This window comes from Nelumbo lutea, chromosome 3 (assembly GCF_056320005.1).
Source record: "Nelumbo lutea isolate HS-2025 chromosome 3, American lotus-T2T, whole genome shotgun sequence".
Lineage (NCBI taxonomy): Eukaryota > Viridiplantae > Streptophyta > Magnoliopsida > Proteales > Nelumbonaceae > Nelumbo > Nelumbo lutea.
In genome coordinates, this window is record NC_142686.1 from 62,172,518 (window position 1) to 62,244,606 (window position 72,089).

Below are 72,089 nucleotides of genomic sequence, written 5' to 3' on the forward strand. Positions count from 1 at the left end.
CTTTCTTTTTGTTGCATTTGTAATCTTGTTTTGTCATTGCTTACGCAAACAGGTAGGAGAAGTTGTGAGCCCACTCATGTACAACTCTTTCTTTTCTTTCAAAGCTTATACAACCCAAAACCATGATTACAACCCAAGTAGGGACTTCTCACAATACCTAAGGGTTATTGAACAGATGTATCGGAACCATGTGGAAAAATTACAAACTCAAATAGATCTGATCAAGAGTGAAGTCAAACAACTCTGACCCAATGATCAAGCCAAGCCCAACCAAAGGCAAAGCATTCAGGCCCAACTATCATGGGCCACATCTATGCCAATCCAACCCAACCAAGGGCTATACAACCAAGCCCAAACTTCATGTTCCCCCTGCTTTCCAATTCTGCCCAACCAAAGGCACAGTCGAAGGCGCGAAGGAGAGTTTAATATAGTGTGTGCTTAAATAAAATTTCATATGGAGACTTGCCTTTGAGAGTCTGAGAATGAATGCGGTTAATCAGGAAAACCACAGTTTCAATCGCATCAGACCAAAAATTCTGGGGAAGAGAGGCGAACGCCAACAAGGTGAAGGTGGATTCTAATAACCTTGCATTTTGATGCCTTAAGGGCATCAATTCAAGGGCATTTGGACTCCTAGATCTGAGTACGTAATTATTTTTCCTTTGCTTCCCTGTGGATACGACCCGTTCTCATCACTTTACTGCGTTAGTAGTTGTTTGAGAATCATAATAAAATTATAAATGTTTAAACTAGTTTTTTGGAGTGTTTAACAATGCGCTTCCGAACACACCAAGTTTTTGGTGCCGTTGCCGGGGAAGCACGAAGAAAAATTTTTATTTGCTTCATCCGAATCTGTTTCATTATTTTTTTATTTTCATTTTTTTATTTGATCCGTTATGTACTTTTAGTTCTTGTTTCTCTTTGATTTTGTAGGACAGAATAGGGAAAGGTGGGGTACCAGAGCATTGCGAGACTACGAGAGAGAAGAGAAGAGAAGAGAAATTGGATTGCGTTTCAGGTGTAGTCACCCCATTTAATTTTTAATTTTTAATTTTTAATTTTTGAAATCCTTTTTTTGTAGAATAGTGATTTTTGAATTTTTTTGAATTAATTTTTTTCTAGATCCAATTTTTTTTGTATTATTTTGCTTCCAATTTGTTTCTAGATCTATTCTACTTTCTTTATTTTAGTTTTTTTTTTATTTTTTTTGCTTTATTAGGTTTGTGTTTTTCTTTTATTTCAGATTTTAAAAAATCAAAAAGAATTTTGTTTATTCTATTTTATTTTATTTCTTGCAGCATAATTTTCTTTTGTTTATTTTATTTTATTTTAGTTTTGATTTAAATTTTACATTCATTTTTTTCGTTTATTTCAGAAAAAAAAACAAAAAAATATAAATAAAAAAATTTTTGGTTATTTTATTTTATTCATTTTTGCAGTGTATTTTTCTTTCATTAATTTTATTTTCGTATTAATTTTTAGAATTTTGTTTTTCTTTTATTAAAAAAAACAAAAAAAATTCTTTTTAATTTTTTTTAGATTTGTAATTTTTTTATTTTCTTTTATCTATTTCTTGCATAATTTTCTTTTTGATCATTTTATTTTCAGTTTAATTTTTAGATTAGAAATTAGTTTGTTATGATTTATTTTTGGTAGTTGTTAATTCTGTTTAGCACAATTAATTGTTGTTTTATTTTCTGTTTGCAATTATTATTTATTGCTTTATTTAATTTCTTTTCTCCTAGTTGTTTAATTGAATAATTAATTGCAAAATAGGAAATTGTTGAAATTTTCGAAATTAAGTTTAAATTTCAAACCTGAATTTAATTTTAAATTTAAATTCAAATCTGAATTTGAATTTGAATTTGAATTTCAAATTTCAAAAATTAAATTTAAAATTTTGAATTTCAAAAAATTTTTAAAAAAATTTAAAAATATATAAAAAATCAAAAAATAAAAAAAATAATTTAATTTTTGCATTCCAACATTTAGGCTTTCATATTCTAGAGCATGCGTCATATAGGTTTATTTAATTGATTATCATAGCTAGTTGGGAATGTGTTAGGTTTTCCTTCTTTTTATTATTTTAATTGCTTATCTTGCTTAGTTTATTTAATTCTTTTATGTTATATTGCTGAATTGCATTTTAGAGATAATTGTTCATGCATTGTAGTTAGTTGAATTTGCTTTTTTTATTTTGTCTTTCCGTTAATTCATTTAAGGGCATCCAACCTAAATAAGATAAGGTGGGGATTTCATCACCCTTTCTTGGCCCAAAAATCACCACCATTCACGTGTAGTTCACCCTAACCCTAATTTAAAATTTGGAGAGAAAGATCCTTTAGGGAAGCCTCACACTTGGTTCACACCAGTCCGTCCAAACCAAATACATGTGACCAAAACATTTTTCCAACCCAAGGTTAACCCATTCTCTAGTCCATATAACCCTAGGTGGGAAAATCAGCCTAATTTCCATTATAGGGCCCAAGTCCAAGAAAACCCCTGCTAGATATGCACTCTCAGTGGTCTGAAGCATAGATCCACTGGGAGTACAATGATTACCATGGGACTCAACCATGTCAAATCTATACATAGTCCCAATACAACCTATCTAACTCCATGGCCCACCAATTTCAGAGGCCACAAATGCAAACTCAATTCTAGTAGATGCATCCTAGGAACCAACCAGCCCAACCTTATCAGGCTTACCCACAACCTCCTCAAGCACGTATAGTAGATGACCAGTTCATGAAGCTTCAGCAGCTGATCCTAAATCAACAACAGTCCATTGATAGATTAGAGAAACAAATAGGACAGCTAGCCAAAGCTAAGGCGAGGAGAGAAGTAGGGAAAATATCGAGTCAATTGGTTGCAACTCCTAGAAATCAGCCACCGGGTTTTCCTCCACAATAAATTCAGCTACCTCCTAAGAACCCTCAGTGTGAAAATACCAAGTCCATTACAACCTTAAGGAGTGGGACAATTTTAGAGGACCCATGTGAGAAAAATAGAGTTAATGAAAAGGAGCAAGAAGACCCTATGTTGGGGGGAGAAGAAGAAGGAAAGGAAACATTAGAAGAAAAGCCCATAATGAACCAACTTGTAGTCACCTTTCCAACTACACTCATAGTCGGGCTGGTGCAAAAGAAGAAAGAGACCCACAACGAGGAGTGCAAGGAAGTCCATATTAACTTCCCTCTCTTCGATGCGATCCAACATATCCTGGCCTATGCCAAGTTCTTAAAAGAGATGTGTACTCAAATGATGGAGCCACGATCGGCCCCACAAAAAATGATACTCTCGGCAAATGTTATTGTAGTTCTCCTAAACCAACTTTCCCGAAAAATGAAAGATCCTGATGCTCCTCTCATAAGTTGTGTCATCTCTGGAATCACCTTCGATCGGGCTCTATTGGATCTTGGGGTCAGTATAAATATGCTTCCGTCCATTTATGATAGGTTCAGGATCGGTGAGTTAAAACCTACCCCGATAATTCTACAACTCGTTGATTGGTCAGTCAACACCCCTCGAAGTGTTATTAAGGATGTCATTGTCAGGCTAGAGGGTTGTCACTTTCCAATGGATTTCATCATCATAAACATGACTCTAACCAAGGAACTGAACCACATCCCAATAATCTTAAGATATTCGTTTTTAGCAACGGCTAATAGAAATTGTAAATCGGGGGAAATGAACATTTCATTAGGGGAGTAGAAAATCTGGTTAAACATTTTTTATGCCTCTAAGTATCCAAACCTAGGGGAAGACAAGTGCAAGGTGGATATAGTGGATGATCTTTTAGATGGCCTGCCTACCTCGTGGTTAACCTAATCTGAACCTTGTCTGTCGGAAGATGAAAGTGAGTCGAGGAGTATAGATGGGAATAGTCAATGAATGTGTCTAGTTGAAGACGTTAAACTTAGCACAGGTTGGGAGGCAACCCAACATAGTTTTTAGTTGATTTTTGTCTGTAGTGTTAGAGTTGTGTTTCTTTTCTTGATTCGAGACCAGGTGGAAAACCTTGAACCCCTCAGGAAAACCCTACTCATTGATCCCTTTGGCCCAAACCTTTTTTGCATCATTCTAGTCATGCCATTAGGGACAATGGCATTTAAGTTGGGGGTGGGGAAAAAGAGAGAGAGAAAAATGAAAAATAAAATTGAGAAGCTAAGCCTTGAAATATGTAGAATTACACCCCCGTTGTGTAGCCCATTGGAGCAACATGTGTGTGTGTGTATATATATAGTGATATATAAACTATATTAAGTCCAGTTCAAATCAATCCAGTTCATAAGAATGGATAAATTGAAATGCTATTTAGGTTCTTAGTTCTAACTGTATTGAATTGAACCAACTGAATGAAAACCACTGGAAATTTGTAGTTAAAATAATTTATCGAATAACATGTAAAAATCATTAAATAATTAAAAATTTTAAAATATAATTAAATATTTAATAAAATAATAAAATAAAATATTCAATGAATTTGTTAAATAACTAAACAATATAATGATAAAATAATTAAGTAATTAGCAAAAAATGTTAATTAATAATTTAATTACCATAACAAATGATTAAACAACTAATAAGATATTAATATAATTAAATGACTAAAACATTAGTGGCTTAGTGCAATTATATTAAATAAATTTATTTTTTTATAAATGGTTGAGATTAAATGGAAGTAAAAATTTGAAAGACCGCTAAAACTAATTGATGTGAACCCTCTCCTGCAGATAAGAAACCCTTTCCCTTTCTATTATTCAACTTCTCTCATTTGCATCGAAAACCTCCTTTTCCCTCTCATTCCCTATCTTCTATTGAGAAAAATGCAATATTCATTTACTGAACCTGTTTGCTAGTACTCATGATGGGTGTCAAGATATCTCTTATTATGATATAAAGGCTCCATTTGTTTGTAGAGCAAATCCAAACTACGTGCATATTTTGCATACATAGATCAGCATAAATAGATGTGGTTTCACTATGTGATTCATGGTTTATTTTTAGATATTTGACCAACCAAGCATTTACACAAAAATAGTATAACAAATATTCTCTAGAAAGAAAACTTGATTTTTATGTTTGGAAAATCTTTAAGGTGGGATCCATATGAAATGGAGGATATGGTCATCCTATTCTCTAACAAATAGCAAGTTATGGGCTCCAGACCAATTGATTGGGATGACTATACACCTAACCTACCAAGTTGGATTAAGACTTAGCCTATTTATTTGAAACATAATTTCTCATATGATGGGTAAAGTTTCTGATGTCAAATTGCTATCCATTTATTCTCAATACCTTGTGATGTAGCGCGATCTGGTCACTCCTAGCTAGCACTCACGTGGCTCCTGAGAGGTACCTGAGATGAGAAGAAAGAAGAAAAATTCCCAGGGGGCTGCCCGGCGGGAACACTCCGATGATTAAGTCAGTATTCTGTGCGAGAAGCAAAGGGAAAATGAAGGCTAAGAGTGCAGATTGCGCAGGTGGTTCCAAGATACCTTGTTCCTTGAAAACCAGCTTCTTATAACAGAATTCCATTGCTTCAGGCCATCTGGCTTCTGACAGGGCAGGTGTAACCGCCACTGTCAGTTTGCCACAACCGTTACAAGCAAGGCTGAGGTGACACGGGTAGGGCCCTCGTTGCAGGGTACGTGCCTGTCAGGCGTAAGGCACCTTCTAAAGGTGGCAGGCGCGGTGCTGTCTGACGAGGGGCATGGCTACTGTCCCCAGATTTGTCGGGTACGGTGGTCGGGCAGGAGATCTTTCGACGGTGTGCCGAACTGCCCTTTCACGAGTTACCTTGTGCTGGGCTATCCCATAGGCGGTGAGCTGCCTGTGGCAAGCTATGTCAAGCTACCTGGCCGGAAGTGTTTTCACTCCGCGTTGTCTAGAGGTGGATCAGAGAGCTCCCTTCGGGGAGTGGTCCGAAGTCTAGCGGGAGGAGCTCGAGCATAGAGAGGTCAAGGTACACTGACCTCAGGGTATCCCGAAGTGCCTTAACCCCGGGGAGGAGAAACAGGCAAGATGGCTTCTGGCGAGTAGTTTATCCGTCCAGTTGTCGAGCTCAACTTGATGGGACCCTCCCCCCGAGTTGTGGTCATGTCAGTTTTGCTATCACGCTGAGTCACTGTTTGAGCAAGGTCATGCACATGTGTACCCGTGCTGCGAGGTTGGGACAAATCACCCTCCATCAATTGCCCCCCACTCCCTGTGCTGGCAGCGATGACCCAACGGGGGGAGGTCATGACGTGCCGGGTGGATTTGGCATTGGTATTCATGCCGCTTTGTTGTGCGCTTCATCTAGCTGGACCGGTCTAGTTCCTGGTTTGATCAAAAAAGACCTAAGTCGCGTTCATATTACGTGCGGATCTCACGCGATTTGGACTTCGAGGACGTCAAAAATGCACTAAATCATTTTCGCCTCGAGGAACCCGCAGTTGTGGCTATAAATAGGGGGACCCTTGGCCATTTTCTTTTCCACAAAGCTCTCGTCGTTAGCGTTTGAGCTCGCGTCAGAGGTCTCTTAGCTCGGGTCTTCTAGTTCGGTTGTGTTCCTTTGGTGAGTCCTCTCGAGCTTCCTTTCCCCTTTTGATTTGTTTCTTCCCTTTAGTTCACTATGTCATCTAGTGTAGGCAGCCTTATCGACGAGCCCGAGGTGGGTACCTTGGCTCGGGGTGGCTCTTCTGCTGCTCAGCCATCCGAAGTACAGGTGGCTTCGGGTCATCTGGCGTCCACCTCCCACCGAGGTCAGGAGCCAGATCAGTTCGACCCTTCTATAATGACTTCGGAGAGGCTTCAGGACCTTATACAGAGGTTCAACCTCCCTAAGGAATACTCATATAGCCTTCCCACTGGCAACTTTCCATGGGAGCACGATCCTGATGAGATCGTGATCTTTATGGAGCAACTGATAGCTAGGCTCCGACTTCCTCTTCACCCTTTGATCATTGAGGTGTTGGTACACTTTAACATCACCCTAGACCAACTCCACCCAAACTCCATACAGAATGTGGTGGGGTCCATTTCTCTTTGCTTTGACTGTTCTCTCTCCATAGATTTAGATATTCTTAGCACAATTTTGGCCATAAAGAAGAGTGCTTCGGGCACTCTCCCCAGGCACAGGCGGTCCTACTACTTGACCCCCCGCCTGGATTTCAAACTCATGCACAAGCTCCCGAGTAAAGTCCTAGCTTGGAAGCGGGACTACTTCATAGTTCAGAGCAGCACGGGGTGGCCCTTCCCCACCGATTGGAGGATGGCTGTTCAAGACCCCGGTGTCATCCTAGACGGGAAGACCAAGAAGGCACTCCAGTCACTGGCTTAGCTTGGGTTGAATTATAAAGACTTCACATCCGAGGAGAAGCTCATCCAGGCCAGCTTGAGCCCGGGTAGGTTTTCCTTCATTTTGGCTTTCTGTTCATATGTTTACTTTGGGTTGTTGATGTCGTGTTTTGTTGTAGGTCCCATGGAGGTGGAGAGAATAGATAACCAGAAGCTATTCTGCCAGATGAAGAGAAAGAAACGCGTAGCCAAGAAGGTGCGCGTTGAGTCCCCGCGAGCTTCAGCTGAGCCCCAACCTCCGTAGACTTCAGCCTCGGGGCCCGAGGTGGTAGCAGAGCTTGTCACCAACTTGGAAGAAGGGGCTATGCCTCAGGGGCCGGAGGTGATAGTGGAGCCTGCCATTAGGCGCACCAAACCTGCTGCCAAACCTGTCGAACCTGCTGGTGAAAGCGTTGTCAAGGTTAGTGCTACAGGTGCTGCTATCGGGGCTCATCCTACTGAAGCTGCCGCCGAGGCCTCTGAGAGTTCCACTCATGATGTGGATATGATAGCATCCAGCTCAGAGGGTCAGGGGAGCCAAACCGTCCTGAACCTCCAGTGCAGCCTGGAGAAGAGAAAGATGGCTGCATACCCGAGGGAGGTTAGCGAGTGGGCTGAACTCACTCCTGGTCAGCTTGGTGCCCGAGCTGCCACTCAAACTATGGTGGTGAGTCTCTCTTCTCTTTTCCCTCCTTTCTTCTTCTTTTTTTTTGGTTTCCCTCTTGACTGGTTTCCCTTTTGCAAGTGAACTCCGCCATTCGCGCCTTGACCCTTCAATCAGATCGACACCTGAGGCAGGCTCTAGAGGCTGAGAAGTCATCCTGTGCAGCCCACACTGAGTTGAGGGCAGCTCGCTGTCAGGTCCACCGCTTGGAGAGTGACGCCTCGGCTTAAAAGAGCTTCATTGAGGTGTTAATGGCAGAAAAGGGGGAGCTGGCCCAAGACTCAGGCCGTCATCAACTACGTCAATTCTTCAAGGTTTGACGACGTGATGACGGAGGCCTACCGTAAGGGCTTCAAGCTTAGTCCGTGGCTAATCAGGCACCTCTACCCCGATCTGGATACGAGCACCATCACTGCTTCGTGGATCACTGACGACATCGTGCGTCAGTCAAAAGATGACCCCGATTCCAAAGACGAGGGTGCCGAAGATGAAGTAGAGGATGCTGGTCCAGTTACTACCCCCAAGGAGGTCCCTGACAAAGGCGACAAGCTGCCGAAGTAGTTTGCTCACGTTTGTAAACTGAATCTTCTCCCCTTTTCTTTCTTGTAGTTAAGACATTCTCAACGGAATTTATGTACTGAGCCTCTTATAATGAAGAGATTTTTTCTTTCTTTTTGCTAAAAGTTTGTGCATTTTATTTTGTCAGAGTGGTCATTCACCCCGGGCTGTTAACCTATCGAATTGAACTTCCGAAGTGGGTGTTACTTAACGGCCATCGTGGCCCCGAACTGTTTAGTAGGGGTAGCCTTGTGTATGCCGGGGTGAGGGACATAGTAGGGCACATGCCCGACCTGTCTGCACCCGCGGTAGTTTTCCGTCAGTTGTCCCTACAGGTTCAACTCTTCGCATGCCAGGGCGAGCTATTTGTTGTAAGGTTCGTGCCTAAGCCGCCTGCGGCTCAGGCACTGCAAGTACTTAGTTCATGCTGACGGGGCAACTTAGTTTTGTATGCTGCTGAGGCTTCTTCATTAGCTCAGCGTTTCATCCCTTGGGCTGGGGGAGTGGCTCATGGCCCACTCTAAGGGTCTGCCCATGCCATAGAGGTGACATGGTTCTGTGGTGCCAAGGTTATATTAGCTCGATATTCTGGCTCTTAGGCTTTTGGGAGTGGCTTGTGGCCTACTCACTTCTTACAAATAGTATTGTCTTAGGTTGACAATATTCCATGCCCGAGGTACTTGTTTCCCTTCGAGGGTCTCGATCTCGTATGTTCCTTCCCCAAGCACTCGTTTCACTCGGTAAGGTCCTTCCCAGTTGGACCCGAGGTGAGATTGAAGGGTGTTCATCTACCCATAATCTTTTAGCTCGGTCCAGTCGTGCTTTTAGTCCACAGAGGATGGCTCTGTTCGTGACTTCTGCCTGACCATTTGCTTAAGGGTGTATGACTGAAGTAAAATTCTGTCGGATTCCCATGTCCTAGCACCAGTCTTGGAATTTGATATCCTTGAACTGCTTGCCATTGTTAGAAATCAATACCATTTGTCACATTTTCTAACGAGCTCAATAGCATCTGCCTTCATTGTTGGCCAATAATACCCCTGTCGAAGTGTTTTCTAGGCAAGGGCCCTGCCCCCCCAAGTGCCCGCTGCACAACCCCTCATGAGTGTCGTGAAGTACGAGCTCAGCTTCGGTAGGTCGCAGGCAACGCAGATAGGGGAGCGTGTAGGATCTCCTATACAGCCGTTCATCTATCATGACATATTTGGCTACTTGGTGCTGCACCCTTTTGGCTGCATTGCGATCTGTAGGGAGGGTCCCGTGTAGTAGGAAGCTTGCGAGTGGGTCAATCCAGCTCGGCTCTGCTTGAACGACGGGAGCAACCTCCTCTGCCCCCCCAAGAATGCTAGGCCGGGGCAAGTCCTCTATGTACACAGTTCTCATGGTGATGTCACTGGCGCTGGCTAGTCTGGACAAGGCGTCAGCCTTAGCATTCTCTGACCTTGGGATTTGCCTGATGAAGTGTGACTGGAAGTTGAGCAAGGCCTCTCTGACTTTGGTCAAGTAGGCAATCATGGTTGGCTCGCAAGCTTCGTACTCGCCCATGACCTAGTTGACCACTAGCTGGGAGTCGCTACAGATAACGATGTGCTTGGCTTTGACTTCTCTGGCTAGAGCTAGTCCAACTATCAATGCCTCGTACTCTACTTCATTGTTAGATGCCGCAAACTCGAAACACAGTGCATACTTCAGTTTTGTGCCACTCGGGCCGTGCAGAACTATTCCGGCTCCACTACCTTGTTGGTTCGAGAAGCCATCTACGTGAAGGATCTAGGACTTTTCATCCCAACTCGCGTTTGGCCAAACTAGGAGAGATGCCACACTAGCTACTACCTCATGGTGTTCAAACTCGATCAGCCTGGGAGCTTCGGGCTCACCCGAACTGGGGGCCTCGTTCTCAATCGGCTTGGGGACTTTGGAGCTGAATGTGCACTCGGCGATGAAATCTGCTAAGGCTTGGGCCTTAATGGCAGTTCATAGCTTGTACTGGAGATCGTACTCGCTGAGCTCAACGACCCACTTCGTCAACCGACCAGAGAACTCGGGCTTAAATAGGACTTGCCTCAGAGGTTTGTTGGTGAGAACGATAACAGTGTGAGCCTAGAAGTACGGGTAGAGTTTCCAAGCAGCAATTACTAGTGCGTACGCTAGCTTTTCGATCTCTGGGTATCTCGTCTCTGCTCCCTGCAATACTTTACTAACATAATAGATGGGTTGTTGGACCCGATCTACTTCTTTTATTAGTACCGAACTGACCACTTCGTCGCTTGCCGAGAGGTACAATTCTAAAATATCGCCCTCCTCGGGCCGGGTTAAGATCGGCACACTAGCGAGGTATTTCTTGAGCTTGTCAAACACGGGATAACAGTCTTGGGTCCATTCGAACCCTTTTCTCTTGATTTCCTTAAAGAACGGCAGACAGTGGTCCGCCAATTTGGACATGAAGCGGCTCAGGGCGGCTACGCGACCGTTCAACCTCTGAACCTCCTTCAACTTCTGGGGTGGTCTCATATCTAAAATGGCCTTAACTTTGTCCGGGTTGACCTCAATGCCACGTCGGTTGATGATGTATCCTAGGAACTTGCCCGAGGTCACACCGAAGACACACTTGTTTGGGTTCAGTCTCATATTAAACTTACGTAGAATTTCAAAAATAGAATGCAAATTTTGTATTAACTCATGTGAAAATTGGGTTTTGACGACCATGTCGTCTACATAGCATTCTACTTTTCTACCGATTAACGGCACAAACAATTTATTTACAAGCCTTTGAAAGGTTGCCTCTACATTTTTCAACCCGAAGGGCATAACCTTGTAACAGTACAGACCGAACTCTGTGATGAAGGCAGTCTTTTCTTCGTCCACTAGGTCCATCTTGATTTGGTTATAGCCCGAATAGGCATCTAAGAAACTTAGCAACTCGTGCCCTGAGGTCGCGTCCACCTAGCGGTCAATTCTGGGGAGCAGGAAGCAGTCTTTTGGGCAAGCCTGGTTTAGGTCAGTGTAGTCGACGCACATGCGCCACTTGCCGTTGGCCTTCTTTACCAGGACGGGGTTGGCTACCCAGCTTGGGTAATGGACTTCTCTTATGAAGTCAGTTGTGAGGAGCTTCTCGACCTCCTCGTCGACCACTTTCCACCACTTCGGGGCTAGGTTGCGTTTCTTCTGTCTAACGGGCCTAACTACAGGATCAGTATTCAACTTGTGAGTTATAAGGTCGGGGTCTATATCGGGCATCTCTGTCGCGGACCATGCAAAAATATTCAAATTTTGAAGTAAGAAACTTACTAGTTCGAATTGTAGAGGTTCTTGGACGGAAGCACCAATTTGAAGCGTCCGAGCTAGGTTTGCCGTTGAGGTCAGGACTGCGATGGTTTCTTCTATGGGCGCGGCTCGTTCTTCGCCTTGCTCCAGGGCCACTCCAGTTCGAGGTCATCGGCCACCTTGGTCTTTCCCTTCAGGGCGGTGACATAGCACTTGCGGGACTCGTGCTGGTCGCCCCGCGTTGCCCCCACATTGAAGTCTGTAAGGAACTTCATAGCCAGATAGTAGGTGGAGACCACCACCCACAGGATATGGGTGATCAACTGACCTATTATGACATTGTACGGGGAGGGGCTCGCGACCACCAAGAAGTCATGGTTGAGTTTGACTATGCAAGGCCATGTGCTGACTTCCACAGGTATTGTTATCTTCCCAAGGGGCCGAACTTCTTCTTCGCTGAAGCCCACCAAAGGAGTGTCCGTAGGCCTCAAGTCACTTTTCCGCAACTATAGCTGGTCGAATGTAGCTTTGAAGAGGATATCTACAGAGCTGCCCGAGTCAACGAGTACACGTCTGACCTCGAAGTCGTTGATCCTCAGCTTTATCACAAGTGTGTCGTCGTGGGGGTAATGGACCCATCGCACATCATCTTCTGTGAAGAAAATTGGCTCTTCTGTCCTTGGCCACTTCAGAGGATTCTATTCTTCCCGGGCGGCTTCGCGAATTGACGTCCGAGCTGCTGCTGAAGTGCAGCCCGTGACGATCGATCCTCCCACTATGACATGGATGGTGCCCTGAACCGGCCTCTCTTCCGGAGGTTGCTTCTATGACTGCTCGGCCAGCCTACTATTGGACTCAGGAGCATCCTTACCATGCTCCCCTTGCCGACCTGCTTTATTATTATTATTGCTGCTTTGTACAAAGTTTCTTAAATATCCGCGATAGATGAGTTCTTTAATCTTGTCGCAGAGATTTTTACAATTTTCGGTGCTATGATCGTGATCTTTGTGAAAGCTACAATATAGATTCTTATTTCTCTCGTTGGGATTTCCCCTCAAATGGGGTGGCCACTTTACATACGGAGCGTCCTTGATTGCCATCAGGATTTCGGTCCGCTTCGTGTTCAGTGGGGTGTAATCAGTTCGGTCTGCTGCAGGAGCTCAGAACGACTGACCTGGCTTTACCCTCTGAGCTGCATCCTTTTCTTTTAGCTATCCCCTTGGCTGGAAGGCTCTCCTTCCCTTTCTTCTTTTCGGGTACGCTCTCGCCCTTCTGGTTGATCTCCTCTTCAATGGCTATGAACTTGTCCACGAGCTTAAGAAATTCAGTTATGGTCATTGGTTGGTTGACGACCATGTGCCATTTGAACTCTTTGTGCGTTATGCCTTTCTTAGCTGCTGCAAGGCGCATGGCGGGGTCCAGGCGCAATATCTGCATGCAAGCATCATTGAACCACTTGACGTAGCCCCAAATGGATTCTCCTTCTCTCTGCACTATGCTGAGGAGGCTCTCTTTAGTTCGCAAGCACCGCTTACTGGTAACAAAGTGGGACGTGAAAGCTTGCGCGAACTGCGCCCAACTTCTTATTGATTCGAGCGTCAGGTTCCGGTACCATGTGCGGGCTACTCCTCTGAAAGTGGTGGAGAAGGCCACGCACATGCACGACATACTTGCTCTTGCTAGGTGCATCTGCGACTGGAAGGCATCTATGTGATCATTTGGGTTGAACGACCCGTCGTACTTATCAAGAGGGGGGAGCTTGAAATCTTTGGGCATTGGGACTGCTAGGAGCTCGGGAGATAGGGGGGATTGAACTGAAAGGATGGGTGCCTTGACCTCACCCAAGCTTACCTCTTCTTTGCCTCCGAGCTTGGGTAGGTCGTGGGTGGCAGACCGACGAGCTCGGCGGCGGCATCTCTGCTTCCTGGAGGGCTCGGCGTTCGTGCTGCTCAGTTCTGTACTGTCAGGAATGGTGTGTGCTGGAAGTAGCTCGGGCCACTAGTGATTGCTTCGGACAGAGGGCTCCTGCTTGGAACCTGCAGCCAAGATTTCGAATCGGTTTTCCAGGAATGGAGTACCAGGCCCTGAGGGCTGAGGCGACATGGGCCTAGCGAGTTAAGGTCCTCCCGACCTAACTGCCCATGGCGAGGTCAGGGAGGCTGGTCTTTCTTGTCTGCCGTGGGTGGAGGCCTGGCTCCTTGGAAGGTTCTGGGGGGCCTCTCCTTGGCGAGATGGGTGCTCCTCCTATCGGCAAGACCTAGCTCGCTATGAGACTAGGTGCCGAGGGGGAAGCTGTGATTGTTGAAGTTATCCATTTTCGTGCTTCATTCGGCATTGCTAGAGGAAGCCATGAGTATTGGGTTTCTAGAGAGTAAAGAGACGTGAAAGTTTGGGAAAGGCTTTTCGCAATGCTTCCCACAGATGGCGCCAAATGATGTAGCGCGATCCGGTCACTCCTAACTAGCACTCAAGTGGCTCCTGAGAGGTACCTGAGATGAGAAGAAAGAAGAAGAACTCCCAGGGGGCTGCCTGGCGGGAACACTTCAAAGATTAAGTCAGTATTATGTGTGAGAAGCAAAGGGAAAATGAAGGCTAAGAGTGCAGATTGCGCAGGTGGTTCCAAGATACCTTGTTCCTTGAAAACTAGCTTCTTATAATACAATTCCGTTGCTTCAGGCCATTTGGCTTCTGACAGGGCAGGTGTAACCGCAACTGTCAGTCTGCCACAGCCGTTACAGGCAAGGCTGAGGTGGCACGGCGGGGCCGTTGTTGTAGGGTACGTGCTTGTCAGGTGTAAGGCACCTTCTAAAGGTGGCAGGTGCGAGTTACCCTATGTCGGGCTATCCCATAGGTGGCGAGCTGCCTGTGGCAAGCTATGCTGAGCTGCTTGGCCCGAAGTGTTTTCACTCCGGGGTGTCTAGAGGTGGATCGGTGAGATCCCATCGAGGAGTGGTCTGAAGTCCAGCGGGAGGAGCTCGGGCATAGAGAGAGGTCAGGGTACCCGACCTCAGGGTATCCCGAAGTGCCTTAACCCCGGGGAGGAGACGCAGGCAAGATGGCTTCTGGCAAGTAGTTAATCCGTCCAGTTGTCGAGCTCAACTCGATGGGACCCACCCCCTGAGTTGTGGTCATGTCAGTTGTGCTGTCACGCTGTGTCACTATTTGAGCAAGGTCACGCCCACGTGTACCCGTGCTGCGAGGTCAGGCCAAATCACCCTCCATCACCTTGGATAAAGTTTAGGCTAATTAAGGTGAGGGCTGAGCCCAAAGATTTCATGCTTGGTTGGGCATGGCCAAGCATGGCCTAAATGCTCACCTATTTCATTGACTATGTTTTGGTTTTCTTTTGAGATGTCCTATTCCATTGCAGATCATGCATTATGATCCATGATAATCACATATGGAGATACCGAGAAATGGTTTGGTTCATTGATGGACATAGCACCTGCCCAACTTGGGATTTTACATAATAAATTTTAATTGAGTAGGTTCTTTTGATGTTTGATGACATAGATGGGGTTTTTGGGCTTAGTGATGGACATAAAACCTACCCCATTATTGGGTCTTGATTCAAAGAGCCAAAGTGCTCTTTCACTTTGGATATGCCTTTCCTTGACATGTGTTTTGAGGGTTATGCATGAAATGTCTCTAGAAACACTTGACATCATGCAATTTCTTCCTTTTGGTCATTCATTTTAACAAACTAAATCTATCATTAGTGTCTATAGTTTCCTCACAAATGAAAAAAAATGCAAATTCTTATTAAATTTTGTTTTGGGCTTTACTTTACTCTGCTTCATGTCTAATTTAATTCATTTATAATACAATCGAACAAAATAAGATAAAATTTGAAACAAATTAAAATAGATAAAAATTTACACTCAAATCATTTGCACTGCCACAATTTTGTATCAGTGCAAATTTATTTGCATTGCAACCAAACACAGCCTTAGCTACGGTTTTTTTTTTTTTTTTTTTTCAGAAAAGGTAACTCTAAGTTAATTAACAATTGCTTTTTTAGCTATTGACATTGGTCAAACCATTGCTATATATGGTTTTTAGTTACAGTTTTATTTGTAGTTATACAATTCATGCTCATTTTTTTCCTTTAGCTACGAACTAAAACCGAAGTTAAAAGTCACTTGTAGCTATGGAGTATGGATCATACCGTCCATAATTATAAGTTATAGCCAGCGCAACATAATAAGCTATGTTTTCCGTCTGTAGCTATAGACTTATCGCTACGGTTTTTTTTTTTTACTTTAGCTATGGTTTTGTCCTTATTTAAAGGTTAATTTTCTTGTACCGCTCACCATAGCATTGGCTAAGACTTATGTGCCTATTGTTCAGGATATTCAAGTATTACATTTGAAATGTCACTACCTCAAAGTACAAGGCTCTTATCTCTAATTTCCCTATCATTTTTTAAGACAAATACCCTACGAAGCAAAACATAATAACCATAAAATATACATGCTTAATGCTTATCCACTTTGAAACATTTATAATTTCCACTTTTATCCAAACCTAATCTCCTACCCACAAGAATCGTATCCACACCTACTCATAAGACACTAAAACAAGAACATCTTCTCATGAATAGTAACATCTCAACACATGTATAGGTGTAGTGATGTGTGGGTACGATTTAGGAGATCCCAACACACTTTTACGATATCAGGAGCATGATAAAGGATCTTTTAGTTTTGTTCTATTACACTGATACTTTAATGTCTTATGTGCTTATGGTAACAAGATTGATTCTATTTGCAGTCCCCTATCTAGAAGTTGAATGTGTTGCAGTCCTCCAAAGTCTTCTTTTTATGAAAGCGCATGGTTGGATTAGGGGTGCAAGTCGGGCAGGTTGGGTCGGGTTTATGGTCGGCATCAAGGCACCTCAGTATTCAATCCAGTTCGAAACTAAAAGACTGAAGTACTAGCTCAGGACCAACAATTCGAATCGCCACGTAATTGATTCCCGCGTAACTAACTCTAGAGGTCTCTCCAACAAATCCCGAATCTCTCAAGATCACGATGAGCTAACAGATCCCGACTTTTCCAAAATCACGATGAAGACTCATCTCGATTTCGCCGAAGTCGGAAGTGGAATGATAAGCCTTACTTGTATACTGCTCCTTCGGAAGCAGAACAAACTTTATCTCCACACCTCGGATATCCCGAAGCTCTTTCGTGAGCTCCACGACTACGCCAGTATATAAAGGCACCGACCCCAATGGTGCAAGGTATGCATGATTTTTCTACTCTCTAGCTCTCTAGCTCTCTAAGCTCTCAAAGCTTTTCAACTCACACCAGTTTACCAACTTAAGCATCGGAGCGACCTCGTCGGGCTAGCCACCTTGGGTTCTCTGATCCTTTCTTGCAGATTCACTTAGCTCGCCGCCCGACTGGATGACAGATCACTCTCTAGCAGGGAGTAGTTAGATCGTGTAACATTAATTGGCGCCGTCTATGGGAACTGCATCAAAAAGTCATCCCTCTTACAAGCTATCAACTTTCGGAATCAATGGCATATTCCAGTCACGCTGGACAGAGCAGCGAGATGAATGTCTCCAGAGGGCAACCTCAACTTCCTTCAGTATGCATTAGCCAATTCACCATCCCGCTCACTGTGGCTGGAATCCCAACACTGACCATGCCACAAAACACTACATAGGTGAATGCCCCACTTCCCCCAGTGGTAGGCACAACCATTTGTAAGCCGTTTGTGGTTCCACCTGGAGTTGGACAATCTCAGTTTGATGACCTGGTGCAGTGTGTGCGGGCTATTCAGGTCCAAATAGCAGGTCCAGCAGTTTTAGCAGTACCAGTAGTACCAACAGCAACTCCCCCCACTGCCGAAGAGCCAACAGCCAGTTCCACCTTGGCACCGAGGGGCCCAATAGAACCAGAACCGACCTCACATGAACTAGGACATCACTCAATCTCCCCACCGAGGCGAAGAGACTTCCCAAATTCTAGTTCCTCCTAAAAGTCAAGTCTCACCTCGCGTGAGGAGAGATGGTCAGATTACTCCACCTGCTTCACAAGGGAACCTCGAAAACAAGTCCGAGGACACCTAGCCTAACAGGGCTAATCTTCCTAGGCATTCGTAGCAAGATGGGTTGCTTGCAGGTAACCGGTTCGGGGTTCTAGGTGTGAACTCAAAGCAAGGCCTCTCTGTCCATGATAGCCAGCCCCAGAATCCCACGAGGAACCAAGAGTTACCTCGTGGCAGAATAGTACCAGAGCATACCAAGATCAACAACACCAATGCCGAGCCGATAAAGAAGCAGCACCGGAGGCATCGCAAGGCACGCCAAACTTCAGCCCAGAACAGCCAGCTCGCGAGACCGAACCAACAACAGGAACAAACTAAAGGTAAGGGGGAGGCGAGCTCAGTTTCTACAAAGGCCACTCCTCCCCTACTTTCTGGGTCGTCTCCCCTGTCTCCCGAACTCTTGGCAATCCCGATGCCCAAAGATTTCAAAATGCCACCCCTGGACAAATATGACGGGTCTTTTGATCCTAATGATCATGTGGACTCCTTCCAGTCCCAGATGCACCTAGCTAGGGAGGACGAGTTTTGCATGTGTGTGGCTTTCTCCACCACTTTCAAGGGGGTAGTTTGGACATGGTACCAGAACCTCACACCGGGATCAAATAAGAGTTGGGTGCAATTCCCAGAGTTATTTACCTTGCACTTCATCACCAGCAAGAAGTGCCCGGGGTCGCAGGAGAGTCTCCTCAAGGTAATCCAGAGAGAATGGGAGTCAATTAGAAGGTACATCAAATGCTTCAATGATAATTGCTTGTAGATCTCTGACTTAGACTTGGCGGTAAGACTCACAACAGCCAAGAAAGGCATAACTCACAGAGAGCTCAAATGGCATGTGGTGGCCAATAAACCTAAAGACATCACAAAAATCCTCAAGTTAGTTTACCAGTTCATCGAAACCGAAGAAGAGATGAACTAGAAGACTGACAACCCGACAGAAAAAAGAAAGAGAGACGGTGACAACACAGGTAATGACGGACACAAGAGAAGAAAGACCAAGTCCCCGAGCAGGGGAGGAAACAAGTCTGGAAGCCAATCTCCTTCGCGATCTCGCAAGTCATGTCGGTGCTCTAGGACCCCACCTATTAAACGGACAAACTACACACCTCTCAACATTAAGCGAGGAGAAATCCTAATGGCCATCAAGGACTCCTCCTTTGTCAAGTGGCCCTCTAGGTTGAGGGGAGATCCCGCAACAACAAACGGGAACGTCTATTGTCACTTCCACAGAGACCACAGGCACAATACGGAGAACTACAAAAACCTCCGACGAGATAGAGGAGCTCATCCGCCGCAGGTACCTGAAAAACTTTGTATAGTGAGAAGAAAGAAGCCAGGCAGATCAGCAAGCAGATCGGCAAGGGGACTAGAGAAGGAATGCTCCCGAGTCTAGAAACAAGCAGAACGAGCAGCCGCCACAGCAATTGCCCGAGGAGAGACCGATCCGCGGGGTAATCAATATGATTACTGGCGGATCCATCACCGTAGGGTGTACTTTAGCAACCGGATGAACCTTAGTTCACAAATTAGGGAACGAAGAGGAGAACCTGTCGAAGCGACCCAGACTTGAAGACCCGATCTTCTTCACGGAGGATGATGCGCGCGGGATCCAGTATCCTTACGATGACGACGCCCTGGTGATAAAGCTGAGACCTAATGACTTTTGAAGTCAAGCGCATCCTGGTGGACTCGGGTAGCTCGGAAAACATATTATTCAAGGACACCTTCGACAAGCTGTAGCTCCAAAAAAGTGACATAAAGTTGACAGACACTCCCCTGGTAGGCTTCAACGGCGAGGAGGTTAGGCCTCTCGGGCAAGTCTCAATACCTTTAGAGGTTGGCACATGGCCGAATATCATGAGGTTCGAGCACACGTTTCTGGTAGTCGCAACTCCCTCTCCTTACAATGCCATAGTAGGTCGGCCCAATATGCATGCCCTATGTGCAGTAGTATCTACCTACTACTTGGCAATGAAGTTCCCAATGGACTATGGAGTGGGGGTTGTGCGAGGTGACCAGCTCAAATCTCGCAAATGCTATGTAGCTGCCCTCAAGGGGAAAACCAAACTAGCGGCTGACATCGAACTCAAGCGACCAACGGAGTATGCCGATGAGCGAGCTACACCAACAGAGGAGATGATCCACATCCCGATCTCAACTGATGATCCAACCAAGACTCTCCAAATTGGCGTTTTGATTGAGGAGCCACTTTGCTCTCAGCTGGTAAGCTTTTTATTAAGAAATTTAGATATATTTGCTTGATCCATGACAGAAATGCCTGGAATATACTCTAAGATTTTAACTCACAAGATAAATACCGATCCCTTAGTCAGGCCAGTTAGACAGAAAAAGCACAACCTCGCCCTGGAATGCTGGCGGGATGAAGAGGTCGGGAAGCTCTTAGCAACAGACTTCATCAGGGAAGTCCATTACCTGAGCTGGGTAGCAAACCCTATTCTGGTAAAAAAGACTAATGATAAGTGGCGCATGGGCCTCAATTACACCGACCTAAATAGAGCCTGCCCAAAAGATTGCTTCCCGTTGCCCAAGATCAACCACCTAGTGGACGCGACCTCAGGGCATGAGTTGTTGAGCTTCTTCGATGCCTACTTTGGTTACAACAAAATCAGGATGGACCCCGTTGATGAAGAAAATACGGCCTTTATAACTGAGCTCGGGTTGTATTGCTACAAGGTCATGCCCTTTAGATTAAAAAATGTTGGGGCAACCTTTCAAAGACTTGTAAACAAAATTTTTTAGCTGTTAATCGGCAATAAAGTTGAGTGTTACGTTGATGACATGGTCGTAAAGAACTAGTATTCAAAATTTTTGTTAAATGATTTGCAAAGTGTTTTTCAAATTTTACGAAAATATAATATGAAGTTAAATCCCAACAAGTGTGTCTTCGGGGTCACCTTGGGTAAATTTTTGGGCTACATAGTCAACCGACGTGGCATCGCAGCCAACCTGAAAAATATAAAGGCCATCTTAGATATGAGACCACCCTGCAAATTAAAAGAGGTTCAGGGGATGAATGGTCGGATTGCCGCCCTGAGCCGTTTTATGTCCAAGTTGGCAGATTGTTGTCTAGCCTTTTTTAAAGCCATAAAAAAGAGTAAAGACTTTGAGTGGACTGCAGAGTGTCAGCTCACCTTCAACGAGCTAAAAAGATACTTAGCTAGTACCCCGGTTCTGACCCGACTTGAGGAAGGGGATATTTTAAAGTTGTACCTCTCTGCGAGTTACAAGGTGGTAAGCTCGGTACTTGATCAAAGAAGTAGATTGGGTCTAGCGACACATCTACTATGTTAGCAAAGTTTTATAGGATGCTAAAACCAGGTACCCAGAGATCGAGAAACTAGCATACACGCTAGTCATAGCAGCTCGCAAGCTTCGTCCATACTTCCAAACCCACACCATCATCATCCTCACCAACAAGCCTCTGAGACAGATCTTGCTCAAGGCAGAGGTGTTTGGCAGACTAACGAAGTGGGCTATCAAACTAAGTGAGTACGACATCCGGTATGAACTTCGGACGGCTATCAAAGCCCAAGCCTTGGCTAACTTTGTGGTAGAATGTACATTCAATACCGCAACTCCCGAGTTGACCGAGCTCAAACAGACGATGGAAGCATCAACCAGTGGTGCAACGCCAGTCCCGATCAGAGTAGGTCCAACCTGGGATGAGCCTCTGGATTCTCCACGTTGACGACTCGTCCAACCAACAATGAAGCGGTGCAGAAATAATTTTGTACGGCCCAAGCGAGGTGAAGCTAGAATACGCACTCTGATTTGGGTTTGCGGCATCAAACAATGAAGCAGAGTACGAAGCATTGGTCACCGGGCTCACCCTAGCCAGAGAGATGAAGGCAAAGCACCTCGTCATATGCAGCGATTCTCAGCTCGTAGTCAACCAAGTCAGTATGAAGCCCGCGACCCCCCCATGGCTGCTTACTTGGCCAAAGTTAGGGAGACCCTATGCGTCTTCATCTCTCACTTCATCAGACAGATTCTAAGGTCTAAGAATGCTGAGGCCGATGCCTTGTCCCGACTAGCTAGTACAAGCTCCAACACCATGCGGACCGTGTATATAGATGACTTACCTCGGCCTAGCATTCTCAGGGGGGCAAGAGAGGTCGCTCCTGTAGAACAAGCAGAACCGAGCTGGATTGACCCACTCGTGAGTTACCTGCTTCATGGGACCCTCCCTGTAGAATGCAATGCAACCCGAAGGGTAGAGCGCCTATTAGCTAAGTACGTCATTATAGATGGACATCTGTACAAAAGGTCCTTCACACTCCCCTATTTGCGCTGCTTGTGACCCTTAGAGGCCAAGTAGTACTCTACGACACCCATGAAGGCTTGTGCGGTGGACTCTTGGGGGGCAAGGCTCTCGCACAGAAGGTGTTACAATAGGGCTACTACTGGCCCACAATGAAGGTAGATGCACTCGAGCTCATCAAGAAATAAGATAAATGTTAGAGGTATGCTAACATCCACCACTGACCTACTGCCGATCTGAAATACCTCTCTAGCCCGTGGCCCTTCGTGCAGTGGGGAATCAACATACTTGGCCCATTCCCACTAGCGACAGGACAAAGGAAGTTTCTGGTTGTAGCAGTAGACTATTTCATGAAGTGGGTGGAAGCTGAACCTCTAACAACAATCACAACCCGCAACATACAAAACTTCTTTTGGAAGAACATAGTATTGTCCCTTCGAGCTACCTTGGGTACTCATCTCCGACAACGGAAAGCAATTGATGATATAAAATTTTAAAATTGGTGTGCCGAAATGGGAATTCAGCAAAATTTCACCTCAGTGGCACACCCCTAGGCGAGCGGGCAAGCAGAAGTCACCAATAAAGCTATACTTCGCGAACTAAAAGCTCGCTTAGCTCGAGCCAAAGGATTGTGGGTAGACGAACTGCCCAGTGTACTTTGGCCATACCGAACTACCATCAAGACCACTACAGGTGAGACTCCCTTTAAACTCACTTACGACACAAAAGCGGTGATCCTAGTAGAGATCGAGGTGCCTACACTACGCTTGGAGGCCTACGACGAAGAGATGAATTATGACGAGCTCTGTACTAACCTAGACCTGGTGGAAGAAGTATGAGACCTGGCATACATCCAGACTCCAGCTTACCAACAGAGAGTAGCTCGGTACTATAACGCATGGGTCAAGAAGTGACACTTCTGCATCGGCGACTTGGTTCTTCAGAAGGTTATGGTACCTAAGCCCGGTGTCGGTAAGCTCGGACCAAATTGGGAAGGTCCGTACTGAATAAGTCGAGTATATGGGGAAGGAACGTACGGCTCAAGACTTTGAAAGGGATGCAAGCACCTCGAGCGTGGAACATCAGCAACCTAAGAAGATATTACTTGTGATCACCGAATTGGAGAGATGACTGCGAGTCACTCCTAGGGGTCCAAGGGCCATGATGCCAAGTTGACATAAGACCTTGACACTATGATAAGTCGTAGTTGCCTCTTCGGCATGGGCAGATAAGTTCCAGTCGCCTCTTCGGCATGGGCGGATAAGTCCCAGTCACCTCTTCGGCATGGGTGGATAAGTCCTAGTCGCCTCTTTGGCATAGGTAGACAAGTCCTAGTCGCTTCTTTGGCATAGGCAAATCGGTTTTCATGCCCAAGGCATAGACAGCTCGGGTACAAACCCTATGACGTCTAGTCCACCTTGGCATATAACAACATGTTGATCCCATTTGAGGTCAGGCCCAATGGCTCGACACTAAGGGATAACCGACACCTAAGCAAGAAGCCCGTGCATAGACAGGTCGGGTATATACCCTACAATGTCCGCCCACCTCGGCGTACAATAATGCGAAGTTACCCCTACTCGGAGTCCAGCTTGTTAGCTTGAAAGTTTGGGGTAACCAACACTTCGAAAAAATCTACTTCGATTATCCCTACTCGTAGTCCAGCCCGTTAGCTTGACAGTTCGGGGCAACCAACACTGACATTTTTGCTCCTATGTGGTTTAGTTCGCTAGTTCAGGAGTTGTTTATACTTAGAAAGTTTTGCATAGAGATAGTCAAAATGCTTATATTTCATTGATGTAAAGTTTGAGTAAAAATAAATTCCACTATGAACCAAGCTCGGAGGCTCGGGGTATACATCATAAAGGATCAAGGAGAGGCTTCTAGTCATCTCGTGGCTCCTCACCCTTGTCGGAGGCTTTGGCAGGAGGATCTGTCTTCATGCAGCTCTCACCAACACCAATCTCCTCAACGTCATTGAGCAGGTCACTGTCGCTTTCTACTTCGGAGTCCGGATCTTTAGTAGCTTCGGCAGCCATTTCCTTTACAATCCTCGAGGTAGTTATGGCACTAAGGTCGAGTTGGGGGAAATCACGTCGGGTCAGCCACCTACTAAGCTTGAAGCCTTTGCGGTAGCTCGCCATCCCCAAGTTGACCATCTCCCTCCGGTACTCCACCGAAGTCTTGTACTCCTTGATGGCCTTAACCTTGGCCTCCTCCACTGCTTGAAGGAGTATTTCAGTCCACTCCTTTACATGAGCCTCGAGGTTCTCCACCTCCCTCTTCAACACTGCCTCCCGCTCCGCGAGCTCCTTCTCGGACATCAACATGATCAACTCTTTCTTAGCTCGCGCGTCCTTCTTCAGTTGGTTATTATCATTGCGGGCTAAGTTCATCTCGGTATGGGCCTTGTGGGAAGACTCCTCGGCTGCAAGGGCCCGCTTCATGTTCACCTTGGACTAATAAGCCAAGGTGTGGATGGCGGAGTTCACTTGCCAAGAGAAGAAAACAAGCGTCAGTACATGAAAAGCTAAGTACAAGATCGAATGAGAAGATAAATCAGAAAACTTACCACCACGCAGTGGGTAGCAGCTCGGGCTCTGAGTTGAGCAATCGGCAGTTCGGCCTAGCCAGCAACCTCCTTGGCATACACTACACTTTTGCTCTTGAGGACATCGTATTTCGGAGTCAAAATGCTCTGAGCAGCATCATCACTGCTTGAAAAAGCAGCAGTTGCAGGGGCGGGCTTCGAAGACGTTGCCTCCTCGGGCGCGCGGGGGGGGGAGAGCTTACCAGATTCCTCCTCGACCATGTCTATTACAGGAGGTTGCTCGGTGATAGATGGTTGCTCGGGCTCTAGAACGGCAGTCGGCAGGGACTCAATGTGAGCTCTTTTTGAAGCTCACTTTTTCTTCCCCTTCTTCATACTCCCAAAAAGTTCAGTCGCGGGGATGTCCATGATAGCTGCAACAAAAATGAACTATCAGAAACAATACCGAAATAAAACAAAGGAAACACCATAAACAGCGACCTACCAGGACTCAGGTCGGCCTTCACGAGCTTCTCCTCTGTCACAAAGTCTATGAACTTTAAGCTGAGCTCTGCCCAAGATCTAAGCACCTCCCTTGTCTTCAGGTCCAACTGCACACCAGGGTCCTAGATGGCTGCCCTCCAATGGGACGGGAAAAGCCAACCCTCAGTGTTACAAACCACAAAGTAACACCTTTTCTAGGTCGGGACCTTGTTTGGGAGCTCGTGCAAGAGTTTGTAGCCTGGACGTGGTGACAGGTAGTAAGTTCGCCTATGCTCAGTCAGAACACAAGACAAGTTCTTTTTAATGGAAAGAATATAAGAGAAGATGTTGAGGTCGAGAGGAAGGTTGTAGTCGTGGAAAAGGGAGATTGTTCCTACTACATTACGGATGGAGTTCGGGTGCAACTAGTCTAAGGTTATGTTGAACAACTTGATGACTTCGACTATCATGGGGTGAAGTGAAGGTTGAAGACCAGCTACGAGCTATTCCTAGAAGTTCACGATCTCGTCATGACCGTGCTTCCAAGGGAAATTACCTAAGGGGATACTATACACAAGGTTATTGGGAAGTCTGTACCGGGCTACTAGATAAGAGCCTGTCCGCCGTCATTGTCGATGGGCCGAAGTTATCTGTAAAGGAATGGAAAGATCCATTGTATGAACGCCCAGATAATGCGGAATAGAATGAGCGAATTTCAAAAATTTTCTTTCCTTCCTACAATTGGAGAGGGAAATGCCTGATACGGAGAATTAGTATCCCCCAACGAAGGTGTTCACGCCCAAAAAAGTCACCAAAGATTGCTCCCACTGAAGATGGTGCAGTGTAGGACGGAGCAGAATCAGCAATGTTCTTCACAAGAACTGGATCCTTCGCAAGAACCCACTGGACGGTAGGTGAGCACAATTTCTTTTCAATTCTTTCACAAAGAACTGAAATCAAGAACGCTTCTTGATGACTCCCACGTGAGTGGAGACGAACTACTAATGGCAGCGACGGCAAGAAGGAGGCGGCAGGGAGAAATTGGCACACTCACTGTATGCTGATTTATCTCTTCTCTGTTGTATCTGTATTTCAGATGAGTGTCTTTTGAGGCTGCCGCCCCCTCCTTTTATAATCCTAAAGGGATCAGATCCTAACCCTATTAGGAGATGTTGATCCCCTTAAGTGATAAGGTAAAGTCCTTATCTAATCTGCAGATCATGATCAACCCTCCTAATTTGATTAGGAGTTTCCAGTTTTGAAGCATATTTAAATCTGGACTCTTATTGAGTGGATAGGGACTTTCCCTTATCCTTTAGGGCTGGTCCATATCTCAGGTTCGCCCCATTCAAGCTAATCTAATTAGCCCAACTCGTATTGGGCTTTTGGACCATTTAGTGTATATGCTCACTTAAGCCTTCCAAATTGCTGCCTAGTTGGGCTTTCTCTATATGGCATGGGACCCAAACGTTGATCTAGACATCAGCCACAAGGGTTCGGCCCAACCTCTGTCACAAGGCCTAGCTGAATTCACTGAAAAGCCCAGTGAACCCCTTGAGCCCATCATATGGACTCTATGGGCCCAACACTTACACTAAGTGGTCCTTGGGCCAAGCCACCTTGTAACACCCAAGGACTGTGGGCAAATGCAAGATTAGCCCATCAGGTTTAACCCTCAAAGGTCTTACACTTAACCTCTCAGCCCATAATGATCAAACACTGCCTGATAGGGGAGGACCTCTCCCCCGACTGCAAGGTACAATGCTGCACTCTCCTCTTACATGGACCCCAGGGATTAAAACATTTTGCAAACAATTTTGGAAATAAATAAATAAATAAATAATATATATATATATATATATATATATATATATATATATTACATCGCATAAATATATTTTGCAAAACAAAATTTCAACGATTGAAATCAACTGCCGACAATTTTGGTTTCCATCAGAGAGAGTGCATTTCCCCAATCATTACCTTTGTCCAACAAAGGGGCTGATCCTGTCACTATGATCACCCACTCAGATAGATTCATGAACTATCTCAACATACCAAGGTTTTGACCCCCTCTAAGGGTCTTACTAATTGGCATATCAAAGATGGCCCAGTTCACTACCCAGTGTGGTACCATAATCGAGTCTAGGGGTCAGGTGTAACATTCCAGTTTTGCCCACTAATCGCCAAGGTCCAGAGCAATACTAGAATTCTGGTCTGGTTCAAGGTCTCAAGCTGATCCCACATTGCATGTACATCGGGTCTCACCCTGGTGGCATTGATAGGCCACCCTAACCGACTTGGCGGTACATCAGTATCAGCCTTATCAGGGTAGGTCTCCCTAGACTGACCCACTGGCTGTGAACATTCTAAACCATCACAAGTCTCATAAGTGTCCGGTTTTAAGGGTATTACAAAGAAACATACCACATAACATGAATCAAATATGCACTTTATTCATTTACAATAAATGTCATAAGTACATCAAAATTGATTGGAGCTAAGGGCATACAAAACTGTCTAACAATCTGGCACCCGACCTCGATGCGAGGTGGAAGCTAGGTCACCAGAGGCCTCTCGCCCCCCCGGGGTGAGTGCATCTCGGGATGACCGCGGACTGCATCCTAACCCGAAGTAACCTCCTCGGTAGGATGAAGATCTACAGCTTGAGCTAAAGTACACACCTCGGCTCCAACGGATTCGCCGCTCCCATCTAAAAGACTATCAAAGCTAAAACTAGACATAATGGAAGACACGAAATCAAAAAAGAGAGCTAGGGGAGACTCACCAAAAGAGAGACTGAACTTAAGAAAGGAAGACGACCTCGGGAAGACACCGAACTGAAGGACTTTGAGCGCTCCTCAGAATGCGAATTATCGGACTTGTGGCAAAGAAAATGAGTCCCTTGCCCCCTATTTATAGCCATTGTATCTAGTAATCAACAGTCGAGATCGTCACAATCCAACATCTCCTAGGAAAACCGGTTACATGACCCTCGAGGTTGAAATCGGTTTAGCGCGTGTTTTGACATCTGCGGAGTTTATAAAACGACTTGACATCCGCGCGTACACTTGATGCGACCTGGGTTGTTGCCAAGCGGCCGAGCTTGCCCGACCAATGATTCGCCCATCAAACCACCTAGACCTCGTTCAAAATCCACCTGTACTCATCATGAACTCCCCGTACCGGGTCGAGACCCCTGCCTCGGGGAGTGGGGGGGCAACTGATGAAAGGTGATTTGGCCCCGACCTGGCGAAGAGGGGACACGTGGACACGACCTGACCGAGAGGGGACAACTCAGCCTGGCAAGTTTAGTTCGCAACAATTGAGTTCAGGTATTCAGTCACCTCGGAATAAGGCTCATATCGGTGCAAGGCCACCTCAGTATTCAATCTAGTTCAGAACTAAAAGACTGAAGTACCAACTTGGGACCAACAACTCGAATCACCACATAACTGATTCCCTCGTGACCAACTCTAGAGTTCTCTCCAACAGATCTCGAATCTCTCGAGATCACGATGAGCTAACAGATCCTGACTTTTCCAAGATCACGATGGGGACTCATCCCGACTCCGCCGGAGTTGGAAGTGGAACAATAAGCCTTACTTGTATACTGCTCTTTCGAAAGCAGAATGAACTCTATCTCCACACCCTGGATATCCTGAAGTTTTTTCGTGAGCTCCACAACTACGCCAATATATAAAGGCACCAACCCCAATGGTGCAAGGTACGCGCGATTTTTCTACTCTCTAGCTCTCTAGCTCTCTAAGCTCTCAAAGCTTTTAAGCTCGCATCAGTTTACTGACTTAAGCATCGGAACGACCTCACCGGGTTAGCCACCTTGGGTTCTCTGATCCTTTCTTGGAGATTCACTTAGTTCACTGCCCGACTGGAAAACAGATCACCCTCGAGCAGGGAGTAGACAGATCGCACAACATCATATATATATATATATATGCAACACTTACACACTTTTTACGATGCCGATCGGTTGATCATTTATAAGTTTCTCCGTTTCTGGCATCATAATCCAATTCTTTTACATGATGGACGTGGCAAAGGTTTTATCGTGGATTTCGCGCTACCACCACCCACACGAAATTAGATCCCTCGGAAATCTAACATCTGAGTAAACTAATATAAAGCAAAGACTTGAACTGGAGTGGTCTACGTCTACTTTTATGTCAGTTTTCTCACTCGATCAAAAGCCCTGCATTTTGTCTTCGAAATTATTTGACTCGAATCAACAGATCGTCCCAGTCACGTACGCAGTTTCCTTGTGTATTCCTTTTATCCATCGAAGAAACTAAACTAATGTAGGAGGGAAGCAGAAAAAGGTGGAAGAGGAACGATTCTATTAATTGATATTTTGATTGGGTAGGCCCAAGTCGGAAAGTGTGGCAGCGAATAAAGTGGGTGTGATTGATTTCTGGGAATCCAACGCAGAAGACAATCTCTTCAACAAAAAACAATTCAAGAACAGGGTCAAGCCTTGATCATCGGAGGCTAGAAGAAGGAAGAAGATAATGGAGGTGTGGGACGAGGATGATTTTCATCTGCAGTATCCTGCAGGTGAGATTCCTGAGGTTGTATACTGGTCAGGAGAGTCTGGACTGTCACTGCCTGCGCCAGCGCCATTCAGAGACGACAATATTTCTGATCATGGTAAAACTCTCTCTCTCTCTCTCTCTCTATGTATGTACTTTATCTTTCTGTCTGTGTCTCTTGCTCTCAATACGGTTGTTTGTTATTCCTGATGAAGGTTTCAAAACTTGGGTTTGTAGCAAAATTCTCGTTTCTAATTAGGATTTTTCACTTTATTCCCAAGTATCCTAACCTCGTTTTAGTATTGCTTCAGTTTTCTCTCTCTCTCTCTCTCTCTCTCTCTTTGCTTGGATTCATTTTTGGTGAAAATTAACCAGAACATAGAAACCAATAGAACAAAATCTAGTCAATTCCTCTATAGCAACTTGGTTCGTGATGAACAATGCTGGGTTTTTGTTTGTTTTTGATATTCTTTTATATCTTGCTTTAGATTTCTTATTTCTATTGTGGTTGCGAGAATTTGACTCTGCAGTTGCTCTTCACACTCATCTCCTGACTTTTTGTAGTAGAAACTCGTTTGCAATTAGGTATCAGCGAATACTCAAGGATCAGACTGCTGAAGGAACTCGCCGCAACAAAGAAAGATCCTCTGAGTCATTGCAGTTGTGGGCCTGTGGGCAATGACATCTTTGAGTGGCAAGGAGTGATCATGGGGCCAGAGTGTACACCCTATGAGGGAGGATTATTCTTTTTATCCATCCATATCCCTGAGGATTACCCCAACAGTCCTCCAGAGATCAAATTCGAAACTAAGGTAAGCATTTCTTTGGCATTTGTGGGAACTATGTATCTCTTGGTATTAAGTCCATAAATCACATTCTAAGCAGAGAGGTTTGAAATATAATATGCCTAATTCTTCAATAACCTCTGCCTTCTTTTGCAGCATTGTTATTGTATTCCTGTATTGAGGTTTGAACTTTTGCCGCTCTGAGTACACATGATTGAACAGGGTTAAACTTGCAAATGACTTCACAGTCATTCTTTTATAAATTGATTGATAGTTTCTTATTTTCTCAAAAGGAATCATGAGGTTCTAGACTATCCATAAATCCACATCATCCTTCCATCCATAGGAAAGATCACAAATGAGCAGAAAAATAATCCTTTTTATACTAAATTATTTTTATTTTTTGGAGTCATTTTGTAAGTAAAAGATTGTGAAAGCAGGGTTTTGATGGAAAAAAAAAGAAAAAGCCTTTATTTTGTATGGTAATTTATTTCATACTTTTCTTATTGTCAATGTAATTAAGAACCAATTACCATTCTATGACTATTTACCTTTTCTAGTTCATGTGTAACCTCTCAGAGTATGATGCATTCTAAATGTTTCAAGATAGTCGAATCCTTTGTTTCTTTTGTATATTGTAGTTCTTTGGACTTTTGCGGAGATAATGTATTGGGGGGGGGGGGGGGGGGGGGAGGAGATGCAGTTTCACTATTAGCCTGATTGGGAGACAATTTTAAAAATTCATCTTAGATATCGAGTTTGGGATTGTTTGCACATGTTTTCCTTTAGTGAAGATACAATATTGCAGTAAATAGTAATGGAGTTGCTATGGATTCTTCTACTGTTGCCTGCGAGGAAATATGAATTACTCAATTAATATGTTGCAGCTATCAGTCACGATCCAACTGCAACTTAACTGGACCAAAGCAAAATTCAGCAGAAGAAAAGTGCTCTGAGTAATTCAAGGTGCCTATGTGTTAGTTATAAGTGGAAAACCCTTTTTTCATTGACTATCTGAAGTCTTTATTGCAAAGGTTGAAGCCACTTAAAATTATAAAATGGAAGCCAGCTGGAGGTGACCTGGCTTCCAGACGGATGGTGGATTGAACTTGCAAGGATATCTGAGATTTTTGAGAAGTCATTTAAGTGGTCCGAGATTCCCTGAGGTAACCGCCATGCACGTTGACCACCCTCCGGATCGTTTGGCACGTGGGTCAACTTCCAAGGATCGTGGGAGTGTTTAGATATGCATGCCAAATTCATCGGCGAGCACGTCTTGCAAGTCGCCAGGTCAGCGCATGTGCCAGATCGCTAGGTCGCGCTTGGGCCAGGCCGCCAGGTCGTGCCTGGGCCAGGCCGCCAGGTCGGTGCCTGTGCTAGGCCACTAGGCCGCGGCTGTGCCAGGTCACACCTGTGCCAGGCCACCAGGTGGAACACCATCAACTTGACAAGGCAAGTTATTGCCAAAGTGGTTCCAGGTGTCACCTAATTGTTCTGAGGTGCCATGTGTCACAATATCATTGGAGGGCCAAATCCGCCCTCATCAAAGTTGCTATTGATTCTTCTACTGCTGCCTGCGAGGAAATATGAATTACTCAATTAATATGTTGCAGCTATCAGTCAAGATCCAACTGCAACTTAACTGGACCAAAGCAAAATTCAGCAGAAGAAAAGTGCTCTGAATAAGTCAAGGTGCCTATATGTTAGTTATAAGTCGAAAACCCTTTTTTCATTGACTATCTGAAGTCTTTATTGCAAAGGTTGAAGCCACTTAAAATTATAAAATGGCAGCCAAGAAATGGCCATCAAAATGGAGCGTTATCAAATATAGAAACTATTTAATAATATTAATTTATTACCTCCTTTCCATGGTTGGAACATGGAAGAAATTTAAATAGTCATAATCAATGCTTAAGAAGTTGAAGGTAAAATCAAACATGAGAACAAAAAGTTACAAAGCTTACTGAGGGAACTGTAGTTGTAAGGTAGTGGCACAGAGGATAAGATTTTCTTTGTTTTGTTCCTCCTCCTCCTGAAGATATTGTGAGAATTCAATTTAGACATTGAAGGAAAATTCCGTTCAGTTAGAAAACTGGTTTATGAATTCTTAAATATGAGATTATCATGAAAAGACAACATTAGATGGAAGAATGCTAGCAAACAAGTTTATTAAAATCTTGGATAACTTGCCTTAAAGACATGGTAGGACCCATGGAAAGCCACACTACAAAACAAAGTTGGATATGCCTTTTCTTGGTCCCAGTGTGTCTGTTGGGTAAAGAAAACCAGTAGTAGTATAAACTTGTTTTCTAGAATTTATCTATCAGGTATTAGAGGACAGTTTTGGCATTTGTTTGTAATCTATATACATCAATCAGTTCCTAAATTCTTGAACTTGATCTTGTGTTTTTGTTGTCACTGTTGTTGTTGATCTAGATCTCAGAGATAGAAGTGGATTGTTCCGATATGAAATACTCTGTGTTATTAATTTCTACTAAACAGGAAAGCATTAATAAACCTGATTTTGAGATTGAAATGGAGGGGAAGGGAAGGTGATACTGATATAACATACTCTGTGTTATTGATTGAAAAATGATCACTAAGCATATGGTGCAATCATATTTATGAGAGAAAGCAGATATCTCAAGAATTTTAGGATGTCTAACTGTATCTATGAAAGGTAAACTTTTTTTTTTTTTTTCTGAGAAGGATGAAAAACCATTTCCTGTTAATACCAAAGTTCAGTTCATGATTGTGCTGCAAGTTAAGGTATAGGTGCTCCTGCGTCCATAATTTTCCTCTTGGAAACATTACTTAGTTCTCTAATTAGACCATTTGAGGCTGACATCTTGCATGACAGGAAATTATATTGCAATGCATTTTTTTTTTCCAAATGCCATTGAAACTTTTGTTCTACATGTGTTTTTCCCTATATATTAGTGTCTCTAGAGACAAACAAATAAGAGACAAACAAATAAGAAATAAATTACAATCAGAAAATCTATGTATTTATTAGGAAAAATTCCCAACCAGTACGTTGTACTTTGGCTTGAGTTACAATTTGGTCTCCAAACTTTCAAAATGGGACAATCCAGTACCCAAACTTTCAAAATGTGACAATCCAGTACCTGCCGTTAACCAGTTCGTTAATCAGCCGTTAAGTGACATTTGAAAAGTAAAAAATTCCCTTCGAATGCCTTCTAATTCTCTTTATCAACCATCCAAACATTAACAAAAAAACTGAACAGTCCCAAATCCTAGCCTCTTCTATTCAAAAAAGTTGGTGAATGTTTAGAAGAATCTAGAATTTGGGACTCTTCATTTTATTGTCAATGTTTGGATGGTTGATAAAGAGAATTAGATGACATTCTTAGGGCATTTTTTACTTTTCAAATGTCACTTAACGACTGATTAATGGACTGGTTAACGGTAGGTACTGAATTGTCACATTTTGAAAGTTCGGGTACTGAATTGTCGCATTTTAATGTTTGAGGACTGAATTGTCACTCGATCCAAAGTACAGGGTCCTGATAAGTAATTTTCCCTATTTATTATTGGCTGAAGTACAAGGGTTTGACTATAAAACCGGAAAGACTTCATATCTGAAAAACTTGTGATCAATCAAATGGTCTCATCATAAACGTATTAACCAATCAGGTGGTATTTATCAAAATTCATGAGTGGATTTTGATTGGCCAAAGCTCCTCTGGTGCCATGTCTTTCCAGCATCATAGATTTTCCCCAATTGGTATTGATTTTTCTTTTCAAATGTTATTCTGTGGATTGTAGGTCATTCATCCAAATATCGATGAGGATGGCACCATCCATCTAGACATACTGTGGGACAGATGGACTCCTGTACTGACTATTGAGTGGGTGTTACTGTCAATATGCTCACTTCTTGTTGATCCAAATGCAGACATTTCTTTCAATCCAATTGCTATTCTATACAGAAATAATAGGGAGGAATATAACAAGAAAACAAAGGAGTGGACTCGGAAGTACGCCATGTGCTGAGTGAATTGCATCCTCTGTTACTGAACATTTTGTACAGAACATTTTACATGCATACAAACAATTGAGAATTACTATATATAGGCTTCAGAGACTAGGACTGATGGACTACCTTACCCATAACCCTTTGGATATATATACAGTTCAGTGATGTATGTGAAAATATACAATGGAAGGCCTCTCTTAGAAGAAAAATAGGCAGTTTTGGAATGTAGATTAATTTGTTTGAGTTCCTGTGGTTTTACCAGTGGATTACAGTTTCTGTGTATTTAACTACATTCTCTAGAAACCATTTCGATAATCTATTTAAGCCAGAAAAGCTCATTCTATACAACTTCAGTTCCAAGCAGGATCTACTACAAACAAGAAGTGGATAACCCAACCTAAAAATGTCCGGGTCGGATTGGGATGGACTGAAGTTTGGATTAGGGTTAGGGTAATAAATATGAATTTGACTTTGGTTCAAGTTAGGTTAGGATTGAGGCCTTGAAGAAAAAAATGTTACATAAATATGTATGTATTTATGTATGTAGGCAAATGTTTTCTAGTGGAACCTAAGTATGGTATTCTTAAAGCACTGTAACATTGTTCTTAAGGCTCAGTTTGGAAGGAGTATAAATACAAATTTGTAGACTATAAAATTTTGCATTTTATATTATTTTGTATGTATTTGTATTGTACATATTCCAAACTGATCTTAAATGTATCATGGTTTTCAAAGTCAGACCGGACCTGACGGTCAAACTGAAAAAACCAGCAACCAGTCAGGTGGCTGGTTCCATTTTACCCTAGAACCATTATTTCACCAAAAACCATTGATTTCGTCAGAAAACCGCTAAACTGGACGGTCAAACCGTTCAAACCATTCAAACTGTCCAATGGTTTTGGCCATTTTTTAATTTTTTTTTATCAAAACGGGTCATCTATTCAGTGCAAATGGTGAGACCATTCGACTTGGGAACTGGACCCCTGACCAGTTCATTGTCCGGTTTGGTTTTAAAAACCTTGAAATGTATAATAATGGTAAATTCTGTTGACCTTAATCCGCTAAGGCTCTATTTGTCTCTAGTGCAAATTTGAACCAAGTATAATTTTGCATCTGCTTTTTTTTTTTTTTTGCAACTATGATTTGCACTCCTACTTGATATAGAACTTGTACTTTTTTGTCTCATTTTCATTTATTAGCAATGCAAATTTTGATCCAAAAATTGGTGCAAAATTTGGTCCGATTTCCTCCTACCTCATCAATTCTCTCTCCACATCATCTTTTTTCTAACTATTTCCAAAATAAATAAATAAACAATAAACCTCCTAACATTCTCTTTCATATTAGGTGGGGATTATATCATTTGACTTCCTATATTATTTCTTATAAACAAATGAGACAAAATCAAATATGAACTACGAGGCAATAACAACCAAAATTTACACTCAGCCAGTCAGCCTATTTGCAGTTTACTCCCTAGTGTGTTCGAAAGTGTGTCATTAAACACTTCAAAACACCACTTTAAACATTTATAATTATATTCTAATTCTTAAACAACTACTAGATCTGCAGAAAAGAAATAAAATACAAATTAAATCTATAGGAAGAAAAAAATGAACTGGAAATTAAATAACAAAAAGTAATTCTAAAATTGAAGAAAAAATGGTTGGGATTCAAATCCAGAGGTGGCAGTAGTGGTGTTGGCGAACTGCAAGTAGGAACCCCTCCTCTTGTCTGAGCATCCTCCTCTTCCTCTACCCTTGAACTTCTCAAGATCAGCCTTCCTTCTAACCTAGGTGAATTACCAACCCCTTCTATAGGGCCCCTAGGACCCTTCTTATAGAGAAGGGTGGACACAACTGAAAATAGGGAGAAAGATGGGGGGTGGTAGCTGGGATTTAACAAAGTTAGGGACGCCCCAGGGTTTCTAATGGATGGCTAAGATGGTTTTGGGGTGATCCCATGGCTGAAAATAAAAGGAGAGGGTGCCCAATATTATGTAGGATTGAGATTTGGGCACCCAGAAATGGAGGGTGTAGATTAGAACATCTAGGGTTGAAGGGTTAAGATTAAAAGAAAAGGTGGTGCCATAAATTGAATGGTTGTGATATATGATGGAGGGAGTGGCTGAGAATTGGAGGTGAGGGGTTGAATGGTGAGGATTAGAAGAACAGGTGGCGCCCTAGGGTTTAAAAGCTATAAAGGAGAGCCCTAAAATGAGTGATTGAGATTAAAAGAGGTGGAGGGTGGAGATTAAACACGTAGGGGCAGCTAGGCTTTGTTATGAGTGAAAATATTAGGTTAAAAATGCTCCCTAGGGTTTGCTAAGGAGAGGGGAGCATGGTAATACCAACTATGTTTAGAAGATAGGAGGCACCCCCCTGTTCTTAGTTCTTTACCAAAACACCCCCTCTCTCAACTGGTCTTCACACCAGGTTCCCAAAAACTGCACTTCAACCTAGAAAGCTTCATAGTTTTCTACATAATTTGCACAAAGACCCTCATAGGTCACATAATTGATTTTAACTAGGAAAATGCTACACTTTGACTCGTCTAAGGCCGAAAATACCCCTGAATTGATGCCCTTAAGGCATCAAAATGTAGGGTTATCACTCCCATGTGTTTACATCACTACAAAGGAAATTTGCACTATAAATAAATTGAACCTAAGGCATTAATCTTAAGTCAAAAACAACTAAAACAACTATTGACCTCAACATGACCTAAAACAGCTAGAGTTGTATTTAGGGGTGGCCACGAGTTGAGCTTCTCATGAGCTATTTGAGCCCGGGTCGACTCAGTTTAACCCGAGCTTCGAGCTGAGCTCAAGCTTGATATATAGGCTTGTTTGCTAATCGAGTTGAGCTCGAACCCAGTGAAGCTCGGCTTGTGAGGCTCACGAGCCTAGTATAATAAATATATATATATTTTATATACATACATACATTCATATACATATAAATATATATAATAAATCATTTTTATTTTATATAGTAATATTTTTATTTTTCATGTATAATAGTAAATAATTTTTATAATTCTTATTTTTTTATATAAAATAAAAACATTTTTATATGTATAATAATAAATAATTTTTATAATTCTTAATTTTTTGTTTGTAAAATAAAAAATATTTTTATATTTATATTTTTTATAAATTGGCTTGTAGTTGAGCTCGAGCCGAGTCGAGATCGAACTTGTGAGCTTTTAACTGAGCCAAGCTCGAGCTTAAGTTTTTAGCTCAAATTGAGCTCAAGCCAAATACAGTTTCAGTGGTTGAGCTCGAATAGCCAAATATTGGGCTCGGCTCTGCTCAAACCCACCCTTAGTTGCATCCTTTCAACAATACAATTTGGGTTCAGTTTGGAACAAATACAAATATAAATATGTATGGTACAAATAAATAAAACATAGAGAGAGCCTACCAAATATAACAACTTATTAAACCAGTTATAAGTTCTCACTGTTTTTCCCATCAAAGGAAAACCATGTGACTTGAACAAGAATGCACGGTTTAATCATGATAATACAAACTATTTTTTTAAGTGATGATGTGCAATCTGCTCACTCCCTCGTGTTAGTGACTACGCTCGAACCAACTTTTGATTAGGCAATGCTGAGTTGTAATGCTGAGCTGTAAACTCTAAGTCCGAGTTGAGAAGGGCTGTAAAGAGAGAAGAGTCAAAGTGCCTAGGTGGGTTTTACCTAGGAAGACACTTCGATGCTTAAATTAGTAAGGAGATTTTAGTGAGGATATGTGAGAGAGTTCAAGAGCTTTTGTGCGCATGCCTTTTAGAGTGATCCTAGGGTCACTTTATAGCTATTTGAGGTTCAGGTGCAATCAAGCAATGTGTTTGAATCTTCTACGAAGCTATTTACAGTTTGGGGGTGTGTTGGGCTGTTAGTTACTAGATTCGTGCGGTGGTTACAGGTCACCCACGGGTCTTGTGGCGGGTGGTTCGATGAACTATTCCTATGGTCACGATAATGGTATTCGTGAGGGCGTGGTACACGGAATGGTTTTGGTCGAGCTGGTGTTGTTGGCAGGCCGAGCTCACCCTAGCTTGGCTGCACATCAGATGTCAGTTGCCACGTGTTGGTTTGTCGATCTTTTCTGCTGAGTTGGATGTTGTGTTGCCAGTAGCGTCCGTATGTTGGTAGCTATGTGTGGTGACCATAATGTCCCTCATCAATTGCCCCCACTCTCAAGCCATTGTCTAGTAGGCGAAGAGAGTAGAAGTTTTTGGGGCATTTTGGATCTACTCGCTTTGGCTTTCGGTCCAGTTCGCTCTAGTTTAGATTGCTTTTGATGCCGATTTAGTTCACCTGGTTTGGTTTTGCTCTTTCTGGAATATTCTGACACAAATAGTACGGTTTTGTATGTGCGGGATGCCAGGCTTTTTGAATTTTAATGGTGCGCACCTGCCCCCCCCCCCTTTTTTTTTGAATTTTTGAAATGGGCACGCGATCGCCCGATCGGGAGAATTTTGATCATGAACCTCATCTCATGTCAAATCCAAAATCCAAAACCATAGGCACACAGATCCCAAAAATCCAAATTTGATGACACTAAGGTCATCCAAATCCGACATCATTTACCCCTTCATCCCAAGACCTGAAGCCGGAACCGATTTCAATCATCCGATCAATATCATTTTTTATCTAGGACCATATTGTTAGATAGTGTATGCCCCCAATTAGATTGATGTATAGATACATTTATTGTAAATGAATAAAAGTCTCATATTGATATTGGTTTGCTTTTATGAAATTACCCTTTAAACTAGACACTTATGAAACTCGTGTTAGTTTAGAATGTTCTCAACTACTAGATAGACTTTGGGAATTTATCCTACCATGACTGACATTGATGTGATGCCAAAGAAGTTGGAGCAACTTATCTCAGCTGCTAGGGTTAGACTCAAAGAACATGTAGTGTGTGTTTGGATGAAACACTAAACACAAACCATTTTCTATTTATGTCCTATACCTTAGAGATTGATGGGGAAAATTGGAATATTACACATAACCCCTAGACTTGATTATGGTACTACACTAGATGTTGGATTGAATTGTCTTTAATATGCCAATCACTGGGATTCATTAAGGGTCAAAACCTAGGTATGTCGGGGCAATCTAAGAATTCACCTAAGTGGGTGATCATAATGATAGGATTGGATCCTTTGTCAAACAAAATGAATGATAGGGTTTACACCCACTTTGATGGAAACCTGAATTATTGGTAGTGAGTTTCAATAGTGTTTTGAAATCTGACTTTGCAAAATATATTTAGGATATATATATATATATATTATGATTTATGAAAATGTTTGCAAAAGTTTTTAATTCCCAAGATCCATCCGAGTAGAGAGTGTGACACTAAACCTTGCAGGTAGGGGAGAGGTCATTCCTTGTTAGGTAGTGTTTTGATCATTATGGACCGAGAGGTTAAGTGTAAGAGACCATTACAGGGCTAATTACCTGATGGGATTTATCTTACTTAAGTCCATTATCCTTGGATCTTCATAGGATGGATCAATTCAAGGATCATTTAAGTGTAAATGTTGGGCCCATATTTAGCCCATAGTGGTGTGCTTAGGGGTTTACTACGTTTAACAGTGAATTCAACCAAGTCGTTTCACAAAGGCTGTGCCAAACCCATGTGGACTTATGTGAGGTCATTGTGGGGTCCCACATCATACAAATCATGCCTAAGTTGGCCATGTAACACCCTTGGGTCATGAGCCTTATAGCTAATGGGCCTAAGGCCCATAATTAATATGATTAATTAAGATGTCACATGACAACTTAAGTTATCATGTGCTATGGGACGAATCTGGGTTTGGATCTATTGGAGCACCTAATCTTATAAGAAGATAAGGTATATCTCTAGTTAGAGTCCAAATCTGATTTAGGTCTAGATTCTTTCCTAATTAGATTAGGAAAGCTTCATATATTTTGTAGTTTCTAGTTCTCTCTACACCATTTTGTCTCCCAGTTTTTCTGAGTTCAACATCAACTATCTGGGACTGATATAGATCTATTTTTCCACTAATTTTTGTGAGAAAAATTTAGGGGATATCAGGCTCATCGTCCATAGTTCCATTCAAGCAGTTGGATCCCAATTTTATAGAAAACTATATTGTTAAACCAGCTTCAGGAATACATTATGCCATGTTTAGGGGATGCTAGTTTTAGGACTAATTTGGCAGGAAACTTCCACCTCAGGATTTACGTTAGTGTTAACCATATCAGGTATACATCTCCTTCTTTGTTTGGTTTCAAACCTGGTTTGGTTCAGTGCAAGACCAATCCTAAAAAATGTAATTTTTCAAAACATAGGGAATTTGATTCCCAAAAGGATTAGAAAAATTTGAAACTTCATTCAGCCATCTAGCATGGTTCAGCCATACATATGATGGATCCTAACCCTTCCAACAGTGATATCAGAGCACTAGGTTCAGCCCAAATCAGCAAGAACTAGTCTAGCTAATTTGAGCAGTTTGTAGAAATCTCTAAGAGTTCGGTTCTCAGAGTAGGCCATATATATATATTTTTCTGGTATATTATAGAATTTTTCTTTCATGAATTCTTGAATTCTTGGGTTGAAAGTGTGATGTTGATTGAAATCTTGATGGTGGCAAGACCTGTGCACACCAAATTTATTAATTTGATTATTTGGTCTGTAATTAATTAATTTTATTTTCTAAAAAAAGTATATTAGGTTTTTCTGATATAAGAAATAGAAATTAGGGACTTTGTATTTTTTTTTACATTAGAGAAATCACTAGACCTTGCAGAGAAGATAGATATTGCAGATAGAGATCGATTTGTAGATTGCAATTTCGTAGGGATGCAACTTTTGTCTGGATTGGATTCGAACCATCACACTATCAACCCTAGCCATTTACTTCTGATTATTTTCTATTTATTTGCTGATATGATTGTGAATCATAATTGAAAATATCGAATCGTTACCTATGTGAATTGATGCATGTTTTGGACACCAAACCCTAAGTCAATCTGACCTAGTTTTGGTCCAACCTTGTTGAACAAAACCTATAGTTCTTTGGGGTCTGATCACAACCCCTTGGATTACTATTTAAGTGACCCAAAATTGATCTAGGCTCGGGGTGTGATGGCCCATTGCATGGACCAATTTGGCCCATACTTGAAAAATCCATTTATGTTAGATTAAAGCAAGATCAACTCATTTCAGCATGGGCTACTATATTGGGCCAAACTGCTTTTGTAGTTTAAACTATATACCAAGATAAAATTATTAGATAACTTGGTCCATTATGGGATGATCATGTGTTAATCTAAATGGATCTAGAAATTGATATTGATCAATTATGTATGTGTGTATGTGATGTGCTGAATGAATGTGATTCGTTCATGAACTATAAGTGCTTGGCCCATGTATTGACTTATGTGGCTCTCCACGACCATCATGCTTGAATAGACATCATTGCCATAATACCCATGGATCATTGCATGATCTCCTTTTCTAATGGTCTCCCTCAATAGTTTCTTCCCGAAGAAGAACCTCGTGGGAACCCAAGCCTATTAAGGGCCCATTTGAATCTAACTTTATGAAAGGCAGTGAGAGTCACTATGGTATGAGCTAAATATGACCTAGGGACTGATATACACGTTACCTCATGATTAATATAAGTGTAATGAGATAGGAAATATCATAAGATGATATTTCTAAAGGCCTTCTGTCATTAGCCTAAAAATGTGTTGAATTGGTGGGTGGAAATGCATCATAAAATTGGGTTATCTATTTCACTGAGGCAGTTAGTGGGATTGTTTCATGAGATGATAGGGGTGTCATAAACTAATGGGAGGGGCCTATCATAAAATGAAACTCTTCCACAGTATCTTGAGGCTCCCGATATGATGGGTCCACACTTACCAGTTAGAAAAGTTTAACCTAAAATGACAATGAACCTTGTCTAGTGGAGACAAAAGGGAAAGTTAATTGGATGGGTGAATATGTGATCCTTAAAGGCATCAATTCAAGGGTATTTTTGGCCATAGAATAGTCAAAGTATGCCATTTTTCCAATTAAATTCAATATTGTGACATTTGCAGGTCTCTATGCAAATCTTGTGGAAAAATAGGGAAGTTTCATGGCTGAAATGCAGTTTTTGGGAAGCCAGTGTAAAGGCCAGCTAAGAGAGGGGGTGTTTTTGTTAAAAACTGAGCACAGGAGGGCGCCTCCTATTTGGTAAATCCAGAATGGCGCCCTGCTACTATATTAGCATTATCTCCTCACCTTAGCAAACCCTAGGGCGCCTTCTAACTCATTCCTTTCATCCTTAACAAACCCTAGTCACCCTAACTGCTAAATCCTCACCTTCCATCCCTTCTAATCTCCACCATTTATTCTAGGGCACTCTCTTTCTAGCATTCTAACCCTAAGGAGCCACCAAACTTCTAATATTCACCTTTTGGCTTTTAGCCATTAAATCTAAGCCCTACATAATATTGGCCAGCCTTTCCTTTTCTTCTCAGCCTTGATATCACCCTAGAACCATCCTAATCCTTGATTCTAAACCCTAGAGTGTCCATATTTATGCTAAAACCCAACTGCCACCCCCCCTCTTTCTCTCTAGTCCCAGTTATGTCCACCTTTGTCTATAAAAAGGACCCTAGGGGCCCTAGAGAAAGGGTTGGTCAATTCACCCTGTTCATAAGGCTAAGGTTTCTTGAGGAGTCCAATGGTTGTAGAAGGGGAGGATGCCTAGTTCTTGTCAGGAGGGGTTCCTGCAAGCTGTTCAACCAATCTGCAACTACTACCACTGGATCTGATCAACCATTCTTTTCTTTTCTTCATTTTCTTTTCCGTTATTTTTATTTCAGCACTCTTTTAGATATAATTCATGTTTGTTTTATTGTTTTGTAGATCCAAGTTCATCCGGTTCAAGGCTAAAGTGTCTCGAGGGGTTTGAGGGTTGAAGAGGGGAGGATGCCCAGTTCTTGTCAAGAGGGGTTCCTGCAAGCTGTCTGGCCAATTTGCAGCTACCGCCAATGTATCCGAATTTTGGATAATTTTTATTTATTTCTTTTGTTAATTTCAATGCTCTGTTAACTTTTGAATTTTAGTTATTGTCTTGTTTAATTCTGAACCTTTAGTTTCAGCATTAATAAATTTTATTTTCTTATTTTCTACAATTCCCAATTGTATCATCTTTCCCGAATCTAAGTACGTAATTATTTTTCCCTTGATTCCTTGTTGACATGACCTGTTCTCATCACTTTATACGTTAGTAGTTGTTTGAGAATCAAAATAAAATTATAAATATTAAAACTGGTGTTTCGAAGTGGTTAACGACAAGCTTCTGGACACACCAAGTTTTTTGCGCCGTTGCTGGGGAAGCAATGGAGAAAATTTTTTATTTGCTTTGTCCGGATCAGTTTCATTATTTTTTTTATTTTTGTTTTATTACTTGATCCATTATCTCAGTTTAATTCTTTTATCTCTTTCCTTTTGCAGGCTGAAATAGCAAAAGGTGGGGTACTGAAGCATTGCGGGACTACGGGAGCAAATAGAAGAGATGAGAAATTGGATTAAGTTTAAGTTTCATTATTTTTGAAACTAGCTAACCAAAGGAGGTGGTGTAATTCCAAGTGAACCTAAAAGGACTCACATTGGTTGAACCACTAGTTTAGGAAACCCTAGGTCAGCTCTAGGTCGTGTAGATGATTTGCTTGCAATTTTTTTAATTTAAAAATTCAAATTTGAATTTAAATTTAAAAACCTGAATTTGAATTTAAATTTCAAATTTCAAAGAAAAAAGAGAGTAAGAGAAAATCAAAAATAAAAAAAATTCAAATTTGATTTAAATTTCAGGAATTTAAAATTCAAAATCTAAATTTGAATTTAAATTTCAAAAAACCCAATAAAATAATTAAAAAAAAATAAAATAATGAAATTTGAGTTTAAATCGTAGAATTTAAACTTCAAAACCTAAATTTGAAATTAAAATTAAAATTTTAAATTTTAAATTTCTGAAAAAAGAAGAAGAAAAAAGGGGGTTAAAATAATATAAAATGAATTCAATGGCCAGAGTTTGTGGAATGAGAAACTACTTCCAATATGAGCCATAGATAGATTGGAACCATGTTTTTCATCAACTGGACAAGATTAATGGGATGGCCCATAGAATTGACCAAGTCCTCGTATATCATCAATAAAGTGGCCCATACCCAACCTTGTCATCCTATCCATCATGTTCCATCTATGCAAGCCCGACCCATCATGTTAGCCAGTGCTCTGTAGCAAGCCCATGTCAACCATCCGGTTCAAACCAAGTACATGTGACCAACAGATTTTTCCAACCCAATGCTAACCCATTCTTTAGTCCATATAATCCTAGATGGGAAAATCAGCCCTACTTCACCTATAGGGCCCAAGTCCAAGAAAACCCCTTGCCAGATGTGCACTCTCAATGGTCTGAAGCCCAGACCCATTGGGAGTACAAAGATTACCCTAGGACTCAACCGGTTGAACCATGTCAAACCTACACCCAGTTCCAACAACAATACCATCCATTTAACTCAATGGCCCAACAATTTCAGAGGCCACAAGTACAGATCTCATTGCAACAGGTGTACCCTAGGAACCAACTAGTCCAACTGTATCAGGCTTACCCTCAACCTCCTTAGACTCATATAGTAGATGATCATTTCTTGCAACTTCAGCAGCTGGTTCTAAATCAGTAGCAATCCATCGATAAATTACAGAGACGAATAGAATAGCTAGCCAAAGCCAAGAAGAGGAGAGAAGTAAAGCAACTACCTACTCAACTAGTTGCAAATCCTAAAAATCAGCCACCGGGTTTTCCTCCACAATAAATTCAACCACCTCCTATGAACCCTCAACTTGAAAACACCAAGGCTATTACAACCTTAAGGAGTAGGGGGATTTTAGAGGACCCATGTGAGAGAGTTAGAGGAAATGAGCAAGAAGACCCTAAGTTGGGGGGAGAAGAAGAAGGAAAGGAAACTTTAGAAGAAGATCCCATAGAGAACCAACCTGTAGTCACCTTTCCAACTACACTCACAGTCAGGCCGATGCAAAAGAAGAAAGAGACCCACAATGAGGAGGGTTGGGAAGTCCATATTAGCTTCCCTGTCCTAAACGCAATCCAATATATCCTGGCCTATGCCAAATTCTTGAAATAGCTGTGTACTCAAATGATGGAGCCATGATTGGCCCAACAAAAAATGATGCTCTCGGTAGATGTTAGTGCAACTTTCCTAAACCAACTTCCCCAAAAACTGAAAGATCTTGATGCTCCTCTCATAAGTTGTGTCATCTCTAGAATCACCTTTGATTGGGCCTTTTTGGATCTAGGAGTCAATATAAATATGCTTCCATCCATTCATGATAGGTTCAGGATCAACGAGTTAGAACCTACCCCGGTAATTCTACAACTCGTTAATTGGTCAGTCAAGACCCCTTGAAGTGTTATTGAGGATGTCATTGTCAGGCTAGAGGGTTGTCACTGAAGGGATGAGATATCCATCGTATGGACGCTCGAATCTTTTGAAATAGAATGGGCGAATTTCAAAACTTTCTCTCCATCCTATTGGGAATCGTATTCCCTACTTTAGAAAAATCATATTTTTCAAGGATCAATCTTGAACCAAGAACCGAACCAGATCTGAACAAAAGTAGTAGGAGAGGAATATACCTAATACGGAGAAATAGTATCTCCAAATGGAGGTGTTCACGCCCAAGGAAGGAACCAAAAACTGCTTCCACTGAAGATGGCGCAGTGCAAGATGGAGCAGAATCAACAGCGTTCTTCAAAAGAACCAGATCCTTCGTAAGAATCAGTTGGACGGCACGTGAGCACTACTTCCAATCAGCCCTTTCACAAAGGACTGTTATCAAGATCCAATCTTGATCACTCCCACTAAGAATCGGAGATCGAACTAGCGGATATGGCGGTGGCAGGAAGGAGGCGACAAGAGAGATTTAGCGTAGTGAAGCTGAATTCTCTCTTTTGTGATTTCAGCTCTGAAGAGGATGTGAATATGAATGTCTTCTAAAGGCTGCCACCCCCTCCTCCTTTTATAAGCTTAAAGGGATCATCTTATGAAACACTCAGACAAGCGCAACAGCAAATGGATAGCCCATTTTCTGGTGCGTTTCCTCATTATTGAATGACCTATCCTCATGCTAATGATGGAAGGCCCTTAGAGAGTTCATCATATGAATCTCCCTATCACATGCACTCATATTTGCAAGAGGGAACGAAAAATTATGCCCTAGTTTAATTTAGGTCAAACCAAAGTGGCTCCTACTAACTTTCATAAAGCTAGATTTCGGTGGGCCCAAATCGGCTAGGGACACCATGGCAATTATGTGCATTCAGCCATGGTGTGCGCAAGAGCCACTATCGAATCAGCGTGGACCAAGCACTTATGGCCCATGAGCGTAGCACATCACACATCCATACATCACATGCAGGGAAGAATTGATCCAATCAATTAATAACTGTAAAGCCCATTTAAAGCCCATAATATTAACCATTAATATTATCTAGGTATATAGGTCGAAATTAGGGTTGATCAATTTGGTCCATATAGCTTTATCTGCTAAGTGGGCTTTTTGTAGTTTTAACAATTTAAAACTGGGCCTTTACAGGTTGGGCCGAATTAAACATTTAATTAATTATCAACCCTTAGGCCCATTAGTGAAAGAATTAGAGCTAACATTCAGTCTTGATCAAACCCTAGATTTGGTCCAACCAGTTTGGACCAATCTGGTTTGAATGGGTTTAGGGTTTGACCTTTAATTAAAGATTTAATTCAAGAAATTAATCTGAAATTAAATACTAATAAAAGAAAATCAAGAATCAGTCAGATAGGGTTGTTCGCACAATCCATCCTGCAAAAATAGAGGTTAGATCACAGTTTGTAGTTTCATAAACTACAAATCGCAGATAGCGATTTTCCCATCTACGAAATCTCCTTCCTTGCGCCGCCATCTTTGATCCAAAATAAAAATAAATAGAAAACCTAATTTCTATTATAATTACATCAGATTGAATGCCTATACATTCAGTCTAAAATAAAAATAAATATATATTTTACACACCAAATGTAATAAAATAATCAAGAAACTGCAAATTCGTAGGTTCCCCGCGCCAATCAAGATTTCGATCTCCATGTGTACGAACAGCCCATAAATCAAGAAAATTATAAGAACAATTCTAAATAATAATTAGATTTATAAAATTTAATTTCATATTAATCGCCCATCAACTGGAAACAAATTTTCCAAAAAAACCTTATATCTGCGCAAATCGGGTAGAACGCCTTCTGCTCATTTGCGCAGGTTCAGATTTGATCCAATTTGATTCAAGATTTGAACCTACCTCTGATACCACTGAAGGGATGAGATATCCATCATATGGATGCCCGAATCTTGTGGAATAGAATGGGCGAATTTTAAAAATTTCTCTCCATCCTACTGGGAATCGTATTCCCTATTTTAGAAAAATCATATTTTTCAATGATCAATCTTGAACCAAGAACCGAACCAGATCTGAACAAAAGTAATAGGAGAGGAATATACCTGATACAAAGAAATAGTATCTCCCAATGGAGGTGTTCACGCCGAAGGAATGAACCAAAAACTGCTCCCACTGAAGATGGCGCAGTGCAGGATAGAGCAGAATCAGTAGCGTTCTTCAAAAGAACCAGATCCTTCGCAAGAATCAGTTGGACAACACGTGAGCACTACTCCTAATCAGCCCTTTCACAAAGGACTGATTTCAAGATCCAATCTTGATCACTCCCACTGAGAATAGGAGATCGAATTGGCATATATGGCGGCGGAAGGAAGGAGGCGGCAAGAGAGATTTAGCGCAGTGAAGCTGAATTCTCTCTTTTGTGATTTCAGATCTGAAGAGGATGTGAATATGAATGTCCTCTAAAGATTTCCGCCCCCTCCCCCTTTTATAAGCTTAAAGGGATCAGCTCCTAATCCGATTAGGAATTGCTGATCCAAATCATATTTGGATCAGAATTCCCTTTAAGTGATAAGGGTAAACCCTTATCTTATCTGTAGATTAGATCAACTCCCTCCTAATCCTATTAGGAGGTTTTCAGATCTGAATCACATTCAGATCTGGACTCTCTGAGTGGATAGGGTTAAGACCCAATCCTATCTACTAATCTAATCTTAGAATTCGCCCCTCATTTAACTAATCAAATCAGCCTAGTTCGAAATGGGCTTTAGGCCCAATAAGTTTATGTGCTCACTTAGCCTTCCAAATTGTTGCCCAGTTGGGCTTCCTTGTATGGCGTGGGACCCAAACATTGATCTACACATCAGCCACATGGGTTCAGCCCAGCCTTTGTTACAAGGCCTAGCCGAATACACTGTTATGGACAGTGCACCCCCTGAAACCCATCACATGGGCTCTATGGGCCCAACACTTACCCTAAGTGGTCCCTAGGCTAAACCACCATGTAACACCCAGGGACTGTGGGGAGATGCAAGATTAACCCATCAGGTATTACCCTCAATGGCCTTACACTTAACCTATCAGCCCATAATGATCAAACACTGCCCGACAAGAGAGAATCTCTCCCTCGGCTATAAGGAATAGTGTTGCACTCTCTACTCACATGGATCCTAGGAATTAAAACCTTTTGCAAATGTTTAGAAACCGTAATATATATATACTTTTATATCTCATATAAAATATATTTTTCAAAACAAATCTCAACAATTGAAATCAGTTGCCGGCAGTCTTGGTTTCTATCAGAGAGAGTGCATCCCCGATCATTACCTTTGTCCGACAAAGGGGCTGATTCCTCGGCTGCAAGGAACAATGCTGCACTCTCTACTCACATGGATCCTGTGAATTAAAACCTTTTGCAAACGTTTAAAAACCATAATATATATACTTTTATATCTCATATAAAATATATTTTGCAAAACAAATCTCAACAATTGAAATCGGCTGCCAGTAGTCTTGGTTTCCATCAGAGAGAGTGTATCCCCGATCATTACCTTTGTCCGACAAAGGGGCTAATCCTGTCACTATGATCACCCACTCAGATTAATTCTTAGATTGTCCCAACATACCCAGGTTTTGATCCCCGCTAAGGATCTCACTGATTGGCATATCAAAGACAAACCAATCTGACACCTAGTGCAGTATCATAATCGAGTCTAGGGGTCAGGTGTAAATTTCTAGTTTGCCCATCAATCTCCAAAGTCCAGGGCAATACTGGAAATCTGGTCCGGTTCAAAGGTTCAATTAATCCATACTGCATGTACCTCGGGTCTCACCCTGGTGGTAGACACAGGCCACCCCAACTGACTTGGCGGCACATCAATGCCAGCCTTATCAGGATAGGTCTCCCCAGACCGACCCACTAGCTGTGAACGTTCTAAACTAACACGAGTATCATAAGTGTATAGTTTAAGGGTATTACACAGAAACACACCACAGGAATATTAATCAAATATGTACTTTATTCATTTACAATAAATGTCATAAGTACATCAAACGGATTGGAGTTAAGGGCATACAAAACTGTCTAACAGTCACTTCCTAGTGGATTTCATCATCCTAGACTTGAACTAACCGAGGAACTGAACTACATCCCGATAATCTTAAGATGCCCGTTTCTGGCAATGGTTGATACAAATATCAACTGTAAATCAAGAGAAATGGAAATTCATTAGGGGAGCAGAAAGTTTGGTTAAACATTTTTAGTGCCTCTAATTATCCAAACCTAGGGGAAGATGAGTGCAAGGTGGATATAGTGGATGATCTTTTAGATGCCTTGCCTACCCCATGGTTAGCCCAATCTGAACCCTGTTTTTCGGAAGATGAAAGTGAGTCGGGGAGTATAGATGGGAATAGTGCATGAATGTGTCTAGCTGAAGACATTAAACTTAGCGCTGGTTGGGAGGAAATCCAACATAGTTTTCAGTTGATTTTTGTTTGTAGTGTTAGAATTGTTGTTTCTTTTCTTGATTCAATACTAGGTGGTAGACCTTTAATCCCTCAAGAAAACCGTATTTATTGTTCCCTTCAGCCCAAATCCTTGTTTTGCATCATTCTAGTCATGCCATTAGGGACAATGACATTTAAGTTGGGGATGAGGAAAGAGAGAGAGAAAAAAAAATTAAAAAAAATGATGAGAAGCTAAGCCATTAAATATGTAGAATTAAATTTTACCAAAAAATAAAAAAATAATTTTCCATTAAAAGAGATTTGCAAACAAAAAAAGTTGAGGAAATTGATAAAAGAATATTGAACTTTATAGAAATTGGTAGCAAGTGATAGGAGTCAAAATTTGTCTTATTTGAATATTTTTGAAATCGTTTAGAAATTGAAACATACTCCCAAGTTTGCCCTTACCAAGATAAGAAGAGAAAGATGGAGAAATTAGACAAAAATTCCTCAAATTGTTTGAAATAGTGGACTACCCTGAACATTGCTACAAAGAAAAAGAAAAAAAAAAGAGAATAAAAGGTCAATGGACACCCTAGACTTAGTAACCAGGTCTCTTCACCTAAGTTAAGTGTCAAGATTTGCATCAAACGGAAAAGGGAATGCCAAAGACAATAACCTAACACTTAGTAACCGAGTCTCTTCACTTAAGGCAAGTGTCGAGATTCTCATCAAATGGTGGAAGGTAACAATAGAAATAAGTGTCCAAATCAAGTTCAAAGGTAGAAATCCACCATAAAAAAATGATAACAAGAATACATGTTTGATTTTAAAAGTCAATCCCAACTTATCAAGAAAATTTGCAAATGGAAGGGTATATAAGATTTTTAAGCCAAGTTTCTGTAATATTCAAAGTAAGACAATTTTACCCCAGAGCTCAATACCGATCTATACAGACAATTTTAAAAGTCAATCCCAACTTGAATAATTCTATTAGGGATGATCTTGAGATGGGAAGGATCTCTATGCTCAACATAATTTTAAGGTTGCATTGCTAAGGGACTAGCAATGGTTATGTTGGGGGTGTGATAACTCTGCATTTTGATGCCTTAGGGGCATTAATTCAGGGGTATTTTTGGCCTCAGAATAGTCAAAGTATATGCCCTTTTCTCAGTTAAATTCAATGTTGTGACCTCTGAGGTTCTCTGTGCAAATCTTGTGGAAAAATGGGGAAGTTTCATGGCTGAAATGCAGCTTTTGGGAAGCTGGTGTAAAGGCCAACTGAGAGAGGGGGTGTTTTTGTGAAAAACTAAGCACAGGAGGGCGCCTCCTATCTGCTAAACCTAGAATGGCGCCCCTCCTACTATATTATCATGCTCCCCTCTCCTCAGCAGACCCTAGGGCACCTTTTAACTCATTCTTTCATCCTTAACAAACCCTAGCCACCCCTAATTGCTAAATCCTCACCTTCCATCCCTTCTAATCTCCACCATTCATTCTAGGGCACTCTTTTTTTAGCATTCTAACCCTAGGGAGCCACCTAGGTTCTAATCTTCATCATTCAACTTTTAGCCATTAAATCTTAGCCCTACATAATATTGGCCACCCTCTCCTTTTCATCTCAACCTTAGGATCACCCTAGAGCCATCCTAATCCTTCATTCTAAACCCTAGGGTGCCCATATTTCTGGTAAAACCTATCTGCCGCCCCCCTTTTTCTCTCTAATCCCAATTATGTCCACCATTGTCTATAAAGAGAATCCCAGGGGTCTTGGAGAAAGGGTTGGTAAATTCACTTTGTTCACAAGGCTAAAGCTTTTTGAGGAGTTTAAGGGTTGTAGAAGGGGAGGACACCCAATTCTTGTCAGGAGGAGTTCCTGCAAACTATTCAACCAATCTACAACTACCGCCACTCGATCTAACCTACCATTCTTTTCTTTTCTTCACTTTCTTTTTTGTTATTTTTATTTCAACACCCTTTTAGATTTAATACCTTTTTGTTTTGCTATTTTACAAATTTTTTGTCCGGTTCAAGGCTAAGGTGTCTCGAGGGGTTTGAGGGTTGAAGAGGGGAGGGTGCCTAGTTCTTGTCAAGAGGAGTTCCTGCGAGCTGTCCGACCAATCTACAACTACCGCCACTATATCTGAATTTTGGATCACTTTTATTTATTTCTTTTGTTAATTTTAGTACTCTATTAATTTTTGAATTTTAGTTATTGTCGTGTTCAGTTCCAAACCTTTAATTTAGCATCATTTTCTTATTTATTGCAATTCCCAATTGTATTTTCTTTCCTAGATCTAAGTACGTAATTATTTTTCCATTGCTTCCCTATGGATACAACCCGTTCTCATCAGTTTACTACATGAGTAGTTATTTGAGAATCGGAATAAAATTGTAAATATTAAAACTAGTGTTCCAAAGTAGTTAACGACATGCTTCTGGACACACCAAACATAGATAAAAATCCATTCTATGAAAGATAATATCAAACAATATTAAGGTCATGGACTAATAAATCGTGCCTTTTATCAAAAATGGCACATGGATAGTTCGCTAAATTGTTAGACAAGAACAAACTCAAGGGACCCAACTATGCGGACTGGATATATGACCTTAACCTATTGTTCATGTTGGAGAAATTGGATAACGTTGTTAGTAATAGGTACTAGAAGAGGAACTGTCTTCAATATTTGAAAACACTTAGAAAGAAAAAAGATGGTAATTTTGAAACACATGTCATAGAGACCAATCTGTTGGTCACTTCTACATCCTAGTGTATTGACTTTGGGCTTCTACCCATTCATATAACACATTGCATGGGTTTAAAGAAAGCAAAAGGCTAAATGATGATGATGTTGTGCTTTACTTGCAGACGATTGCAATTGTTGCAGCTATTGCTAAAAGAATAGTAGATTTAATTTTAGAGAAGGAATTGCCTTTATGTACCTCCACATGAAAAAAATCAGGTTTCAATTTCTAAGTTGTGTAAGGATGGTTATGCTATTTTATTCAGTAATAAGATTACAATTAAAATGAATAACAAATTCCTTACTCATTGAAAACTTGAGAATGGTCTTTATGTTCTCCATCTTTTTCTATAAACAAATGTGACTAAAACCATATTGGAACATATCCCCAAGAAAAGAACATGTGATATAGTTTAATCCCACATTCCTGTGCCATTAATGGCTTGGCCATATTAATGTAAAACGTATCACAAGATTGGTAAGATGGCAAAAAGGCCATTTACAAGGAAGCTTGAAAGAACTACATACACATTTAACCTTATACATACTAATGTATGTGGTCCCATGAATTTTTGGACATAGAACCAAGACTGTTATTTCATAACTTTTGCAGATGATTATTCTCGGTATAGTTATGTGTACCTAATGAGACATAAGTCTGAATCCTTTGAAAAGTTTAAGAAATTTAGACAAGAGGTTGAGAAACAGTTAGGGAGATATATCAAAGCACTTCGATCAGATCAAGGAAGTGAGTATCTCTTTGACAAATTTAGGGACTACATAAAGGACAATGAGATTATAACACAATTGCCTCCTCCTGCTACACTACAATTAAATGGTGTATCAAAGAGAAGAAGTTGGACTCTATCTAATTTTAAAATCAATCTTAGCCTATCAAGACAGTCAGTAAATGGAAGGGTATATAAGATTTTTGAGCCATGTTTCTGTAATATTCAAAGTAAGATAGTTTTAACCCTTAAGTCCAATATAGATCTATACAGAGTTTGAGATTTCTAGAATCAGGATGCTTGACTAATTCTGTTAAGGATATCTTGAGATGGGAAGGATGTTTATGCTCAGTTTAATTTTAAGGATACATTGCTAAGGGACTAGCAATGGCTAAGTTGGGGGTTGTGATAACTCTACATTTTGATGCCTTAAGGGCATCAATTCAGGGGTACTTTCGGCCTTAGAGTAGTCAAATTGTGTCATTTTCCTAGTTAATTTCAATGTTGTGACCTCTAAGGGTTTCTATGCAAATTCTATGCAAAATTGAGAAGTTTTCATGGTTGAAATGCAGATTTTGGGAAGCTGGTGTAAAGTCCAACTGAGAAAGGAGGTGTTTTTGTGAAAAATTGAAAGCAAGAGGGTGCCTCCTAGTTGCTAAACCAAGTTTGGCACCCCTCTTACTGTATTAGCATTGATATGTGCACAATTTACATATAAATTCTGGTGTGTATGCATGGTTTTGATGCAGATTTATGTGAATTCTTACCCCAATTGAGCTTGATTTCAAGAAATTGTCAAAGGGGACAAGTCTACAGAAAAAGAGCATAAAACCAAGCTAAAGGAGGCCAAATTGAAGATGATACAGCCCAGCTGGGAGCAAGGCCCGGTCGAAAGGTCAAAGGAGGCTATTCGGCCCTTAAAACCCATGCAGCACTCTTTGGGAGAGCCCAAAGAAAGAGCCCAACCGTAGCCTTCCAAGAGAGCCTATTTGGCCCAGCAAGGAGGAGGCCCATTTGCAGCTCAAGAGCAGCCCAAATTGCTATTCAAGAGCAGCCCAAATTGCAACTCAAGAGCAGCCCAAATTGTAACCCAAAAGAAGCTAGGGGCAGTAACTTCTAGAAAGTTCAAGAGAAGTTAAAGGCGCCAAACTTTCTTGATGAGAGAACTTTCTAGATGAGAGAAAGGGGCTAAAGAGAAGGCTATAAAAGGAAAAGAGAAAGAGGGAAAAGGGGGTCGAATACCTTTTGGGTCAAAAACCTTTTGGGGCGAATTCCTTTTGGGGAGGAGAGAAAGATAGGTGCAAGAGAGGAGAAGAAAGGAGAAGATTCAAGAATATTCAAGAGAAGAAGAAGCAGATTTCAAATTTGGAGAAGAAGCCATTGGAAGAGATCAATCTAGGTTGTCTTCTTCCTTGATTTCTGCATAAGTGGTAATCGAATTCAGCTAGGGCTTTCATGTTTATTTTCTCCTATAATTCAATATTTCTTGCTGTAATTGAATGATGTTTCATGTAATTTCAGATTTGTAATTAGTTCTCTAGAGTTATTTGAATGGATTAGATTCAATTTTAATGTTTCTTGATTAGAAATTTAATTTTTAGAACTGCTAGTCGAATTGATCTTAATCTTTGTAATGTTTGAATTGCTTGAGAAAGAATTTAGGCAATCTCAATTCTGTTTGGCCGAACAGTTCTTCTTTCTTGGAGTTTTTAGATTGTTTGAGAAAGAGTCTAGAAATTCGGATATGCAAATCAGGAATCGAATTGAGTGCAAGGTTAGAGATAACTTGCACAATTCGATTGGTGATCATTCAATCTGAAATGATGCCCTAGAATTTCTAGATCTTTAATGCATACATGGGGATTAGATTTTTGCTAGAGATAAAAGAATCATCACTCATGCATAGAATGAACATGCGCTTGAGAGAGGATGTTCATTGCCTTGGGGTTTCACCAAACCAAGGCTGAATCCTAATCTAATCGAATGACTTAGAGATCTAATTGCTGAATCAATTCTATGCATAGTTAGTTTGCCTTATCAATTTGCTTGCACGGTGTTTGATCCAACATGTTAGAGGTAGTTTGCTAGTTAGGATTTTAGTTTTGCATTTGATTTACAATTCGGCTAATAAGGTAAGAGTAGGCTGATATACTACTAGTAGTTGTTGCATAAGTCCTCGTGGGAAACGACACTCTATTCATCACTTTATTACTTGTTCGGCTAGTGCACTTGCTAGTGTAGCAAATTCGCATCAAGTTTTTGGCACCGTTGTTGGGGACTTATTGCAGCAATATGAGGAACTATTAGCTACTATTAATCTGATCTCTAACTCTATGCATTGTAGTTCAGATTTGTGTGCATTAACCTCTATTGCTGATCCAGGTAGTTCTCTTTTCCATTGCTGAATTGCTTCATCTTTGACTGTTGTTTTAGTCTTAGTAGTGTAACTGCATTTTAGTTATAAGTATTTTATAAAAATAGTGTGGTTCAGATCTGTATACATTACTGTCATTACTGAAATCAGAATTCAGATATGAACACACAGAGAGAAAAAAACTAATATAATTGTTCTAGTTCAATAGTGTAGCCGATAGATGTAATTCTAGTTTTATACATTACAGTTCAGATCTGCATACACTCATCTACATTACTGATTTTTTCCTCTTGCCGAATGCTTCTAGTTTAGGATTGCTTCTGTAGAATGTAGCTCCTTGATTCTAATGCTGATTTGATAGATTTTTGAATTCATTTCTGACTTGATTTAGTAGTATAGAATGTAGTTTCTGTAGAACATAGGTTGCAGATTTCATTTCAGACTTGACAGATTTTTGACTTGATATATTTCTGATTAGTAGTAGGATTCAGTTCTGTATATAGTAATCTTCATTTCTAATTTCTGTAGTTTTCTTTCTTATTGCTGATTTGCTTAGTTTTTGGTTGTTGAATTTTTCTAGATACCTTATAAAAATGGTGTAGTTCAGAACTGTATATATTAACTATCACTACTGAAATTAGAAGTCAGATCTGAGCACACAGAATATACATATGTATATAATAATAATTGTTCTAGCTGATTTCAGTTCTATACATCTTAAAAAATAATCTTATACCTTCATTGCTGATATTCAGATCAGTGTATATTAATCTTCATTGTTGAAATCAGAATTTTTTTTCCTTCTTTTGGCCGACTGTACATATATTAGGCTGCTAGCCTTGTCCAATCCTGTATATCAGCTCGATAGGGTGTAGTTTTCCTGATTCAAGAAGGTACTTCTCTGATTTCAATTTTGCATATCATATTTCAGATCTGTCTATTCTTGTTCTTGAAACTTTTCTTTTCAAATGGCATTCAGTCTTTGACTTGTAAATTGATGCTATTAGGATTGCTAATTGTTTAATTATTTACATTTTTGATTTGAGTACATTAGTCTTTTTCTTGCTTTGACTTGTACAGTTTATGACAAGTAGACCTAAATCGGAGGAAGTCCCTTACAACCCGAAGATTGAAAGAACCCTCCGCATCCGCTTAAGAGCTACTAGACAAGTTGGAGCTGAAATTGAAGAGATGGCCGAACCAAGGACTATGATGGACTATGCCAAACCAACCCTAACCAGAGCTGCTTCAAGCATTGTAAGACCATCCATTGCTGCTAATAATTTTGAGATCAAACCAGCCATAATTTAGATGATCCAAAACACAATTCAGTTTTGTGGGATGGCTCATGAAGATCCAAACTCTCACATAGCCAATTTCTTGGAGATTTGTGACACTTTCAAGCATAATGGGGTGAGTGATGATGCTGTTAGGCTGAGATTATTCCCATTTTTATTGAAAGACAAGGCCAGGGCTTGGCTGAATTCATTACGGGTCGGATCTATAACCACTTGGGATGAGATGGCTAACCGATTCCTCTCAAAGTACTTTCCTCCATCCAAGACAACAAAGATGAGAAATGACATCACCACTTTCTTCCAACAAGATGGAGAACCTTTATATGAGTCATGGGAGTGTTATAAGGAGCTGTTAAGGAAGGTCCCTCACCATGGACTTCCTATATGGTTGCAAGTGCAAACCTTCTACAATGGTCTAACCGAAGCCAACAAGACCATCCTAGATGCAGTAGCCGATGGCTCCATCAACAATAAGACCCTTGAAGTGGCCCATGCACTCATAGAGGAGATGGTAGCAAATAATTACCAATCGCATTCAAAGAGAGCACAAGTGAGGAAGCAACATGGTCTTCACAATGTGAACTCATACACATCTCTATCTGTGCAAATAGGTGCACTTAGCAAGAAAATTGATGAGATGCAGATGGCAGCCATGAATGTGCAGTCTGTGACATGTGATTGGTGTGGGGGAGGCCACATCAGCACTGAATGCCAAGTTGGCAATCAGTTTAGGCAGTCCACAGAACAAGTAGACTTTGTTGGCAACTTTGCAAGGTAGCAAGAAAATCAGAACCACCATGCCTTTAACCCCAGATGGAGGGGCTACCCGTATCAGTCATGGCCAAATTAGCATGGGCCGAAGCCCTTTCCCTAAAATTTCCATCAGCCAGAAAAGAAATCTAACCTAGAGGAGCTGATGACCAATTCATAGCCAGCGCTGAAACCAGATTTCAGAACCAAGAGGCTTCAATAAAGAACTTGGAGAATTAGGTTGGGCAGTTGGTGCAAATGATTTCAGCAAGAATACTGTGCACTTCTACCAAGCAACACAAAAGTGAATCCATGAGAACAAGTGCAGGCTATCACTTTAAGAAGTGGTAAGGAGTTGCCGGAAGTAGAGAAGAAAGCAAGGGATGAAAACAAGGCAGATGCAACCCTTGAAACCAGAAACAAGAAGGAGGAGCAATCTGAACCGCAACAAGCAAGACACCAACAGCCGCAAGTTCCCTTTCCCAATAGGCTGAAGCAACACAAATTGGAGAAAGAATTTGGTAAGTTTCTTGAAGTGTTTAAAAGTTTACTTATTAATATCCCTTTTGCTGATGCTTTAGCCAGATGCCACATTATGCAAAATTCTTGAAAGAGATGTTGGCAAGCAAAAGGAGATTGGGCGAAGTGGCCACAGTTGCTCTCAATGAAAAATGCTCAGCAATTCTTCTCAACAAGCTACCCCAGAAGCTTAAAGATCCAGGGAGTTTCACTATCCCATGCATGATAGGCAGTTTAAAAATTGAAAAGGCATTATGTGATTTAGGAGATAGCATAAACTTGATGCCATATTCGGTTTTCAAGAAATGGGGTTGGGAGAATCCCAACCCACTAGAGTTGCATTGCAGTTAGTTGATAGATCTATAAAGCATCCAAGGGGAATCATAGAAGATGTGCTTGTTAAAGTAGATCAATTCATCTTTCTAGTTGATTTCATTGTATTAGATATGCAAGAGGATGTTGATTTTCCTCTTATCCTAGGGAGACCTTTCCTATCTACGGGGAAGGCAATGATTGATGTCCAACAAGGGCAACTTAGCCTTTGGATTCAAGATGAGGAAATAATTTTTAAAATGTCTAATGCCATGAAACATGTATCTTCTAGTGATGATTATTGTTACATGGTTGATGTTATTGACTATGCGGTTGAAGATTACTTTCAGGTTAGTAGGTTGGCCGACCCCCTTAACCTTTGCATACAAGAAGGGAGGAGCTGCAAGAGATGAAAATGAGGAGATTCAAAGCATGACAGCATACTTGAATGCCAATCCACAGTTTCAAGGTAATGGATTTCTCAAGTTGGAGAGCTTGGATAGACCGCCAATACCAATAAGCAAGCTTTCAACCCAAGAACTACCCACCCTTAAGCTGAAGCAACTTCCACAACATTTGGAGTATGCTTTCTTAAAGGCATCATCAGCTCTATCGGTAATCATATCAGCAGCATTGAGCCCTTTGCAAAAAGAAAAACTGTTGAGAGTGTTACGGGAATACAAGACGACATTGGCTTAGAAGGTAGCCAACATCAAGGGCATCAACCCATCGGTATGCATGCATAGAATTCTGATGGAAGATGGAAGCAAGCCTTCAGTTCAGCCCCAAAGATGCCTGAGCCCGAACATGAAAGAGGTGGTGAAGGCTGAAATCATTAAGCTCCTGGATGCCGGGATTATTTATCCTATCTCTGACAGTTCATGGGTGAGCCCCGTACAAGTAATACCGAAGAAAGGTGGCATGACCATTGTTCCGAATGAAAGAAATGAACTCATCCCGATTAGAACTATCACCAGGTGGCAAGTATGCATTGACTACAGAAAGTTGAATGAAGCCACATGCAAGGATCACTTCCCTCTCCCGTTTATTGACCAAATGTTAGAGAGGCTGGCCGGGCATGAGTACTACTATTTCTTGGATGGGTATTCAGGTTACAATCAGATTCCAATTGCACCAGAAGACCAAGAGAAGACCACCTTCACTTGCCCTTATGGTACTTTTGCCTATAGAAGAATGCCATTCGGATTGTGTAATGCTCCAGCAACTTTTCAGCAGTGTATGATGTCAATCTTTTCTGATATGGTTGAAAAGTTCATGGAGGTTTTTATGGATGATTTTTCAGTCTTTGGCTCTTCATTTGATGCATGTTTGAACAATTTGGAGAAGGTGCTTAGGCAGTGCAAGGAGACACATCTAGTGCTGAATTGGGAGAAGTGTCATTTCATGGTGAAAGAAGGCATCGTGCTTGGGCACAAGATTTCACAGAGAGGTATTGAGGTTAATAGAGCCAAGGTTGAGACAATCGAGAAATTACCACCACCAACATCAGTCGAGCTGTGAGAAGCTTCTTGTGACATGCCAGGTTTTATAGAAGATTTATCAAGGACTCCTCCAAGATAGCCAAGCCATTGTCCACTTTGCTTTAGAAGGAGGTGGCCTTTGAGTTCACAGCTGAATGTCTATAAGCATTCAACATCCTGAAGGACAAACCGATCAATGCACTCATTATGATAGCACCGGATTGGACACTTCCATTTGAGCTGATGTGTGATGCGAGTGATTCAGCCGTAGGAGCTATGTTAGGATAAAGATTGAACAAACACTTTCAACTGATCTACTATTCTAGCAAAACTTTGAATGGTGCTCAACAGAATTACACCACAACCGAAAAGGAACTAATAGCGGTAATCTTTGCTTTTGATAAGTTAAGTTCATATCTAATTTTGTCCAAGTTATTGTGTATACAGATCACTCGACATTTAGGCACCTACTCACCAAGAAGGATGCAAAACCAAGGCTAATTAGGTGGATCCTCTTGTTGCAAGAATTTGATGTTGAGATCCGTGATAAGAGGGGCATCGAGAACCTAGCTGCTGATCATCTTTCCAGGTTAGATAATGCAGATTTAGATGAAAAGAGAATCAGCAACACTAGAGGAGTTTTCGAATCAACAACTCTACTCCATTCAGATAAATTCATCACCTTGATATGTTGCTTATGCAAATTACCTTGTTGCACATGTTATCCCTCCTCATCTTTCATATCAGCAGAAGAAGAAATTCTTCTCTGATGTGAAACATTATTTGTGGGAGGATCCCTTTTTGTATAAGCTATGTGCAGATCAGATCATAAGGAGGTGTGTCCCTAAGGAGGAGATGGAGTTGGTGCTCCGATACTGCCATGATAGAGAAGCAGGAGGCCACTTCAGAGCCAACCGCACTACAACCAAGGTTTTGCAAGTATGTGTCCGCATGTGATCAATGTCAGAGAATAGGTAACATTTCCCAATAGAACGAAATGCCCCTCACTAATATTCTGATTTGTGAAATTTTTTATGTATGGGGTATAGACTTCATGGGACCCTTCCCGAATTCTTTTGGTAATAAGTACATCCTAGTGGCTGTTAATTATGTATCTAAATGGGTGGAAGCCATGACTTTACCCACAAATGAGAGGGTAGTACATTTCCTGAAAAAGCTATTAACCCAATTTGGCACACCCTGAGCTATCATTAGTGATAGGGGAACTCATTTCTGTAACACCCAGTTTGAGCGGCTGATGCAAAAATACGGTGTTACACACAAATTAGCTATCCCATGTCACCCTCAAACTAGTGGCCAAGTAGAATTAGCTAGTAGGGAGCTCAAGAGAATTCTGGAGAAGACTGTAGACTCTGCTAGGAAAGACTGGGCAATCAGGTTAGATAATGCATTATGGGCATACAGAACTGCATATAAAACACCCATTGGCATGTCTCCCTATAGGTTAGTTTTTGGAAAAACATGTCATTTACCTGTTGAATTGGAACATAAGGCATACTGGGAACTAAAATTCTTAAATTTTGATTCACATGCCATAGGAGCAAAGAGGCGGCTGCAGCTGATTGAGTTGGATGAGTTCAGACTTGCTGCCTATGAGAATGCCAAGGTTTACAAGGAGAGAACTAAAATATGGCATGATAGGAACTTGTTGAGACGTGATTTCCATGTGGGCCAGCAAGTATTGATGTATAATTCCCATTTCCGATAGTTCCCGGGCAAGCTGAAATCGAGATGGTCTAGACCTTTCACCATCACACGGGTTTTCCCCTATGGAACCATAGAGGTCATCTACCCGACATAGGGCACATTTAAGGTGAATGGTTAGCGCCTCAAGCCATATATAGTGGGAGGAATGTTGCCTACTCCATCCACTGTATACTTAGATGACCGGTGATCTCACTAGACTGTTGAGTTTCGGATGAGCTGTCATAAAATTTCTTGTTTGTTTTCTGGTTTTCTTATTCTTAGCATTTGAGTTTAGTTTTTTTTTTTTTAGTTAGGATGTTAAATTGGTAGACTACTAATCTCTCTCTTTCTAGTTTAATGTGATTCTTAGTATCTAGAGGCTTCTCATCAAAAGAACTACTGCAGAAGTTGAGAATGATCTTCAGAGAAGTCCTCTAAACTCCTCTCCTTACTTGATAATGTTCTTCATTTTATTACCCTCATTGCTGGATTTATTTATTGTGCTCCCTAACACTAGGAACATTGATGACAATGTTCATCTTAAGTGTGGGAGTTAGGCTGGGGCTATGCACCTCAATCAGCCCAACACTTATATAAATACATTGACAAGCCAAATAAACTGAAAATCCCCTTAAGATCATTGTTGTTTATTAGGTGAATTCAAAGAGGGAATACAATGAGTTGAGGGAGACCACTGTATGTGTTTGCATTTATTCTTGTGAATGATCCAACTTAGCACAATGCATGAGGTTAAAGGAGCTGAATATGACTTTCATCATGACCAACCCTAATTACCTTCATATGTATGAGGCACTTGATTGCATTATTAATGGTCATTCAAGCTAGTTCACATCTAAACTGTTAATGCATGAGGTTCAACAACTGCAAAAGAAAAAGGACAAAGTCCAATTGACTCCGCTATTCTGAGTTGAATAGTAAAACTAGCAACTTTGAATACGAGTATTGTTATCTACCTTAAGCCTATGACCAGTGTGAGATGGAGTATAATATGCACTCACACCAACAAAAAAAAAGAGTGTGAGATGGAGCATAAAATGCACTCACACCAAAAGAAAAAGAATAAAGAAGAAAATACCCCGTGTGAGGTGGAGCATAAAATGCACTCACACCGAAAGAAAAGAGAGAAAATGCTCCGTGTGCGATGGAGCATAAAATGCACTCACACTTAGAGGCCAAGGTGCTGATTTGCATATTGAATGGAAGTGAATGTTGGAGCATGAAGAATTTCATATTCTCCCCTTCCTTGGCTCTTATGTATGTGATATGAATGGTAGTTCATAGAAATGAATCAGAATACTTACACAAGTTTCCTAACCACTCAATGCATTTTCATCCAAAAATTCATCTGGTAAATGGTAATAATAAGGGGGGGATGATCAGTTTATGGGTTATGTCTTTGCTTGAGGACAAGCAAAAGCTTAAGTGTGGGGGTGTTTTGATGTATGCACAATTTACATATAAATTCTGGTGTTTATGCATGGTTTTGATGCTGATCTATGTGAATTCTTACCCCAATTGAGCTTGATTTCAAGAAATTGTCAAAGGGGACAAGTCTAGGGAAAAAGAGCATAAAACCATGCTAAAGGAGGCCAAATTGAAGGTGATACAACCCAGCCGAAAGGTCAAAGAAGGGATATTCGGCCCTTAAAGCCCATGCAACACTCTTTGGGAGAGCTCAAAGAAAGAGCCCAGCCGAAGCCTTCCAAGGGAGCCTATTCGGCCCAGCAAGGAGGAGGCCCATTTGCAGCTCAATAGCAGCCCAAATTGCAGCTCAAGATCAGCCCAATTGCAGCCCAAAAGAAGTTAGGAGCGGCAACTTCTAGAAGGTTCAAGAGAAGCTAAAGGCGCCAAACTTTCTTGATGAGAGAACTTTCTAGATGAGAGAAAGGGACTGAAGAGAAGGCTATAAAAGGAGAAGAGAAAGAGGGGAAAGGGGGTCGAATACCTTTTGGGGCGAATTCCTTTTGGGGAGAAGAGAAAGATAGGCACAGGAGAGGAGAAGAAAGGAGAAGATTCAAGAATATTCAAGAGAAGAAGAAATTGATTTCGAATTTTGAGAAGAAGCCATTGGAAGAGATCAATCTAGGTTGTCTTCTTCTTTGTTTTCTACACAAGTGGTAATCGAATTCAGCTAGGGCTTTCATGTTTATTTTCTCCATTAATTTAATCTTTCTTGCTGTAATTGAATGATGTTTCATGTAATTTAAGATCTGTAATTAATTCTCTAGGGTTATTCGAATGGATTACATTCAATTTTGATGTTTCTTGATTAGAAATTTAAGTGTTAGAACTGCTAGCCGAATTGATCTTAATCTTTGTAATGTCTGAATTGCTTGAGAAAGAATTTAGGCAATATCAATTCTGTTTGGTGGAACTATTCTTCTTTCTTGGAGTTTTTAGATTTCTTGAGAAAGAATCTAGAAATTTGGATCTGCTAATCAAGAACTGAATTGATTGCAAGGTTAGAGATAACTTGCACAATTTGATTGGTGATCATTCAATCTGAAATGATGCCCTAGATTTTCTAGATTTAATGCATACATGGGGATTAGATTCTTGCTAGAGATAGAAGAATCATCACTCATGCATAGAATGAACATGCGCTTAAGAGAGGTTGTTCATTGCCTTGGGGTTTCACCAAACCAAGGCTGAATCATAATCTAATCGAATGACCTAGAGATCTAATTGTTGAATCAATTCTATGCATAGTTAGTTTGTCTTCTCAATTTGCTTGCAAGGTATTTGATCCAACATGTTAGAGGTAGTTTGATAGTTAGGATTTCAGTTTTGCATTAGATTTACAATTTGACTAATCAGATAAAAGTAGGCTGATATACTACTAGTAGTTGTTGCATAAGTCCTCATGAAAAAAAACACTCTATTCATCACTCTATTACTTGTGTGGCTAGTGAATTTGATAGTGTAGCAAATACGCATCAAGCATGCCCCCCACATTTTAGCAAACCCTAAGGCACTTTTTAACCCATTTTTTTCATCCTTAACATACCCTATCTGCCCCTAACTGCTAAATCCTCACCTTCCATTCCTTCTAATCTCCACCTTTCATTCTAGGGCACTCTCTTTTTAGCATTCTAACCCAAGGGAGCCACATAACTTTAATCTTTACCATTCAGCTTTTAGCCATTAAATCTAAGCCTTACATAATATTGGCCACCCTCTGCTTTTCTTTTCAGCCTTAGGATGACCCTAGAACCATCCCAACCCTTCATTTTAAACCCTAGGGCACCCATATTTTTGCTAAAACCTAGCTACCACCCCCCTCTTTCTCTCTAATTCCAGTTTTATCCACCATTCTCTATAAAAATGACCCTATGGGCCCTGGAGAAGGGGTTGGTCTATTCACCTAGTTAACAAGGCTAAGGTTTCTTGAGGAGTTCAAGGGTTGTAGAAGGGGAGGATGCCCAGATCTTGTCAGGAGGGGTTCCTACAAGTTGTTCAACCATTCTGCAACTACCGCTACTGGATCTGATCAACCAATCATTTCTTTTCTGTTATTTTTTATTTTTATAATCTTTTGGATTTGATTTTTGTTTGTTTCTCTGTTATGCAGATATGAATTTGTTCTTTTCAAGGCTAAGGTGTCTCAAGGAATTTAACGGTTGTAGAAAGGACAAACGCCTGGTTCTTGTCAAGAGGGTTTTGTACAAGCTGTCTGGCAATTTGAAACTACTACCACCAAATCCGGACTCTGGATCATTTTTTTTATTTCTTTCATTTCCTTTGTTGATTCCCATACTTTATTAAATTCTGATTTTTATTATTGTCTTGTTTAAATTTGAAACATTTAATTTCAACAATAATAGATTTTATTTTCTTTTAGTATTATTTTTCCTTAGTTTTGTTTCTAGATCTATTTTTCTTTCTTCATTTTAATTTCTTATAAGAATTTCTATTTTATTAGTTTTATGTTTTTCTTTCATTTAAAAAAATCATTTATTTTATTTTTTATTGCTGCATAATTTTCTTTTATTTATTTTATTTCTGATTTAATTTTTAGAATAGCAATTTTCTTATTAGAACTAATTTTGGTGGTTGTTAATCATTTTAGCATAATTATTTCTTTTATTTTCTACTTGTTATAATTATTTATTGCCTTATTTAATTTCCTTTTAATTAGTGCTTTAATTGAATAATTAATTGTTAAACAGGAAAATTTTCAAATTTTTTAATTTGACTTTAAATTTCAAATTTGAATTTGAATTTGAATTTTAATTCAAATCTGAATTTGAATTTGAAATTGAAATTGAACTTCAAATTTCAAAATTTAAATTCAAAATTTTGAATTTCAAAAAATATAAATATAAATATAAAAAATAGAAATAAATATTAAAAAATCGAAAAATTTTATTTTTGCATTCCAACATTTAGGGTTTCATGTTCTAGAGCATACATCAAATAGGTTTATTTAGTTGTTAAATTATCATTGCTAGTTGTGAATGTGTTAGAATTTCTTTCTTTTTATTATTTTAATTGGTTCTCTTGCTTAGTTTATTTTATTCTTTTGTGTTACATTGCTGAATTGCATACTAGAAATACTTGTTCATGCATTGTAATTAGTTGCATTTGTTGTGTTTATTTTTCTTTTCCATTAATCGATTTTAAGGGCATCCAACTTAAATAAGATAAGGTGGGGATTTCATCACCCTTCCTAGGCCCAAAAATCACCACCTTTGACATGTGGTCCACCTTAAACCCTAATTTAAAATTTGGATAGCAAAATCCTTTAGGGAAGCCTCACATTTGGTTCAAAGGTGTGTTGAATTTTAGGAAAACTTGTAATTACTTTCCATAACTAGCAGTTGGTGTCTAGGGAAAGAGGTTAAATGACTACTCCAAAGCGGGTTTTGTGATTATTTAATTAGGTCCTTGCGAGAGCAAGGGGAGCCTCCCACATTCCCACCTCTTACCTGGCTAACCAAAGGAGGTGGTGTAATTCCAAGTGGACCTAAGAGGATTCACATGGGTTGAACCACTAGTTTAGGAAACACTAGGTTACCCCTAGTTCATGTGGTTGATTTGCTTGCATTTTTTAAAAATGTAAAAATTTAAATTTGAATTTAAATTTCAAAAATTTAAATTTCAAATTTAAAAAATAAAAAAATAAAAAATAATAAAATTTAAAAAATTCAAATTTGAACTTTTAAATTTAAAAAAAAATGCAAGCAAATCAACCACACGGCCTAGGGGAAACCTGGTGTTTCCTAAACTAGTGGTTCAACCAATGTAAATCCTCTAAGGTTCACATGGAATTATATCACTTCCTTTGGTTAGCCAGGTAAGAGGTGGGGATGTGGGAGGCTCCCCTTGCTCTCACAAGTACCTAATTAATTAAGTTGTTTAACCTCTTTCCTTATACACCAACCGCCGGTTATGGAAAGTAAATACAACTTTTCCTAAAATTAAGCACACCTTTGAACCAAATGTGAGGCTTCCCTATAGGATCTTGCTATCCAAATTTTAAATTAGGGTTTAGGGTGAACTGCACGTGAAAGGTGGTGATTTTTGGGCCAAGGAAGGGTGATGTAATCCCCACCTTATCTTATTTAAGTTGGATGCCCTTAAAATGGACTAACAGAAAAGCAAAATAAACACAACAAATGCAACTCATTACAATACATGAACAAGTATTTCTAATATGCATTTCAGCAATATAACATAAAAGAATAAAATAAACTAAGCAAGAGAAGCAATTAAAATAATAAAAAGAAAGAAATCCTAACACATTCACAACTAGCAATGATAAATTAACAATTAAATAAACCTATATGATGCATGCTCTAGAATATGAAACCCTAAAAGTTGAAATGTAGAAATTATTATTTTTTCATTTTTTTATATTTATTTTGATTATTTTTATATTTATTTTAATTATTTTTATTATGTTTTTTTTGACATTCGAAATTTTAACTTTAAATTTCGAAATTTGAAATTCAAATTCAAATTCATATTCAGATTTGAAATAAAATGTAAATTTAAATTCAAATTTGAAATTTAAAGTCAAATTCAAAAATTTAAACAATTTCCTCTTTAACAATTAATTATTCAATTAAAGAACTAATAAAAAGGAAATTAAATAAGGAAACAAATAATTATAACAAGCAGAAAATAAAAGAAATAATTATGCTAAAAGGATTAACAATGACCAAAATAAATTCTAACAATCAAATTGTTATTCTAAAAATAAAATCAAAAATAAAATAAACAAAAGGAATTTATGCGGCAATAAAAAATAAAATAAAATAAACAATTTTTTTTAAAATAAAAGAAAAAAACAAACCTAATAAAATAAAAATTTGCACAAGAAATTAAAATGAAGAAAGAAAAATAGATCTAGAAACAAAACTGAAGAAAAATAATACTAAAAGAAAATAAATTGGATTTAGGAAAGAAAAAAATAACTAAAAATTTTTGAAAATTACTATTCTACCAAAAAAAGAGTTTGAAAATAAAAATAAGAAAATTAAAAATGGAACGACTACACCTGAAACGCAATCCACTTTCTCTTCTCTTCTCTTCCCTCCCATAGTCCCCTAATGCTCCAGTACCCCAACTTTTGCTATTCCGTCCTGCATAATCAAAGAGAAACAAGAATTAAACTGAGATAACAGATCAAGTAATTAAACAAAAAAGAAAAAATAATGAAACAAATCCAGAAAAAGTAAATAAAAAATTTTTCTCCGTTGCTTCCCTAGCAATGGCGTGTCTGGAAGCGCATCGTTAAACACCCTAGAACACTTGTTTAAACATTTATAATTTTTATCGTTTCTCAAACAACTACTAGCATAGTAAATGGGTGAGAATGGGTTGTATCCGCAGGGAATCAAGTGTAAAATTAATATATACCTAGACTTGGACAAGAGAATGAAACCGGGAATGGTAGAAAATATGAAAATAAAATATATTATTGCTGAAATTAATTTTTTTGAAATTAAACAAGACAATAATTAAAAATCAAAATTTAATAAAGTATGGGAATCAACAAAGGAAATAAAAAAAAAAACGTTTCAGATTCTGGATCTGGTGGCGGTAGCTGCAAATCGGCTAGACAGCTTGCAGAAACCCCTCCTAACAAGAACCGAGCGTTTGTCCTTTCTACAACCCTCAAACCCCTCGAGACACCTTAACCTTGAATCTAATGAATTCAAATCTGCACAAATAGAGAAACAAACAAGAATTAAATCCAAAAAGATTGCTGAAATAAAAATAACCGAAAAAAAAATAAAAAAAGAAAAGAAAAGAATGGTTGATCAGATCAAGTGGCGGTAGTTGTAGAATGGTTGAACAGCTTGTAGGAACCCCTCTTGACAAGATTTGGGCATCCTCCCCTTCTAAACCCTTGAACTCCACAAGAAAACTTAGCCTTGTTAAGTAGGTGAATTGACCAACCCCTTCTCTAGGGCCCTTGGGGTATTTTATAGAAAATGGTGGATATAACCTGAATTAGAGAGAAAGAGGGGGTGGCAATTAGGTTGTATCAAAAATATGGGTGCTCTAGGGTTTTGAATGAAGGGTTAGGATGGTTCTAGGGTGATCCTAAGGCTGAGAAAAAAATGAGAGGGTCGACAATATTATGTAGGGCTGAAATTTAATGGTTAAAAGCTAAATGGTAAATATTAGAAGTTAGGTGGCTCCCTAGGGTTAGAATGCTAAAAAGAGAGTGCCCTAGAATGAATGGTGGAGATTATAAGGGATGGAAGGTGAGGATTTAGCAGTTAGGGGTGGGTAGGGTTTGTTAAGGATGAAAATAATGGGTTAAAAGGCGCCCTAGGGTTTGCAAAAACGTGGGGAGCATGTTAATACAGTAGGAGGGGTGCTAAACTGGGCTTACCAGCTAGGAGGCGCCCTCTTGCTTTCAGTTTTTCACAAAAATACCCCTTTTTCGGTTGGATTTCACACCAGCTTCCCAAAATCTACATTTCAAACATGAAGGCTTGCCAGTTTTGCACAGAATTTGCATAGAGACCCTAAGAGGTCACAACATTGAAATTAACTGGGAAAAGGACACAATTTCACAACTCTAAGGCCAAAAATACCCCTTAATTGATGCCCTTAAGGCATCACAATGCATAGTTATCACACCCCCAACTTATCCGTTGCTAATCTCTTAGCAATGCAGCCTTAAAATTACACTGAGCATAGAGATCCTTTCCATCTCAAGATCATCCCTAACAGAATTAGTCAAGCATCCTGATTCCAGAAATCTCAAACTCTATACAAATCCGTATTGGGCTTAAGGGGTAAAACTATCTTACTTTGAATACTACCAAAACTTGGCTTAAAAATCTTATATACCCTTCTATTTGCATTATATCTTGATAAACTGAGATTGATTTTAAAATCAGACATGTATTATTCTTATCATTTTTGGCAGTGGATTTCTACCCGTAAACTTGATTTGCACACTTATTTCTACTGTTACCTTCCACTGTTTGATGCGAATCTAGACACTTGCCTTAGGTGAAGAGACCCGGTTACTAAGTATTAGGTGATTGTCTCTGGCATTCCCTTTCCCGTTTGATGCGAATCTCGACACTTGACTTAGGTGAAGAGATCCGATTACTATGTCTAGGGTGTCCATTGACCTTTTATTCTCTTCTTTTTTTTCTTTTATTTTATTTTTTTTTACAGAAGCACAGTTCATGGTAGTCCACTGTGTCTAAAAATTTTGAAGATTTTTTTTCTAATTTCTCCATCTTTCTCTTCTTATCTTGGCAGGGGCAAACTTGGAAGTTCTTTCCAATTTCTAAATGGTTTCAAAAATACTCAAATAAGACCAATTTTTACTCCTATCATTTGCTACCAATTTCTACAAAATTAAATATTCTTTTATCAATTTCCTCAACTTTTTCTATTTGGGAGTCTCTTTTAATGGAAAAAATTAAAAAATAAAATTCAATGAAATTTTAATTCTACACAATTGGAGGCTTAGCTTCTCAAAATTTTTTTCTCTTTCTTCGCCCCCAACTTAAATGTCATTGTCCCTAATGGCATGACTAGAATGATGCAGAACAACGATTTGGGCCAAAGGGAACACTGAATAGGGTTTCCTTGAGGGGTTCAAGGTCTGCCACCCGGTCTTGAATCAAGAAAAGAAACAACAATTCTAACACTACTGACAAAAATCAACTAAAAACTACGTTGATTTTCCTTTCAACTAGCATTATGTTTAATGTCTTTAGCCAGACACATTCACGCATTGTTTCCATCTATACTCCTTGACTCACTTTCATCTTCAGAGAGATAGGGTTCAGATTAGGCTAACCATGGGGTAGGTAGGACATCTAAAAGATTATCCACTATATCCACACACTCATCTTCCCCTAGGTTTGGATACTTAGAGGCATTGAAAATGTTTAACCGGACTTTTTGCTCCCCTAATTAAATGTTCATTTCTCCCGATTTACATTTGATATTTGTATCAGTCGTTGCTAGAAACAGACATCTTAAGATTATCGGGATGTGGTCCAGTTCCTCAGTTAGGGTCATGTCTAGGATGATGAAATCCATTGGGAAGTGACAACCCTCTAGCCTGACAATGATGTCCTCAATAACACTTTGAGGGGGCTTGACTGACCAATCAGTGAGTTGCAGAATTATCGGGGTAGGTTTTAACTCGCCAATCCTAAACCTGTCATGAGTAATGGATGGAAGTAGATTTATACTAGCCCCAAGATCCAATAGGGCCCAACCGAAGGT

General features: G+C 40.6%; 1 protein-coding gene and 1 non-coding gene across 4 annotated transcripts; one reads left to right on the forward strand and one right to left on the reverse strand.

The window, feature by feature from the left end:
* Window positions 1–29,326: 29,326 nt before the first annotated feature.
* On the forward strand, window positions 29,327–34,763 carry LOC148865283 (uncharacterized). 3 transcript variants are annotated; one of them, XM_088975399.1, is made up of 3 exons: window positions 29,327–29,827; window positions 30,274–30,521; window positions 34,284–34,763. In XM_088975399.1, the coding sequence occupies exons 1-3, from the start codon at window positions 29,689–29,691 to the stop codon at window positions 34,509–34,511; spliced, it is 615 nt and encodes a 204-aa protein (XP_088831525.1). In that variant the 5' UTR covers window positions 29,327–29,688; the 3' UTR covers window positions 34,512–34,763. The 3 variants fall into 3 exon arrangements, with proteins under 3 accessions (XP_088831525.1, XP_088831526.1, XP_088831527.1); XM_088975400.1 differs by having other exon boundaries at window positions 29,334–29,827; window positions 30,277–30,521; XM_088975401.1 differs by having other exon boundaries at window positions 29,416–29,827; window positions 30,295–30,521.
* A 23,090-nt stretch (window positions 34,764–57,853) lies between these two features.
* LOC148865284 (small nucleolar RNA R71) lies at window positions 57,854–57,960 on the reverse strand. The gene has a single exon (XR_016112099.1). It is a non-coding gene; the product is annotated as a small nucleolar RNA R71 (small nucleolar RNA).
* Window positions 57,961–72,089: the final 14,129 nt, after the last annotated feature.

Coding starts and splice junctions, on each gene's coding strand:
- LOC148865283 (XM_088975399.1), top strand. CDS start 29,689: ATGGAGGTGTGGGACGAGGATGATTTTCATCTGCAGTATCCTGCAGGT. Junction 29,828..30,273: donor CGACAATATTTCTGATCATG/GTAAAACTCTCT, acceptor GACTTTTTGTAG/TAGAAACTCGTTTGCAATTA. Junction 30,522..34,283: donor AGATCAAATTCGAAACTAAG/GTAAGCATTTCT, acceptor TGTGGATTGTAG/GTCATTCATCCAAATATCGA.